The following is a 65865-nucleotide window of genomic DNA, read 5'->3' as shown; positions in this document are numbered from 1 at the left end:
TCTGACTTTTTTTTGTGTGTGTGTTGCAAATGTATGATTCAGCATGGTGACAGAGCTGTCATTTGCTCTGACTCAGTCCGTATAGGATCACATGTGCTGGGATGTATAGGACGCAGGCTGACGCTGATGACAGGATGGATGTGAGGGGAGGTCCCGGGATGGATTTGTTTACCCTCCAGATGTTGGGGAAACTACACATCCCAGCTGGTGGGCCTCTCCAGCTGTCAGGTCATGCTGAGAATTGTAGTTCTGTAGCAGTTACAGACCAATGATTTATGCTATATAGTGTCCTAGGTGCTGAAATGATATCAGGGCATGCTGGGAGTTGTAGCTCTGGAGCAGTTACAGACCAATGATTTATGCTATATATTCTAGGTTCTGAAATGGCATCAGGACATGCTGGGAATTGTAGTTCTGCAACTGTTGAAGATAACTTGTCATGAAAGTGTCCTTGGTGCTGAAATAATATCACAGCCCGCTGGGAGTTGTAGTTTTTTTTCCCCTGAAATGTTACTGTATCTGCTGAGAGTTGTTTTGCATTAGACTGACAACTGATTTTTCATGGTGTACTCAGTACTGAAAGGCTTTTGGGGCATGCTGGGTGTTGTAGTGGAGATGCTTTCTATTGAAGTGTCACGTGCCCCCTTCCTTGGTGATGAACTACAACCTCCAGCATTTGTATCTGCTGCAGAGCTTCTGGGAGTTGTGTGATCTTCTGTGGTCTATACTATTCCAGCACAGTCTTGATTATGTTGGGAGCTGTAGTGCTGCAATCCCAATATAAACGTGTATCATGCGGTGCAATAGTTGTGTGATGGCGTCCTGCACTGGCAGCGGAGTGGGGAGGAACCTCACGTGTTGTGTTAGCGTATATACGGAATTGTAAGTGTGCGGTCAGAGACGCAGTGCCCGGCGACCAGGCTCTGCTCACTGTGCCGTCATCTGACTGCTTCTCATGTGTACGTGCTGCAACATAAGCATGTGATTACACAGGATCGTTTACATACATTTTATTCTGTCTGTTGATCTAAATGGTCCTGAAGTCGTGGGGGGGACTGGGGTCATGTGAGTTCTGATAAAGATAGGAGGCTTGTAGCGACCTCTGCATGAAAGAACTCCGTGTGGGTAGGACATGTTACACGTGAGATCAGATAGTCAAGGTCCTGTGTCTCTCACAGTTTTGCATAATTATGTTTCATACTTTGGTTGACCAATGGCATTAATGACTCTTAAAGGAATTGTCCAGACTTGACTAAATTAAAACTTCATATAAAAAGTTTTGACAACTTGGGGACTGAACGTGGGTCCTGGCTTAGTGCTTCTCCTAGCAGGCTGAATGTTTACTATGTGGATGATTCGTCGGGACAGATTCAGAGGCCTGGATGCTATTTTTTGTGAAATCCTTGATTACTGGCGATGGGACGTAGATCCGGGGATCAGGTCTGATTGCCACATGTGGACTCGGGAACACATTTTTCTCCCTAGTATGAGGCCATTAGCATCTGGCTCGTGGGTTCTTGATTTCTTCAGGACCAACACTGCAGTTGGACTTGATGGACCGGGGTCTTATTGGTACCAGCCTGACATGTCCTTTGGGAGCTGAATTCATTAGTCTGTATTTCTTTCCTGTCCTGGATTCTGAGCTGAGTGTCTTTATCTCTACTGATACATTGTAACAAGCCCACAGCTGTCGTCAGGCGCAGATGACAGTTCGAGCCTCAAAAAAGTGAACAATGTGGATGTTTTTTAAGGCCCTTTTCTTTATTTTTGTCTTGTGATATTCATTGACATTTTTTGTACCAAGTTGTGGCGTTTCCTGAATCTTGGGCAAAATAAAAAACATTCCTTATTTTCCTTGGTAACTTTTTTTAGGACTCCTTTTGCACAGAAAGCCTCATGTTCCGCTGACATGTCGCAAAACATGTGGACTAAAGACATCAGGCATACATATTAAACTTCGGAGCAAATGTATTAACTTTTTCAAAAGTTGCAATTGATGAATCAACAAAAATCTTCTGTAAACCCCATGGTGAACATAACCCCTTTCCCACTCCCCCCCAAAAAAAAACTAGGCGAACACATACGTGCAAATTTAAAGAATAAGGCGCAAATGAAAAACACAAAGAGCCAGACTATAAAAAAAAAAAAAAGGGCACAGATTGAACAATGAATCAGTCTGTTGCCAATAGCAACCAATCACATTGCAGCTTTAATTTTTTGTAGAGCAGAATAGGAAAGGAAATTAAATTTTTTTTTTTCTATTTTTAAAGGCAGAGTTATAAATCTCCCCGATATTGATATTTATTTACCAAGTTCATTACTAAGTTATTGTAGGCCCCAGTCCTTCTGGTGCTGGGTTAATCCACATTCCTGTCCTGTTACCGAGATTTGTCACTTGTGTGCCTCCTCACAGTTTTCGGCACTCATGTGACCCTGTGAATATTCCTCTTCCAATATGGGGTACCATGTTGCTTCACACAATTTATTGGGAATGGGGATGAAGTAGATTTAAGCTGTACTAGCCCAGGCAAGGACATTTGTATGAAGAATTTTCTATGAGACTGAATTGTCATTTCCCAGTATTGGTCCACTGTATGGACAGGGCCTGGTCCTCGTTGTTCACCACTGGGATATATTTCTTCCTCTTCCACCTTTATCTGTACGAATGCGGATAGGACAAATATTATGAGTGATTTAGTCAGGGCTCTGACAAACTAATGGCGCATAACTTTATTTTCCTAGTAAATTTCTATGAAGGTTCTCTTTGGGCAGCTGAAAACTTAGCATCAACTCCTGATGCTAATGAGAGAGAAGAAAGAGGATGCAGGGAGCGTAAATGAGGGTGTGATAGAGAAAACGGGGTAGAAGATGGGGAAGACAGAAGATGCAAGCGGCAGAAGATGGGGGGAGACGGGATACAGGGGTCAGAAGATGGGGGAGATGATACGGAGGGCAGAAAATGAGGAGACATGATAAAGTGGGGCAGAACATGGTTGGGACAGGATACAGGGGGGTAGAACATGGTTGGGACAGGATACAGGAGGCAGAAGATGGTTGGGACAGGATACAGGTAGCAGAAGATGGGGACAGGATACAGGGGCAGAAGATGGGGGGACAGAGGATACACGGAGAGAAGATGGGGAGACAATACAGAGGGGCAGAAGATGGGCACAACAGGATACAGGGGACAGAAGATGGGGCTGGACAGAGGATACAGGGGGCAGAAGAGGGGGAGTCTGGGATACAGGGGGCAAAAGATGGAGACAGAGTACACAGAGGGCAGAAGCTGGGAGGGTAGACAATGGGCATGGGAGACGAGGGGGCCACAGAGGGCGGGAAGCACTCAGACTTCCATTTTTAGAAGTGTTTTTGATTGCAATAATAAATTACATTTTACTTTCTTCTCGGGATTGCTAAATTGTACACCAGAGGGGCCTCAACTTTTTGTAGGTGACAAGACTTTCCCAAAAGAGGTAGAAGATGTTGAGCCGCTCAAGTTATTTGGCTTTTACCCCAATGTTAGAGCTCATATCTGCTTTCCTTAAAGGGGTTGTTCCAAGATTGTAAGTTATCCCCTATCCATGTGACTCCGTGTTTACTAGAGTATGCCTGCTGGGATGCAGAGAATTTGGCTCTGCACAGCCCCGTCTGCCTGGTGGGGAGATCGAGCTAACGCTCCTCTAGTGAATTCATTCTGTGCGGGACCGTCTCATGAGGTGACCTTTCCTGATTATCTTTTCTTATGGTTTTGTTTTGTGCAGTTCCTCTGTTATTCCTCCTTTACATTTATGAAAACATAGACAAGTGGGTGTAACCAATTATTGGCAATATCCCATGGTTAATATGTTCATACATTTCTAGGAGGAGGAACAGCAAAACTCAGGGCTATGAGAATCACAATGAACTAATGGAGGTGATCTGTCCAAGAGCCACCGGTGGTTGTGAGGAGACTTCAGCCTGTTGGATGGTTGACCAATTCAGCCTTTCATCCATGTTTGTAAAGTGATTGAAAAAACATGTATTCTGAGTGTAGAAATCAATGTGTATCTTTAGCTTTCTCTACACTCTGCCGTAGTAGTTTGGCACATACACAAAATGCATCCACAGGGTCTCATTTATATGGCTGGTGCCATAGGGGTGCCGTTTCGGCATATATTACTTGCATAACCCAAACCATCTCACCTTTTGTGTCATCTTTATGGAATAGCGTAGCCTTGCAGTCTAGTTGCTTGAGTTGGACCACCACCTCCCCTGAGGGAGGATATGCCATCAATATCATGGAAAACTTACCGTATTTAAGAAGTATTTCTCATATTTGGTACTGTAAGGAATTTGGTAATTCTTTATAAAGCTTATCTGCCATTTAAGTCCACCAAGTTCAACCTATCTTCTAACATGTTGATCCAGAGGAAGTCAAAAGCCCATGATGCAGGTAATAGCTGCCTCATACAAAGGTAAAAATTCCTTCCCGACTCCCAGGGCTGTGGAGTCGGTATAAAATGGACTGAGTGCGACTCCTAAAATATATATAAATTGGGTTCAGTAGTACAATGCAGTTTGTGCTGTAAATATTTTCATAATAATTTGTGAAAGTTATGATATGTCCTATAAATGTGTGTTCTGTTCCTGATCTAAGGAATCTCGGCTTTTAGTTGAGATGAATCTGTGCTGCACTTTATGGACATGCTCAGTAGTGAGGCAGGGCTGTGGAGTTGGAAATAAGGGAAATGAACAGTCGGAGTTTTGACTTTCTGACTCCACACTTGGCAATCAGACTAGATGACTGGATCAGCGTCCCATCACAGAATCTGGTGCCCCTAACCTGTAGTATTATATTTTTCTTGAAAAGCATCCAGGCCCTTGATCTTTTTTAGTGCATTGACCATTACAATGTCATGTGGCAGCGACTCCCATAGTCTCACTGTTCGCCCAGTAAAGAATCTATAGTGTCACTCTTCGTGCGCTACAGAATCCATAGTTTCACTGCTTTCACAGTAAATAATTCATAGTCTTACTGCTGGCACAGTAAAGAATCCATTGTTGTAGTTCTCTCGTGCTAGAGAATCCTTAGTTTGTGTTTGTACAGTAAAGAATCCATAGGCTTAAGTCAGGGCTGTGGAGTCGGGAAGCCAAACCTCCCCGACTCCTTGATTTTCCTGATCCGACCCCACAGCAGTGGTCACTACTGAGCATGTACATAAAGTGCAGCACAGATTTATCTCCCCTAAAAGCCCAGATCAGGAACAGAACAGACATTTATAGGACATTTCATAACTTTCCCAAATTATTATGAAAAAATTTGCGGCACATTCTGCACTGAACTTCTGTTCCCAATTTATTTATTGTCGTAGTCTGTCCATTTTTACCAACTCGAACTCTTAGTGGTCTTGGTGTTGGCACAGTAAAGAGACGTCTTAGTGCTTGTGTAATAAAAAAAAGATAGCCTCAGTGCTCTTACAGTTAAGAATCGCCGTCTGTGATTAAACCTCAGGTGTCTGACAGGTTGATGAGGAGATGGAGGTTCTGGTAGACGGTGCTGCTGTGGAAAAAGGGAGTCGTTCCTCGTGTGGTCATACTTTGAGTATCTTTTATTAATGCATTTCAAGTTCGTACCGAAGCCTTTCTCAAAGCTGAGCTATGTATCGTGACTGAACGAAGCGTACTTAGTCATCGAGCTTTGCACAGACCTCGCATTGCAGCAGTTTACAACTTTTGGTGATGAGGGACTATAACTCTCAGCATGCACTGACAGTTCATTTTCGTGTGATGCTTGGTAGTGTAGTCGCCCAGAAAATCAAAATACTTCAGCTAAGAAGCAGAAGTCACTATAACCCGTAGTCTGCTCTCAGGGCATCATCGGGTACACCCACCGTGCGGGCATTACTTGCTGTGAGTACTTCCGCTGATGTCTGTAGTATATATGTTTTGTGGAAGCCGTGTTTTTTCGTCGGCGCTGTGGATTATAATGGCACTACGGAAGTGACAAAAATGAAATTTGTTCCGTAAATGGATGTCTATTCCCTCCATATACTGATTTCTCAGGTTTGGGGAAAGCTGTGTCCACCTTTGCAACCATTGTTTTCCGCAGTATGTCAAAAATGAAGTAACTTTGCAATAGGATTTGATTTGAAAATTTCTTATTGATTTTTTTTTTTTTCGACAGCTCCTCTACAAACCTATGCATCTCCATGGTAACAGACAATAAACCTTGTTTAGTCTTGTGTCCAGTCATACATATAGAATTTTGTTTTAGTTTTTTCTTCCCATTTGTTATAAATTTATGCTAACGTACAGAAGTGGAGGAAAAAAGTATAACAGATGTGGACTGTTTGTTACTATGGAGACGCATAGCCTGCATAAGGGCTGTACACAATAGAAAGTGTTAAATCATGACATATTGCAAAGTAATTTTGGTTTTAATTTTAAATGCATTGGGACAAAAAAATGGTTGTAAAGGTGGACATGTCATTGTATGATACTTTGATGTGTTTTCTCTGCCATTGTGCATATGGCTTCTACCTAGTGCCCATCGGAGCTCGGCATTAGCAGGATGTCGCTCTGACTTCATAGATGTATGCCATAGATATCATCCAAACTCACAGCATAAACTCAGCACTTACTTTTAGTCATCTGCCCTTTGGACTTTTACCGAATAGGGTATTTTCAGGGAGTCGCTGCTTCCTTTTTAGATTAGATAGCAGCCCGGTCCTCAACTTATGGTTCTCTAAATACTAGTAATATTAATAGGAAGCATAGATGAAGCTAAATTCCCTTAAACTGGGTGCGTAAAGAACAGCTTGTTATTGGAGATAAATGATAATTATTAGTGAGGAGCAAACTTGCTTTTTTCCTTTTTTTTGGCATTCTTATGGGGCGTCCATCTTGCCTGAGCTGCTGCAATCAAGAGAAATGCTTTACAGCAGCCACATGGACCCTTTAGGACCAATAGACTTGATACGTATCTGCCCTCCTAATCTGAAACAATCGCATTTAGACGAATAGAACCACATTTTTATTTTTTCTGCAATGAATTCTTCACTTTGGAAATTTTGACTTAGTCTGGAGAAGTGTTGCAGGCACGGTCTGTGACCTACGCAGAGATCAGATCTTGTCCTAGGAAGACTGTGTCTAATAAAATAGAAGCTGTAATTTGGTTGTTATCTTGAACACCTGCGCATACCTGGCCAACAAAACCCGGCACATAGGGTAGAAAAGTCGCGTTGTTTGCAGCGTTAAGCTTGACTTTTGGGAATAGATCTGCCCCTTAGGAGGGGTTGTCCACATGGATGGTGGTCTGTGTTTCTGATGGCTGTTTGCAGGTTCAGTGGACATTGGAAGTAATACGTGTATGGACACAGAATATCGCCGCTCTGCACATCTCACTCACTTCAATAGGAGCTGAGCTGCAGTACCTGAAAACGGCCACTAGGCAGTGTTTGGGGATGCGCTATTTTAGCTCCCTGCATTGTGTACATCCATCCGCCGCGGGACCTGCAAGCGTGTGATCGTTCACATTCAGCAGATTTATTGGAGAAGTGTCTGCAACGATCCCACTCGTGATGAGGGCCTGCAGAAATCAACGTGCCTTCTGCACGAACAACCCCATGTACATCATTAGTACAGTAGCTGAGATTTTTACAACACTTCTGTTGGATGTGAATATATCCTAAAAGAGGTTCTCACCTGGACCACTCCTCCTTTAATAGAGAACCAAATAGACGTCCTACTAGAGAAGTTCCCTGAGTTTAGACCACCATAATCCCAGGTCGTAGTAGGATATCTGGACACTTAGTGTTGTCCTTTTGGCGCTAACTTTTTAACTTGCATCACATTTCCTGCAGATATTCATGCACCTGCTGTGTAAAAAACAAAAAAAAAACCTCCATGCATTCGTACGGACTGGATTTTCTGTTGCAAGAAAGTCTATTGCATGTGAATATATCATTTATATACTCTGATTTTGAGTGATCAGTGGCTGTTTTAGACTTTATCCAGAAGTGTGTCCTATGAAGCATTACACCAGGATTTCCCAAACTGGACAAGCCTTTTAATGTACAGTTATATTGCTGTGTCAGTGGAGCACACACGGTGTTATGATTTTATCATGTATACCCACATGCGGGACTGTGGCACAGATGGCGGAGAGCGAAGTCAGTGTCACATGGTTGTAATGTTAGTAAACAATGACCCGATCTCACCCCGAGTTCAGCATTTAGGGCTGCATTGTAAAAGATCAGACTCCCGCCAGACCAACCGTGTCAGCAGATGCTGCTTGTTTATAGCTGGGTCATAGAAGCAGGCCCATTGAACACTATAAAACCTTTGTCCCCACCCTATAATAATCTCTTACAGTTTTATTGAGCATGTTCTTTCAGCATTAGACTCATATTTGCAGTTCCAATGTCTTAAATGGATCATTAAATCCTGATTTTAGACATGGGAGAATTCCTATCCTAAAGCTGACCATTGGGGATATCACATTTCTGTTTTCTGAACTTATCGTTTGTTTGGATAAGTTAAAAACGATAGATTGATAAACAGGCTTTGACCTCGGCTTCCGTTTATGCGATTGCAGAACTATCATTTGCCACAGGCATCTTGTTACCTACAGCAGAAGAAAGTCAAACCTAACACGACAGATCAACAATTCAAAAGATATCTGTAGTTGGTCTGCAACTGTATTATCGTATGGCATACCCTGGACTTGAGCTATAACATTATTAAAAGATCAGCATCGATAGGGTCTGATTTCTGGGTAGCTTTCGGGTTGAGAACAGAGGGATTGTGATCACCACCTATGTGAATGAAGCAGCATATAGATGTATGAAAAGATGCTGAAGCAGTGGCTGAGGCTCTCCAGCTATTATCAAACTACAACTCCCAGCATGCTTTGGTGAAATACCTAACTCCGTCAGTGGGTTATTAAAGGGTACATATTTAAAGCAGATGCAATGTCCTTTGCAAGGTCACAGGGACTTCTGTAATCTTTTATATAACATCCCGTCATCCAGGGGGGTCTCTGATCATTATCTGTCAATAAAGAAAAGTCCTCCCAGGGTGGGAAAATGACATGATGGCCACCGCTAGGCGTCACACGGCACTTCTGAGAAGGATCCCATTCCTCCATAGTATAGGAGTGCCCAATCGTTCGCAAATTCCTCATTGTCAATGATGCAATCCACAGAAGATTCAGGCCGTTTGGTGTCATCTTAGGACTGGAGTGCTCTCGGATCGTCCAGAGTAATAATGCCCATGGTTCCTTAGTATGGCGATGCCTGACGCTTCTAGTCTAAGCACTTTCATCAATGATGAACACCTTTTCTAGTTCGGCGTTATTGGCCGCATAGTCTACTAGATCATGGAGGCAATATTTGGACGTTGGGTACCACATTCTGAGAAACCACCGGAGCTGAGGTCTACAGGTTTTAAGGGCCCCATAGTAAAATATTTATGTAATTTTGGTAATGAATGACCCAAAATGTTGTGTAAATCTGAGGTTTGCCCTGTCCGGATATCTGTCCCAACGTTCCTGCCTGGAGCCCTCATGGCTGATAATCTACTCTTTCTGATATCTTTCCTACAGGGCACCTGCTACAATCTCACACCCATAGACATAGGAGAGAAGCCAACCAAACCCATTGTTTTCAAAAGCATCTAAGAGTGGTCAGGCATGCTAAATTTAAGTGTTCGATCCCCAGGAATATAAGCCGATGTCAGTCGGATTTCTCCCCTTCCACATGAGAACAGCATTCATGTATATTGTGGCCGAACGAGTTGTCATTGTCACCATTGCAGTCATTGGTGACAGGCTTCATAATCCCCTTTAATTTATTAGATAGTTCCTCTGTTGGGGCCTAGAAGAAGAATTGATAGATGATGTAGTGACCGGGCCGGTGTTTATTCCTCTCTCCCCTCTTCTTATTGTTTGTCGCTGAGGACGGGGTCTGCGGGTGCAGGACGCGGCTCCCAGCCGGTCTGTGTGCCGGAGCCGTGTACATAGTAGTAATCTTTGTGTATGTACCAGTGGCATCCTGATCTTGTGTCGCCATGGAAACATACACCGCTTTCCCGTCAGTTCCGCCGTCTCCTCGGTGCATGTGAGCAATTTACAGCAGCGAGAAACATTTCTCTTGTTCGGAATGATAGGAAGAGGAATCTTTGGGGTGCACTCTTTTCCTTTTTTTTTATTTTTTATTTTAAATTCCCTTTTTCTTCTCTTAACTGTCTTGGGGGGGGTTTTATGCACATTTTCTTCAAATGTATATAAATTCCATGATCTGACTTTTTTTTTTTTTTTACAACATTGAATAATAGAGAAAAGCTAATCTGGACCTTGGTCCAGCCATCAGGTCAGTAGTCCATGGCTGCCGAACGGGAGCCCTGCAAAACAGTTTCCTACTTACCAGCATCCCCGACTCCTCTTTAGATTAGGCTGCCTGACGTGACGATGTGTGTGCATCCTGACGTGACGATGTGTGTGCATCACGCCGTAACCATGAATTTGCACTAGACCCGCAGGTAGAACGAAGTTTGATCCAGGTTAGGAGAAAGGTTGCAGGCCTCCCTTCTGGCAGCTGCAGACTGCTGACCAGGGTCCTGCAAATTATATATTTTTTTCCTTTATTTTTGTTATGCATGGGGCTAGGTCATCAACATCATATCGGCAAAGGTCTGATTCCCAGCACCCCACCAATCAGCCAGTGTTGGCCCCGGTGGTGTGAATACAGTGGAGCTCTGCACACAGACAAGTGGCCACTGCTGGGTACTGCAGCTCCTTTCCTAATCAACCCCATGAGCCATGCCCCTTTAGTTATGACCATACCTATTCAACCCCATGAGCCATGCCCCTTTAGTTATGACCATACCTATTCAACCCCATGAGCCATGCCCCTTTAGTTATGACCATACCTAATAATAATAATCTTTATTTTATATAGCGCTAACATATTCCGCAGCGCTTTACAGTTTGCACACATTATCACCACTGTCCCCGTTGGGGCTCACAATCTAAATTCCCTATCAGTATGTCTTTGGAATGTGGGAGGAAACCGGAGTGCCCGGAGGAAACCCACGCAAACACGGAGAGAACATACAAACTCTTTGCAGATGTTGTCCTTGGTGGGGTTTGAACCCAGGACTCCAGCGCTGCAAGGCTGCTGTGCTAACCACTGCGCCACCGTGCTGCCCTATTCAACCCCATGAGCCATGCCCCTTTAGTTATGACCATACCTATTCAACCCCTTGAGCCATGCCCCTTTAGTTAAGACCATAAATATTATCACTAAATAAAAAGGCTCATATGTCTGGAACCGTAATACTCGGGTGTAGAGGGAATAAAATAAGTGCAAAAACTGATCATTTTTGATCCAGTGACAGGTCTTCTGTGTCTTGTAAAAAGTATATAGCTTAGTGGAGGCATGAATTTATTATACCATTCAATTAAAACTTTATTTGCTCTAAATATTGATGTGACGTCCTCCAGTCAGAAACCCATGTTAGAAAAAGTCACTAGTGTTTATCAGGCTGCACCAAATGTATCACATTGCTCATTTTTCAGGTAGGATATGTGCACTGGTGCGGCACCCTTTTGGAAGAAAGATGTTTTTCGTCCCCACAGCCATCTTTGAGTTAAGCTTGGTTTTGTAGGATGATCTCCAGCTTGCCCCAGTTTGTCAGGATACGTGCTGGGTATTTTCTTTGCTATGAGAAGTTTTGCTGCAGGTTCCTAGGGAGGCATCATAACATTCTAATACAGAGCATGTGGCGAGCAGCAGCGTGCGATCCCCTGCAGCGTGCGATCCCCTGCAGCGTGCGATCCCCTGCAGCGTGCGATCCCCTGCAGCGTGCGATCCCCTGCAGCGTGCGTGCGATCCCCTGCAGCGTGCGATCCCCTGCAGTGTGCGATCCCCTGCAGCAACCTGCAGCGTGCGTGCGATCCCCTGCAGCGTGCGATCCCCTGCAGCGTGCGATCCCCTGCAGCGTGCGATCCCCTGCAGCGTGCGATCCCCTGCAGCGTGCGATCCCCTGCAGCGTGCGATCCCCTGCAGCGTGCGTGCGATCCCCTGCAGCGTGCGATCCCCTGCAGCGTGCGTGCGATCCCCTGCAGCGTGCGTGCGATCCCCTGCAGCGTGCGTGCGATCCCCTGCAGCGTGCGTGCGATCCCCTGCAGCGTGCGATCCCCTGCAGCGTGCGTGCGATCCCCTGCAGCGTGCGATCCCCTGCAGTGTGCGAACCCCTGCAGCAACCTGCAGCGTGCGTGCGATCCCCTGCAGCGTGCGATCCCCTGCAGCGTGCGATCCCCTGCAGCGTGCGATCCCCTGCAGCGTGCGATCCCCTGCAGCGTGCGATCCCCTGCAGCGTGCGATCCCCTGCAGCGTGCGATCCCCTGCAGCGTGCGTGCGATCCCCTGCAGCGTGCGATCCCCTGCAGCGTGCGATCCCCTGCAGCGTGCGATCCCCTGCAGCGTGCGATCCCCTGCAGCGTGCGATCCCCTGCAGCGTGCGTGCGATCCCCTGCAGCGTGCGATCCCCTGCAGCGTGCGTGCGATCCCCTGCAGCGTGCGTGCGATCCCCTGCAGCGTGCGTGCGATCCCCTGCAGCGTGCGTGCGATCCCCTGCAGCGTTCGTGCGATCCCCTGCAGCGTTCGTGCGATCCCCTGCAGCGTTCGTGCGATCCCCTGCAGCGTTCGTGCGATCCCCTGCAGCGTTCGTGCGATCCCCTGCAGCGTTCGTGCGATCCCCTGCAGCGTTCGTGCGATCCCCTGCAGCGTTCGTGCGATCCCCTGCAGCGTTCGTGCGATCCCCTGCAGCGTTCGTGCGATCCCCTGCAGCGTTCGTGCGATCCCCTGCAGCGTTCGTGCGATCCCCTGCAGCGTTCGTGCGATCCCCTGCAGCGTTCGTGCGATCCCCTGCAGCGTTCGTGCGATCCCCTGCAGCGTTCGTGCGATCCCCTGCAGCGTTCGTGCGATCCCCTGCAGCGTTCGTGCGATCCCCTGCAGCGTTCGTGCGATCCCCTGCAGCGTTCGTGCGATCCCCTGCAGCGTTCGTGCGATCCCCTGCAGCGTTCGTGCGATCCCCTGCAGCGTTCGTGCGATCCCCTGCAGCGTTCGTGCGATCCCCTGCAGCGTTCGTGCGATCCCCTGCAGCGTTCGTGCGATCCCCTGCAGCGTTCGTGCGATCCCCTGCAGCGTTCGTGTGATCCCCTGCAGCGTTCGATCCAGAGTAGCACCCTGCAGCGTGCGTGCGATCCCCTGCCAATGTGCCTGCGATCTGGGGTAGCACCCTTCAGCGTTTTCTGTGTTTACTTCCAATCTGAGCTGGAGAGACTGTGTCCCTTCTCCACGCTACGTATGATTCACTTCCGGGGGCGGATGAGTCAGACGAGTCATCACATCTACAGTGCGACCTTTATGCATTTGCATAAAAAAAAGGCACAAAAGAAAAAGTATTCTAACCAAAAAGATAATGTTTGGGGCTGTGGGAGGGGTAGTTAAACGCATTTTAAAGGACCTTTTTTTTTTTTCCATTATGGCTACCAATTTATAAATCAGAATAAAAAGTCAGACTGAAATCCTGAAAAACCCCTGAAACAGGATAATAACTAAGTGTCGGACTTGTTCATCACTTGGTCGAATGTACAAATATCAGATATCACAAAAGGAAGCCTTTTTTTTTTATTTTTTTATTTTCCAGCATACTTACCACCTATTATGTCGGCACGTCCAAAACAGCAAACCCTAAATCTGTCTTCTTCCCCAGGCCGGTGGTCTGTAATGTGCACATGCTCCCAGCTGTTGGGGCTCGGTGGGAGAACTGCACTCTGGTTTTCTGATGGCTTCTATGTCCTGAGCTGACATCTCCATACTATCCCCTATAATTTCAGCCTCTGCGTGGTATGTGCGCCCTTCTGCAGTTAGCAGTGGAAAGGAGATAAATATACAGGTGCTTCTCACAAAACTAGAATATCATCAAAAAGTTCATTTATTTCAGTTCTTCAATACGGAAAGTGAAGGTCATATATTATATAGAGTCATTACAACCAGAGTGATCTATTTCACGTGTTTATTTCTGTTAATGTTGATGATTATGGCTTACAGCCAATGAAAACCCAAAAGTCATTATCTCAGTAAATTAGAATATTTTATAACACCAGCTTGAAAAATGATTTTAAGATCTGAAATGTCCTACTGAAATGTAATTTCTGTAAATGCGCCCAATACTTGGTCCGGGCTCCTTTTGCAACAATGCGGCGTGGCATGGGGGCGATCAGCCTGTGGCACTGCTGAGGGGTTATGGAAGCCCAGGTTGCTTTGATAGCACCCTTCAGCTCGTCTGCATTGTTGGGTCTGGGGTCTCATCTTCCTCTTGACAATATCCCACAGATTCTGTATAGGGTTAAGGTCAGGCGAGTTTGCTGCCAATCAAGCCCAGTGATACTGTTGTTTGTAAACCAGGTAAATAGTACTTTTGGCAGTGTGGACAGGTTCCAAGTCCTGCTGGAGAATGAAATTTCCATCTCCAAAAGGCTTGTCGGCAGAGGGAAGCATGAAGTGCTCTAAAATTTCCTAGTAGACGGCTGCGCTGACTTTTTTCTTGATAAAACACAGTGGACCTACACCAGCAGATGACACGGCTCCCCAAACCATCACTGATTGTGGAGACTTCACACTAGACCTCCAGCAGCTTGGATTGTGGCTTCTCCACTCTTCCTCCAGACTCTGGGACCTTGATTTCCAAATGAAATGCAAAATTGACTTTCATCTGAAAACAACATCTTGGACCACTGACAACAGTCCAGTTCTTTTCCTCCTTGGCCCAGGTAAGACGCTTCTGGCGATGTCTATTGGTCATGAGTGGCTTCACACAAGGAAAGTGACACTTGTAGCCCATGTCCTGGATACGTCTATGTGTGGTGGCTCTGGAAGCAATGACTTCAGCAGCAGTCCGCTCCTTGTGAATCTCCCACAAATTTTTGAGTGGCCGTTCCTTAACAATGTTTCCAAGGCTGCAGTTATCCCGGTTGCTTGTGCACCTTTTTCTACCACACTTTTTCCTTCCATTCAACTCTCCATTAATATGCTTGGATACAGCACTCTGAACAGCCGGCTTCTTTATCAATGACCTTTTGTGGCTTCCCCTCCTTGTGGAGTGTGTCAGTGACTGCCTTCTGGACATCTGTCAGGTCAGCAGTCTTCCCCATGATTGTGGAGCTACTGAAACAGATTAAGGGACCTTTTGTAAACACTTTAGAAGCCTTTGCAGGTGTTTTTTGTTAATTATTCTAACTTACTGAGATAATGACTTTTGGGTTTTTATTGTCTGTAAGCCATAATCATCAACATTAACAGAAATAAACACATGAAATAGATCACACTGTGTGTAATGACTCTCTAGAATATAGGAGTTTCACTTTTTGTATTAAATAACTGAAATAAATAAACTTTTTGATGATATTCTAACTTTGTGAGAAGCACCTTTTTTATATTGCAGAATTTTTAGTTTTCGTTGGGTGGGGTACGACCTGTTCCAGCCAGCAGAATTGTGAATGTTGCTCTGGAGGAGTAGAATAAACCAAACTGGTCCCTTTGCATGTTTCTGAAGCTGTTATTTAGAGGGGTTCGGTTAATTCTGGATGTTGGGGGGAATGATCCCCTTATGACATAAAGATTAGCTGTTCACGTCATTTGCTCCCCACATGTGAGCAGAGAGCAGTCTGTCGTTGCAGGGTCCCTCAGGTGGTGGGACCTCCGTCAGCCATTCATGATCATCTTAAACATTCACCTTCAGATTGGAGAAGGAGCTAAGGCCGGGGGATGATTTTATGTTTTTTCCCAGTCCTGTTCCTTTAGTGCTGTGTCACTGTTGGACGGAGATCCGCCTGAGCAGCGTTTTTGTGATTCTGTGCATTTGAAGTGGTGGCGTCTCTTTTATATAGGTCACCTATTGGAGGGAGACAAGTGATGATTCACAGACTATTCATCACCCGTATGCAGCCGATCTGCGGGACCTGCTCCATGTGTTCGGAGAGCAGTCTATAGACGTATACACACTTTCATCATACCGCCTTATAATGGATCTGGTAGCGCCTTCATGTGCCGCTCGTATTGGGGGCTGGCATCGGATGCTTGGGACCTGTGGGAAGAAGACCCCTCATACTGTAGTTACAAGTGCAGAAATCTATGTAATATGTATATATTTGCCATAAACTATTATACCCCCTGACCTTTTAATTAACTTGTCTGATACTGAAAAACCAGATGCATTTCTTGATGCAATGTCTGAGGATTTTCTTTGTTTTTTCTTCCATGCAAATTCACACCAAAAGCATCCACATGTGGCTTACTTCCTGACTACAATTGGTTTGTAGACCCTCTTGGCTTTATGGCATCACATGCCAATGAATCTGAAATGTTAATGTGTCCGTGCCCTGGAGGAGGCTCTGTCCCCACTCCACCCCTCTTAAATGAGCACTCGCCTCTGATTTTTAACCTGACAGATTCTTATCTCCCGTTACATCACATGGAGAGACCCCCATATACATTACATGAAGGTTTTCCAAGGCTCATTATGAGATTTGGATCCTACTTGTTGCCTGTGACAATTACATGTGAATGAATGTCAGAGCGGTTTCCATATCTAAGCTTCTATGTGTGTGGTAAGGGGTAAAGCACTTCCTAATCCGGTCAATTCAAACATGCATGATTATGATATTTTAATTTTTTTTTTATTTAGACTTCTGCATTGTGATGTTTTCCTGTCTTTCCTCCTGGAGGTATAGAAATAAGTAACAATCGAATGTTAAAATTACCCTTGTCGGAGAGGTGTGTCCCAACAGTCAGCACTGATTGGACAGTGTAGAGAGACACCCCCACCAAGCTGGTACCGCTGAGACGGATTCTGTCAGCACTGATTGGACAGTGTATAGACACACCCCTAAATGATACCGCTGAGACTGATTCTGTCAGCACTGATTGGACAGTGTATAGACACACCTCTAAATGATACCGCTGAGACTGATTCTGTCAGCACTGATTGGACAGTGTATAGACACACCCCTAAATGATACCGCTGAGACTGATTCTGTCAGCACTGATTGGACAGTGTAGAAACACGCCCCCAGCTGGTGCCGCTGAGACTGATTCTCTCACCACTGATTGGACAGTGTAGACACGCCCCCAGCTGGTGCACTGAGACTGATTCTCTCACCACTGATTGGACAGTGTAGTGACACACCTCCAACCTGTAATACTCATTTATAATATTTTTTATTTTATAAATGTCCAGGAGGGATAACAGAGGAACTACAGCGCACAAAAAAATAAGAGAATTCAGACTTTGTCTTCTCGTTGGACTCCATATGCATATCACATGGTGGAGCAGAAAATCTTATGTAGATGAGGTGATGGTTGTGTTATGTAGAAGTTTCATTGCATCTAATAATGGATGTGGCAGGGTAGGCTTAAGTTCATGTTGATTTTATTTTTTTAGACGATATTGTCTGTACAACCCAAGGCACAATCTGATCCTTAGCCTAAGCGACGGTCAGTTGTATTGATCCTACTGTATTCGGTGTGTATACAGGTATATACATGTTCTTATAGCCAGCAACACTTTCATGGTGTTTTCTTGATGGTTTTTCTGACCTTTGAGATACCAGTATTCTGTAGTATATAGGCAAATCATTCTCCTGCTGACTGATAAAAGTAAAGACTGTGGCTATACTTTATTTTTATTTTTTTTTTGCAGGGCAAGACCACGTTCAGACGTTCAGTATTTTGTAAGACAAAATCAGGAGTGGGTGAAAAATTCAGAAATGGTGATGTGTTTCTGTTATGCTTTTCCTCTCGGTGCTCAAGTCCTCATTTTGGCTTACAAATACTGATATAAAATACTGACCGTGTGAATGTGGCCTAAAGCACAATTGTTTTCTGTTTGGTGTCGACAGACTTGGATCTATATAGAACCTTAACCTGTCATGTTGGAATTGGTCTCTGATATGCAGGCGTGATGTTATGGAGCAGGAGGAGATGATGAGAACAAGGAACGGTTTTAGTTAAACTTACATCTCATTTATTGAAATTCCTGTTGTTTATAGTGCCCTAGTCCAGTGGGCGGCCCTAGTCCAGTGGGCGGCCCTAGTCCATGATTGACAGTCTTCCCTGTACAACTGTACATGCAGAGAATGGTGATGCTCTGAATCTCAGACCGGAGACACCGGATCCATGATGTGCGTATGGATTAATTAATCTGTATGAGTCAGTACGCTGACCGAGGGGAAAAAAAAGTGTGAACCCCCCCCCCCCCAAATGTAATGATTTGGTGGCCTGAGATGGATTGGTGGAGAAATATGGCATGGATTCACCGGGCGCTCTTCCACCATGAGCATGCCCTCTAATTTTGGCCAGAGAGCGCCAGGTTAGCGGGCGGCCATGTATGACCCTGATAGTCTTCAGTGCTGCAGTCAGCGGCGCCCATGTCATTAGCACGTGTGGCCATATCAGGTATTGTCCCGTGCGGTGAAGGTCAGGAATGCCTCTTCCCTATGGAATAGCTCAGCAGCATATTTGCAATATTCGGGATGCTTCCTGCATGTTCACCGCTGGCGTCGGCTCCAAAGCGGGAGCTTTTCTCGTTCGGTATTTTCCTTGGGTCTTTTGCTAGGAATTATTTTTGCATTTGAGATTTTGCAGTATAACTGACCCCTGCAGTATGGAAATAGAGATCATTGAATGACCCTCTTCTGTCAGTTTCCCGGGCCGGCGTGGCCATCACTACAATCCCCACAAGAGTCCGTCATCCCACTTTGCTGGATTTATGAATGGAATAACCGTAATGCACCCATTCATTTTACCACTTAAGTCCAGGGAAGCTAGATAAACACCCACTGTGGGTGGTGTATGACAAATCCAGTGCAGCCGCCTGTCTCCCATCCCCCGCCTCCGGTGCTCGGAATAAGCAGCCTGTACGGCAGCTCTGCCTTTCTCATTATTGCATCTTGCTAGTTGGGTTCTTGTCTGTTTTTGGGTGGGTGTGGATCTTGCTTTCCTTGCTGTGGTGCCGGCAGCCATGTCAGTCTTTTCTTTTTCTGGTAGAAAATACCACTTTCTTTGCTTCCTATGGCCGAATTCACACCTGCATCAACGCAGCACAACCCATCACATTTGACCAAGAATATTAGTACAGTACATAGCTTTAGTTGTTTTTACCCCCCCCCCCCCAGCAAATCGGAAGCCATGACTGATCCCCAGGCCAGGCCGCCGCCATCTCTGTATGTTGTGTGCTAGATCCAGCTGTGAAATCTAAGGGTATGTACACGTGGTGTTATTGCAGTGTCTCTTTTTTTTTTTTTTCCCTGCCATCACTGAAGATAAAAGACCTGCAAAAATGCCACATGTGAACATACCGTAACTGTGCACCAAATGTCATTGGTACTCTCTAAAAAATATTCTACTGTCGGATTGCCTCTAGATATTTATCTGCTTCTTTGGAAATATATTTTGTGGAATCATTTATTTATTTATTTTTTTAAGTAGACAATATATATAGGTTTGTTTGTTTTTTTTTTTTTAGTTCCCGGAGACATCAATTTTACGAAACTCAAACAAATGCATTAAAGGGGATGTTCATTACATTGGTATTCAGGCTAAGTCATCAATAGCCGCAATCATCTGAAGCTCCCAACAGCCTCCAGTGCTTAGAACAGCTGATTTTCGGAGAGGCCAGTTGTCGGACCCACACTGATCATCAATATCGAAGTGAACAGCCCCTTTAAGATTTCCTTTTGCTGTAATTCAGTCGGAGCCCTCATTGTTGATTACCAGTGGATCCAATCTTTCCTTTTGTGTGATGGATACACAGGTGCTCAGTTCACTACTTTTGTTGAGCTAGAGCACTTTCTTATCTATAGTAGTGACATGTCAAAAGTTTTGATTGGAGGGAGGGGTCTACGTGCCAAGCTCCCAACTCATGCTGACCCACAGGGGAACAAGCTCTTGGATGTGATGGAAGCACAGGCGCACAGCTCACTACTTTTGCTTTGTTAGAGCACTTATAGTGACATGTGAAAAGTTTTGATCGGTGAGGGGTCTACATGCTGAGACCCAAACTCATACTGAGAAGCTTTTGGATGAGCGTTGTGCCCCTTCGGTTGTGATCGTCAACTTTTGGCTTTTCTTGGAGACTGGAGATGTTCATGAATGGGTATAACCATGAAGGGAGTGAACTGACCCCACTGATCATAAGGTGATTGCATATCCTAGCGTTCAGCTGTCACTCCTGCATGGTTAAATAAAGAACCTGCATGGCACCTTCCTTTCAATTATAGCAAAATAATTTGCCAAAAATTGATATATATTTTTTTCCCCCTTGTGTTCGCATAGACAAAACTTTCTAGTCTCGGCGATTTCCACTCCTCCACTAATATCTTGTGACTGCGGCGAAGCTAAATAAACTATCTCGGTTCTTCCTTGCGTGCGCCAAGTGTCGCCTCTCGCCGGTGCCATCCTCTCAGGACGGGCGCTGTGGGCTGCTCTGATCCGGAGGTTCAATAACACATGCTCTGCGGATCAGATCAGCGGATGCTACATGTGAGCCAAGAGGACAGTTTGAGCCGTCGGGCGGCCCACGTTGTCCTGTGAACCGTATGATTCAGGCAAATCGAAATTGACAAAGCAAAATGATTTGTCTGTTTCTCAAGTTCATGGAAAGTCCATTCCAGTGTTTTGGTTGCCGTCCTTGCACGCATGCATAATGTCATTGTAGGTAAAAAAAAAACAATGCAACTCGCAGCTCGATTTTTTTTTTTTTTTTAATATCTTTTTTTCTTTAGCAAAGAAATAGAATTTTGTACAGTTATCTCTGACCTTATAGGACTTGTCCAAGGTATGAAAAAAACATGGCCGCTCTCATCAAAGCAGCGCCACACCTGCCCACAGGTTGTGTGTGATATTGCAACCGAGCTCTATTTGCTTCATTAGTGCTCAGCCCAACCATACCCGACACAACACGTGAAAAAAAAAAGCAAAAAAGTACAACAGCCATATTTTTTTCTAATAATACTCATCACCCCCTTGACCAAAGTTTAGTTGTTCTGCAAATAATTATAAATAATTATAAGTTGCACTCCGTTATACTCCAGAGCTGTACTCCTAATTCTGCAACCTTCTGACCAATTTCCTGACTTCCCTTGCTGGTACAGTCTTTGCTCAGTATCTGCATCTGAGTTTTCTCTGGGAAGTGTCTTCTTTACAGTAATGTGACAACTATAAGGGTACCGTCTCACAGTGGTACTTTTGTCGCTACGACGGCACGATCCGTGACGTTCCAGCGATATCCATACGATATCGCTGTGTCTGACACGCAGCAGCGATCAGGGACCCTGCTGAGAATCGTACGTCGTAGCAGATCGTTTGGAACTTTCTTTCGTCGCTGGATCTCCCGCTGTCATCGTTGGATCGGTGTGTGTGACACCGATCCAACGATGCGTTCGCTTGTAACCAGGGTAAACATCGGGTTACTAAGCGCAGGGCCGCGCTTAGTAACCCGATGTTTTACCCTGGTTACCATCGTAAATGTAAAAAAAAACAAACAGTACATACTCACATTCCGGTGTCCGTCAGGTCCCTAGCCGTCTGCTTCCCGCACTGACTGACTGCCGGCCGTAAAGTAAAAGCAGAGCACAGCGGTGACGTCACCGCTGTGCTCTGCTTTCACTTTACGGCCGGCACTCAGTCAGTGCGGGAAGCAGACGGCTAGGGACCTGACGTACACCGGAATGTGAGAATGTACGTTTTTGGTTTTTTTACATTTACGATGGTAACCAGGGTAAACATCGGGTTACTAAGCGCGGCCCTGCGCTTAGTAACCCGATGTTTACCCTGGTTACCCGGGGACTTCGGCATCGTTGGTCGCTGGAGAGCTGTCTGTGTGACAGCTCCCCAGCGACCACACAACGACTTACCAACGATCACGGCCAGGTCGTATCGCTGGTCGTGATCGTTGGTAAATCGTTTTGTGTAACGGTACCCTAAGTCTGTGTCAACACGCTTTTTTTTTCTTCTTATTATGCAAATTAGAAGCTGCATTTTACAGTACCGAAAGGTCTATGTCAGAAAACTCATGCAATCTTGTTTTTGTTTTTTTTTCCTGGTTTCGTGTGAGAACTGCAGAGTTTTTTTAATCTGCAGCATTATACAGCACTATTTCACCCATACAAAGCAATGAGTGCAAAAAGTTTAAAAAAAAAAAAAAAAAAAAACCTGCAACAAACTTTTTGCAGTTTTTTTTTTTCTTTCTTTTTTTTTTTAAATAAAACTAAGATGTACTGTAGATAAATCACACATGTAATCCACTGGAAACTCAATGTTTGTAATGCCAAGAGCAGGTTTTTTGGCTGCAGAAAAACTCTATAGGAATGAAGTTCCCATAGTTTGGGTGATAGACTGGTAATTGTGTCTATGTTGCTGTAGATAATTTGCTGGTATACTATGTGTTAGTTTTGGGTCACACGTTTGGCATTCGGATAAGTGGTTTGGGATTTGTACAGGCTTCTTGAGCACCCTGAACATAGGGCTATGACTTCTGGTTCCGACGCTGACACTCTCTCATTATAAGTCATTGGATCCCGGTGGTATCAATTGTGCAGCAGATATGGCTATTCGGAAACCAGTTGGGCTAATAGGGCTGGGGGTCTAATAAGGTTTTCCAATGTCTCCACTATCAATCAGCAGAATTGTGAATGCAGCTGAGAGGTGTAAAGCATGTGCTAACTCATTCCATTACAAGAAAACCTCTTTTACTATCTGTGTGATGTAACTGTGTACATAGTCTCGCTTGTGCCGGGTGCACAGGAGTGCCATCTTTCTAACAGGTGCTCTGCTTTCTTTTTCAGTGTTGCGGTTTGCTGCTGGACTCTCCCCTCCATTCACAGGATATGAGACTTGAAAGAAAACGATGCATACAGGTAAGCCCTGACGATGAGTTGTATGTCAAGCACGCCTGGTACACAGCCTCAGGAGGGATATTTTCCCCATTTCCTGGATTATCTTCCTGACTTTTTCCATCCATATCCATTTCAATACTGTGCTGTAATGAGCCATGTAGTGTTCACACCATGAAAATGGCTATAGAGACCTAACTTTATAGCCTTTCATAGGACTTTTTATTTCTGAGTCTATAGAAGTAAAAAGTTAGTTTGGGTGATAGACTGGTAATTGTGTCTATGTTGCTGTAGATCATTTACTCATATACTGTGTGTTAGTTTTGGGTGACAAGTTTGGCATTCGGATAAGTGATCCGGGATTTGTATAGGCTTCTTGAGCTCAATCCTTTCTATGGTACCAGAGGTAAAGGGCTGGTTCTAAAGGGGCTGGTTCTAAAGGGGCTGGTTCTAAAGGGGCTGGTTCTAAAGGGGCTGGTTCTAAAGGGGCTGGTTCTAAAGGGGCTGGTTCTAAAGGGGCTGCTTCTAAAGGGGCTGCTTCTAAAGGGGCTGCTTCTAAAGGGGCTGCTTCTAAAGGGGCTGCTTCTAAAGGGGCTGCTTCTAAAGGGGCTGCTTCTAAGGGGCTGGTTCATACTTGTCTGGGGATTTCTGATGCTGTTTTTTTTCTCCTAGTAGTTTGGCTTTTTTCCCTTATTCCACTTATTCTTTACAAAATCCTGTGATGTTTCAGAGTATGCTCAGTCTTTCTGTCCTGCACTCAGGACTGGACCATTCTACCTACTACTCTTAGTAGCCAGAACAGCATGAATGAATTTTGTGCCATTTGGCCACTGCATGAATATACAGACCAGTGTAATCATGACGAGAGCGATTGTCAATCACTGTCCTAAAGATCATGGTGAGTTGGAGGGAGCATGAATACTCCTGACTCTTATATTATATGTCCATTGCTTTCTTCTAGTGATCCTAGGGGCCAAATGTCACAATATAGTTTGTTGTTTTTTGGCTACATGGAGAAAAACCTGTAGAAGTAACACAGTGCCCTCATCTAGTGCAACATATAGTGCAAGAGGACAGATGTGCTTTCTCTGGCTTATGATTATTTGGATATATTTCTTTTTGCTTGTTCCTTTAAAGAGTGTTTTTGTTTTTTGTTTTAAATCTAATGGTTCAGATGCCCGAGAGAGTTAATTTCTTAATATATCTGTATAAACCTATTTAAATAGATCTCCCCCTTGTGGTGGCACTATCTGCCCGCTTTGCAGGTGTAAGATCTGTATTCATTAAGCTCATGAGCTCCCTCTAGTGGTTGCTGCAGTCAGCCTTCGTGTTATCTTTAACATCTGTATGTCAGTAGGGAGTTTATTTGTGGCTCTGTAGGAACAAAACTGAGTTCCGACTGCTATAAAACCGTATTACAAGCCGTCCTGGTGTTATGATCCTTATATGTGAGTGGGCCATGTAGTATGGGGATGTTGGGCTCTTCTGTGGCCCCGGTCTGCTCAGTGAGTCCTACAATAAGATATGTAACAGGTTAATGTTTCTTGGCTGCGCGGCTCCTTCCGAATGTGTCTGCGGCGCGCTCCCTCCCACCCGCTACATCTGTCACGCATGGAACTTCATCTTCGATTTTGACTGGCAAATTTTGGAAATGCGAGCAGTGAAATCTGTTGCGCCTGTATGTCATGTAGCTGCTAGCGGTTTCCGTTCAGAAATGTATCACTCCCACAGATTGTTCATTAGTTATGTAGGATGATGTGGTGGTAGTACAACATATAAGGTCATTTAAAAAGGGGTCACGAGGACGGATCAAGCAGCACAACATCACTTAGGGTAAGTTCACACCGGGCGTTTTTTTTTTGCTGCTTTTTTTGTTTTATAATTTTCAGCTGCTTTTTACAGTACCAGCAAAACCTATGCGATCTCAGAAATCTCATGCACACACATTGTTTTTTTTTATCATCAAAGATTTTGTGCTTTGCAGCGTTTTTTTTAACCTTGAGCATGTCACTTCTTCCAGCGTTTCTACAGCGTTTTTTACCCATTGACTTGAAGGGATGATGAAAAAATGCTGCAAATACGCAGGATGACTTTTTTTTTGCAGCATATTTGCTGCAGAAAAGGCAAGGACAGCCGGATGTGACCTCAGTCAGCTCTGCTACATCTAGATGGCAGGTTGCATGATGCGTCCATACACCTGTCATCCAGCAGAGGACCCGAACAAAGCCGCAAACACCGCTTCTGATCGGCAGTGATACCATCCCCGCCGGTCAGAGAGCCGCGGTTCCCATGCTGTTAAAAGACAGCATGAACGCTCAGCTGTGATCGGAGGCATACAGTTCCGGTCACTGGTGTCAGCGGATGGGACTACAGCTCCCATCATCCGACGCCTGCTGCCGCTGTTAACCATGAGAGCAGGAACAGATGATAGGTGTACTCATCAGCCGCTCCTGCACTGTAAATAAATAGTAATAAAAAAAAATTAAAAAAAAAACCTTCGTGGGTTCCCCCTTATTTTTGATAACAAGCTAGGCAAAACTCACAGCTTGGGGCTGCAACTGTCAGCGTTAGCAAGGCTGGTTATAATGAATAGAGGGGTCCTCCCATGCTGTTTTTTAAATTATTTAAATAAAAAAAAAAACTGCATGGGGTTCCTCCCCATTTTTGCCAGCCAGCCTTGCTAAAGCAGACAGCTGGAGGCTGGTATTCTCAGGCTGGTAAGGGGCCGTGGATATTGGCCTTCCCCAGCCTAAAAATAGCAGCCCACAGCTCTTCCCACTTGCCCTGTAGCGGTGGCAAGTGGGGTTATTTGTGGGGTTGGTGTCATCTTTGTATTGTCCGGCAACATGAAGCCCACAGATTAGTAATGGAGAGGCGGCTGTAATACACCTATCCATTACTAATCCTATAGTTGTATGGTAAATAAAGACACAGCCAGAATAAAGTCCTTTATTAGAAATCAAACAAAATACGCTTTTCAATTTTTATGTAAAAATAACAGTTATACTCACCTAACGCCTATTTCCACAGAAGCCCTCGTTCTCCTGTAAGGCTATGTCTTCACGTTCAGGATTCCCTGCGCTTTGGACGCAGCGGATACCCCGCTCCGCCCAAAGAGATGCCCACTGTTGTACGCGCAGTGATTTGGAATCACCGCATCGTATTCATAGACTGTGTTATTTATTTTGCGGAGACGGTGCGTCTCCGCAAGATAGACATGCTGCAGTCTATAAAGACGCGCCGCATGTCCGCCGGATGCAGCCCTGCATGCATAGTGGAGATGGGATTTCATGAAATCCCCTCCGCTATGCTGTAACATCTGGACGCTGCGGGATTGGATGCTGCGGCTGTACGCAGCGTCCAATCCACAGCAAATCCTGAAGGTTTCCTGACCGTGAAAACATAGCCTACTAAACCAAAAATAAAAAACAACCATATCCCTCACCTGTCAGTCGTTCTGTTCGACTCCGTAATCCATGTCTGGGGGAGAAATAGTTTTCAACCTGGACGGTGCCAAGATGCGACCGTCCAGGCTGAGAACCACTGGTGAATGAGCTGCTGCGAGCGCAGCATCAGTTACCGCCGGTCACTGAGGCTGCGTTCCCAGCCGGGCTGAACTGCGGTGACCTCGGTGAGATCCCCACTAGCACCGTGAGAAAGTCGCACAGTGCAGAGGCGAGTTCACCGCAGTGAATTTCTCCCAGTGAACTCGCCTCTGCACTGTGCGACTTTCTCACGGTGCTAGTGGGGATCTCACTGAGGTCACCGCAGTTCAGCCCGGCTGGGAACGGAAGCCTCAGTGACCGGCGGTAACTGACGCTGTGCTCGCAGCAGCTCATTCACCAGTGGTTCTCAGCCTGGACGGTCGCATCTTGGCACTGTGCCGGTTAAAAACTATATGTAAAATATATATATATATGTAGAGAATTAGCTATATAGATATATATATCCTATTTGTATTTGTCTATTCTATTCTAACCTGTCACGCTCTGATTTTACTGTAAGCGGCACGTGAATTGCCGGCTTTTCAAAAGATCTAGAGGTACGGTTCTACAAGTTTTTTTTTTTCTCTGGGAGCACTCAACTTTAGTAGCATGCACAAAGAGACACAAGTTAGCCCCAAAAACAAATGAAAAAACAAATGAAAAAACACACCAAAACATGCGTTTTTGATGCATCTTCTTTCCTGACAAGAAGTCAGGTTTTGCTGCACAAAATAACGCAACAAAAACGCCCTGTGTGAACTTACCTTTAAAGTGGAATTAACTTTTTGTTTAGACTCATCAGTTTAATGGTGGTCTGGGAGCAAAGGCTCACATCGACAAGTCTAGGGTCTGTATTCACGTCTGATGTGTATATAGGCAGAAGTACTCGCCTCCTCCCTGAACGCTCATGGGCTAAGTGGAAAGTCTATAGGTCCATTGCCCCCTCAATACTCGCGATAAGGCAGGAGGTGATCGCTTCTGCTTCCTGGGTGGTCTTTAGAGCGATTGACGAAGGATGGACAATCCCTTTAACTTCGTTCAATTAGTCAAAAAGCTTCAGACTTCCAGTAGGAGCGAGAGGGCAGAAGTAAAAACGGGCAATACGGAAATGCTGCATTTTTATCCGATGTTTTTTTTTTTTTTTTTTGCAATCAACTGTTCTTGCAAATTGGCTGTGATTTCCTGAGAACTGACGACTGATGTGCGTGTGAACATGCTGCAGAGCTGTGTTTTTTCTTTGTTCCTTTTTTCCCTATTGCTTTCTTGTGATATTTTATATTTTTTTTAACCCCTTAACGCCCGCCATTTTCTCCTTTTAACGGCTGCAGTTAAAGGTACTTATTCCTCAGCGCTGCTTTTTAATGGCGCTGAGAAATAAGGTTATAGCTCCTTCCCCAGAGCTGGAAATTCTCTGGGTTCTCGGCCACCAGAGAACATGATTCGGTTCGGTTTTTACTGACCCCAGTGTAGTGATCGCAGTTATTCATGGAACAACGGCGACCGCAAAAAAAAAAAAAAAAAGTCAGTTTTCCCATTTAATTTCTCTATCCTCTGATAGGATCCCACATCAGAGGAGAGAGAAATTAGGTCCCCCGATCCCACCCCCCAGTACCACCGGTGTCCCTAGACCCTCCTGCATTCCCCTGTGATGTCCCCCGGCCGGCAGCATCATCTTCCGGGAAGAAAATGCCAGGCGCATCCGCAGTGCGCCAGCCAAGATCGGCTGGCACCAATAGGAGTTTTTTCTATTGGTTCATTTTGATCACTGTAATAGGGTCTATCACAGTGATCAAAATAAAAAAAAAAAAAGGTAAATCAAACACCCTTTATCATCCCCTTAGTTAGGTCAAAATAACAAAATAAGAATAAAAATGTATTTATTTCCATTTTTCCGTTAGGGTTGGGCTAGGGATAGGGTTGGGCTAGGGTTAGAATTGGGGCTCAAGCTAAGGTTGGGGCTAGGGTTAGGGTTGGGTTAGTGTTGGGCTAGGGTTAGAATTAGGGCTCAAGCTAGGGTAGGGTTAGGGTCTGGATAGGGTAGGGTTGGGGATAGGGTTGGGTTAGGGTAGGGTTAGGTTTGGGGCTAGGGTTGGGGTTGTGGTTAGGGTTATGGTTAGAGTTAGGGGTGTGTTGAGGTTACGGTTGAAGTTATAATTGGGAGGCTTCCACTGTTTAGGTACATCAGGGGATTTCCAAATGCGACATGGCGTCCAATATCAATTCCAGCCAATTCTGGGTTGAAAAAGTAAAACGGTGCTCCTTCCCTTCTGAGCCCTGCCCTCTGATTTAAAAGGAACCTGTCACCCCCAAAATCGTTGGTGAGGTAAGCTCACCGGCATCAGGGGCTTATCTACAGCATTCTGTAATGCTGTAGATAAGCCCCCAATGTTAACTAAAAGAGGAGAAAAAGAGGTTAGATTATACTCACCCTGGGGCGGTCCCGCTGCGGTTCGGGTCCGTTGGGTGTCTCAGGTCCGCTCCGGCGCCTCCTATCTTCATTCCATGACGTCGTCTTCTGGTCTTCACGCTGTGGCTTCGGTGCAGGCGTACTTTGTCTGCCCTGTTGAGGGCAGAGCAAAGTACTGCAGTGCGCAGGCGCCGGGACAGGTCAGAGAGGCCTGGCACCTGCGCACTGCAGTACTTTGCTCTGCCCTCAACAGGACAGACACAGTACGCCTGCGCCGCAGCGTGAAGACCAGAAGACGACGTCATGGAATGAAGATAGGAGGCCCCGGACCGGACCTGAGACACCCATCGGACCGGACCGCCCCTAGGTGAGTATAATCTAACCTCTTTTTCTCCTCTTTTAGGTAACATTGGGGGCTTATCTACAGCATTACAGAATGCTGTAGATAAGCCCCTGATGCCGGTGAGCTTACCTCACCATCGATTTTGGGGGTGACCGGTTCCTAAGGATACAAAAATTAACAGTTTAAAATTTTACCACTAACATGAAATACAATATGTCACGAAAAAACAGCCTCAGAAAGAATTAGTGGTTAAAGAATACCTTAACTAAAAATTCATATAAAAAATCTGTATCAAACAATGGAAAAATGTTTACAAAAATGATCCAGTAATCCGAGCAGATTGCTATTTTGTAAATCAGTGTTTTTGCATATGGAATCTTGGCCTAAATGTAAAAATTCAGCATTTTCTCAGTGACAGATAGTCAGATGATGCAGGATCCTAAGGAGGCTACACTCCTGATGGCAAAATCTAGATCCCCCCAAATGTCTCCAGCTAATGTAAATCCGCCCTTGGACATAAGATTTTGTATGGCCCTATTTTCTAGGGTTAGTCTTCCCTACCCTGCGCTGGGTCTGTAGCTGTCAGGCTGCCCCTGAACTCTGCGCTGTCATTTGCCCCCTCAGCAGGGTGACAAGAGACAGACCCCTCTTCACTGCACCGAATTCCCTCCTGTATCCATCACCTTCCGTCTGGATCCCATCGCATCACATACCACATTCCTCCAGGAAAGATGACGGCATCCGTGATCTGGAGGGGGCAGCTGCACCGCAGCTACAAATTTTGGAATAGGGGTTTCTTGTCCCCCTAGAAATGATCTGAAATCTCCGGCATCTTGGAGACTTTCTGGTTCGTCTTTTCTACAACCGATCAGCAAGTGAGAGATGATTACGAGGTTATAAATTGCAGCTTAGTCTGAGGAATTGCTATAATATTGCGGAAATTCCTTTTTAGGCAGATCCTACAATGACTTTCACAGTGACCACCATGTAAGATCTTTCCGGGTTCACCGATATTGCCATTTTATCTTTTTGATCACCAGTGAAGTTGCCGGTTTTTGGACATACCCCTGTGGTTTGACTTTTCAACTTATGAGTACAGCAGACCCGTGAGGCTGTATTGCCATGTCAGCTAAAATTTGTGAGTCCGGTGTGGGTTTTGGCACAGAATCTGTCATATATGAAAAATCGGCATATACCGGTATATCCTTTGTGCTGTTACTGCAGAGTATGGCTTTTTAGGTTATTCTTGCTTGATTTCAGCAGGGGGTAGTTATTTGACGGGTCCCTGTGGCGGTCTAAGAATGCTGAGACCCTGATTCCAACGATGTATCGCTTACTGGGTTGGTTCCTGCAGTTTTGATAAAATCACTGTTTTATCTAATGCAGAGTTAACAGTTCTCTGAACGCTGAGCTGTGTATAACCCTGCCCACATTACAGTGTGCATAGGCAGAAAGCTGCCAATCTGGTGGGGGAGGGGCTGGACTACCTGGCAGCAGTTTACTAGTCCTCTAATGATAATCTACTGCTGATAAAACTGTATGTGGTTTCCCCCACTCCATAAACAACTTCAGGGGTCACCTTGATTTCAGCAGGTACACATGGAGCGTTTCCATTCACTTTTGCTTTGTGCACAGCTCAGGTGGCCGTGCGGCTCCGTGCACATCTCAGGTGGCCGTGCGGCTGCAGCTCTGTGCACATCTCAGGTGGCCGTGCGGCTGCAGCTCTGTGCACATCTCAGGTGGCCGTGCGGCTCCGTGCACATCTCAGGTGGCCGTGCGACTCCGTGCACATCACAGGTGGCCGTGCGGCTCCGTGCACATCACAGGTGGCCGTGCGGCTCCGTGCACATCACAGGTGGCCGTGCGGCTCCGTGCACATCACAGGTGGCCGTGCGGCTCCGTGCACATCACAGGTGGCCGTGCGGCTCCGTGCACATCTCAGGTGGCCGTGCGGCTCCGTGCACATCTCAGGTGGCCGCGCGGCTCCGTGCACATCTCAGGTGGCCGTGCGGCTCCGTGCACATCACAGGTGGCCACGCGGCTCCGTGCACATCACAGGTGGCCGCGTGGCTCCGTGCACATCTCAGGTGGCCGCGCGGCTCCGTGCACATCTCAGGTGGCCGCGCGGCTCCGTGCACATCTCAGGTGGCCGCGCGGCTCCGTGCACATCTCAGGTGGCCGCGCGGCTCCGTGCACATCTCAGGTGGCCGCGCGGCTCCGTGCACATCTCAGGTGGCCGCGCGGCTCCGTGCACATCTCAGGTGGCCGCGCGGCTCCGTGCACATCTCAGGTGGCCGCGCGGCTCCGTGCACATCTCAGGTGGCCGCGCGGCTCCGTGCACATCTCAGGTGGCCGCGCGGCTCCGTGCACATCTCAGGTGGCCGCGCGGCTCCGTGCACATCTCAGGTGGCCGCGCGGCTCCGTGCACATCTCAGGTGGCCGCGCGGCTCCGTGCACATCTCAGGTGGCCGCGCGGCTCCGTGCACATCTCGTTTGTGTGCACGATGCTGGCGTTGGTAATAATAAGTGAGTGTTCACGCTTCTGTGTCTTCACGCTTTTGTGAGCCGCACAGAAATAGCTGAAACGGGAATAGCTCTGCTATATATAGCCCGATTGTTGGGCAGAGCGCGCGGTCTCACATGTGACTGCGAATATCATGTGTCTGCTAATTGATGTGAGGGGAACATGCTAATAATCTGCTCAGGAGAGCGGGCGATGCTGGTCCATCAGCGTAGTCACTGCTCCTCCCTGTATACGCCATCCTACATACAGGCTTCCATAGTTGTCTGCAAAAAAACGGATGTGAAAAAAAACTTTTGCTACTCTGTGTCTAATGTATAAATGCACAGACTCCTGTTATCTCCCAGTATAAGTGTCGCTACAATGCATCAGTGTGCACGGAGAGGATCACGTGCGTATGGGGATCTGGTTCACTGACTGCAATCAGAGATTTTAATTGAGCCAAATTTAAAGGGGACTTAAAGGGGTGTTTCCAAAAGTTGGCTACTTCATAAAATAGAGGGCAAAAAAATCACCAGTCTGAACCTGATCGTAGTAATGACGTCTCGTCCATTCAATCTCCAGACTACAGAAGAAGCCGTGGCGGGGTCAGGGAGTGACTGATGTCATTTACAGAGGAAGAGTCACCGGCTGTTTAGAAGGGTTCCTTGATAAGATTATTAAGTGTCACCCCATCCCTGCTGGGACATGCAGTGATTTTGTGGGAGACTTGGCAATAAGTGTGAAATTTCGCTGCAGCACCTCCGCAGGAGAAACCAAGTATTACACAATGCCCATTCTCAGTCCTCCAGAGCGATAGATGCTCTTTCACCACTCTGACCTGAGACATGAAACCTGAACAGGGGACCCCCCCCCCCCCATCCTCTGTATTAAAGACAATCTCCCTGATATGGACTGCCCCTTTAAATAATGGTTATAGAGTGCCATGTATGGCTGTGAAGGGTTACCACTTTTTGGAGGGCAGCAGTTGACTGACAGCTCCCAAGTTCCACATGCAAGATTGTAACAAACCGGAGGCCCAATTTCTGGGATCATCACTGGTCCCAATAATGTGGCTCTGCAAAGATTGATGAAAAGGTGCAGAATGTATCTGGGGGATCCCAGCAGTGAGACCCCCAGCAAATTAGTAAGTTATCCACTATCCTGAGGGTATATGCAATGGAATTACATTATGGGATAATTTATAGTCTTGGTAAAAACTTTTGGGGAGCCATGAAGAGCATTGTCAGCATCTGGTTCAGGCAGTTGATAGCCCCAGGTAGATCTGTCCTTTTTTTTTTAATACTGTACTTGCATATCATGGACGGCATGAATTTGACATCAGACACAGACTTTCTTTAAAAATTGTCACCGCCTTTTGAAGGAGTTGTCCACCTCTTTTGGACATTCTTTTATTTAGTAAACTCCGTTTAGAGCAAATTTATTTTTTGCAATTTGGTTTCATGAAAAACTTTGCTCCGTTTACTTTTACAGACGGTTTCCTGGCACATTTAACGTTGATGTGGTCTATGGTCATTATTCAGCTGAGAGGAGCTCTGAAAAAGACAGTCTCCCCATGAGACTGTTTATAGTGAGCTGACTGATTTTCAGCTAACTCATTCTGCAGCCAGCGATAGTGTAAAGCAGGTGTAACATTTTTAAAGAAGCCCAAATGCAAAAGTTTTCTTTAAAAAAAAAAAAAAAAAAATTAAAGGAGAAAAAATGTGGACAACCCCTTTAAGGCTTAAAACCAGAATTCTTTTGGGAAGCGATGATGCTGTGTTGCATTTTCAAGCTGCGGCCTCCAGCTTCAACGCATTCTGCCTGGGTCGGTTATGAGTCTCATTTGATTTCAGTCCTTGGTGGTAGTCTGCAATATGTGAAGAATGGTGGGCGCGCTCGGTAGGGTGTCGGGCGCGCTCGGTAGGGTGTCGGGCGCGCTCGGTAGGGTGTCGGGCGCGCTCTGTACTATTACAGAGCTTCACTCCAATGATGGGACGTCTGCTGAAGAGACTTCTCTAGTTGCAGCCCAGATCTGCCTCTTGTTATTGATCCATATAAACGAGCAAATAATCGGTGATCGATCAGTAGGAACATTCAGTGTTCACCTCCAGCTGTCCTGTGACCAGCCGTGCAGCGGTGTGATCGTCACATGACCAGGACTGACTCCTTTTATTGGATTAAAGCTTCAAGAAATTATTCCACAAAATATTTTGGAAAAATAACTTTTCATTATACAAAAATAACTGCTTAAAAAAGAAAAAAACCTCTTCAGCGTTGTCCTCCAAGTCTCCGGTCGTGGTAGATATCTGCTCTGATTGGACAATGTTAGTGTCAATCACCCCACCTCCTCCCTCCTACATGTTAACGCCCTGTTGTCATTTTTGCTTATAGATTTCTAGGAAGAATTCCAGAGGAACAGGCAATTCAGAGATCTAGTTCCTGGCGTTACTGACGTAGACTGCAGGGCTTGATTAGAAAAGTATGGCTGCTTTATTTAAAAGGACTGGGCTTTTCCCATCGGAAGCCACAGCAACTCGGTCACGTCCCCTTTACCCTGGTTTTCTGGCTTCCTCTTCGGTGGGGGACATCCATAATCTTTGAAGGCAGAATCCAATGAGTGGCTGCCGATTGGCTGCAGCTTTCATTTGGCATCCCCCAGCAGAAGATTAAAAAAGTTGTCCACTACCCAAGACCAACCCCTTTTCAATCCCAGCCTCCTCCCACCCCACCATGAATAATGAGCTATACTCTCCGCTGATGCTGCCTGAGTAGTGCTCAGCCTCCCTAAGCCCAGAGACCGGAGGAAGGACAGATGGAAATGATGAACCCATCCAAGCACTGGATACATGAAATTTAGGGGGCTGATTCATTATTGCATTGCACCTAATTTTTTTGTGTAGTTTTTCATGTTGTGAAGCTGTTTTTGGTTGAAGCCAAATGCTTGTGGTGTTCCTATATTGGAGTCTGCTTTCTACTTTTTTTTTTTTTTTTTTCTTTTTTGGTATGGTTTTTATAATCCAGATGTTTGTGGCCGATTCAGTATTTGTGGCTTTTTACAAAGTTGCTTTTTTTTTTGCAAAATGCAAACCCATCCCCATCACCCCATCATACTCCCTCCCTGAGTAAATGTTTTTGGTTTTTTTTAATTATTTTAATTTGTACACAGCAGAATTTTTTTGCGCGACTGTTATAGTTGCATGTGATATTTTAACGGAGCCTGTGACTTTTTTTGCGCTGAAAAGACAAAAATAAAGATTGCAAGATTCACAAACCCTTGGGCACATTTTTCAAGAATTTGGCAAAATGGATCTTCAAACACCTTTCCTCCCACAAATGATGAATCGAGCCCCTGGAGTGTCAACTATCAGCCAAACTAATGTGGCCGGGGTGGATCTAGCCTTAGGGGGTATGTACATTCGCCATCTTTAAAAAAAAAAAAAAAAAAAAGCACGAAAAGGAAAAATACAAGTTGATAAAAAGTATGTAGGTATAAACAGCAATGTTGTGGCATCGAATGCCAGAAAGAGACTAAAAGAAGCGATCTGACCCGCATTCTTCTGCTACTATTTTACATAGAAAATAGTAATAAAGAAAAAAAAGTTCAACAAAAGCTGAGAAAGTTAACAAAGATGATTCTGCAGGAAAAACACTGCCGGCCTTTTCCTGAAGCGCCTTCTATATTAAATCCTGTGCGTTGAAAACACTCAATCTGCACATGCCCCAAGGATGATTTTCCAATTTCTGACTGGGGAAAAAAATGACACTTGTTTTTCTTTTTACCATACAAATAAATCGGAAAAAGAAAGTCACATCAGCAATAACTATAATTGTGGAGAACCCCCTCTAAGGATTGTCATAAGCCAGTAATGTCATAGGTCAGACCATCATGGTGGGCTTTCTAGGATGCTTTTTACCCTTTTTGGTTGCTGCCACCAATCAGTACTGTGTTTACATATCGTCACCCCAATATTGGAGGCAGACAGTTGTTTATTGCTTCTAGGTGGCATCGCTGCGCCGTGCTGAAGCGCCATATGGCGGCACATGATGGGAGCAGTGCAAGTCGTGTGCATGCATCAGTCATTACTAGATGCCCCGGTCTCCAGGTATCGTCTTTTTTAACAGGACAGCCCCTTTATTGTGATCTACATTATATAGTTTAGATGAAATCTTCCCTCTTTCTGTCACTTTGGCTGTTTTGTCACTTTGTTCCTTAGATGCTTTCTCCTTCTTCCAGAAATCTGAATCAGGGCGTAGGTGGGTGTGAGATTTAGTAAGTAGAGGCCTGCAGAACCCCATCCCTGGCCGGGGAAGCTGGACGGCACCAGGCTAGCTTTGATGGGTCAGATCTGAGCCGGGGCATTCCTCGCTCACCAGCTGTTGGGTTTCCTCTCTGAGAAGCAGCAGGGAATCTGTGGCTGTCAGCTGTTAGAGGAACACAGCGGCTCCAAAGCAGCATGTCCAAGCCCTGCACAGTCTCAAACCTCTCTTTATAACATCTGATTGATGACAGAGAATGAAAGCTGAAAGCGAAGGTGAGGGGGGGGGGGGGCCTTATTTGCATTGTGATGTTGTGGCCGGATACTTAACCCTTAGATTGCCAGCATCTGTGTGACCTTGGCGGCTAAGAGAATTCTTGCTAGTCTGCGTCCCAGTATGAATGACTTCTCACTGACTGAGCTGGATGATCCCTACTACTTTTCTTGGCGTCCGTCACCCTGCTTGGCGTCCGTCACCCTGCTTGGCGTCCGTCACCCTGCTTGGCGTCCGTCACCCTGCTTGGCGTCCGTCACCCTGCTTGGCGTCCGTCACCCTGCTTGGCGTCCGTCACCCTGCTTGGCGTCCGTCACCCTGCTTGGCGTCCGTCACCCTGCTTGGCGTCCGTCACCCTGCTTGGCGTCCGTCACCCTGCTTGGCGTCCGTCACCCTGCTTGGCGTCCGTCACCCTGCTTGGCGTCCGTCACCCCGCTTGGCGTCCGTCACCCTGCTTGGCGTCCGTCACTCTTTCAAGACCTGAATGATGACCAATGTTCGGAGGCCACGAGTTTTTATCGGAATATTGCTGATTATACACTGACATTGCACTTGTGGACCCCCCATCTTTCCAATAATGTGGACACCAATCTCCCCCCTCGGCCCCAAAACCACCACCAATTGCAATCTTATGTTCTTCGCCTCAGTGGCTCCCCATAGACCGAGATTCAGCAATCTGGTTTACAATCACTCTGCAACACTTTGGTTTGGACACCACTTTCCCAGTTTGCATTTAGAGAAGTAAAAGAGAGGGAAAAAAACCTTAAAATAAACAATAAAAAATATGAATGTGTATATACATATAAACATGAAGACAGCACTCCTTATTTTTTCTTAAAAAAAAAAAAAAAAATGGCGTTCAGAGAGGCTCGCACTTAAAGCCAAGATGGCGCTGAAGCCCCTATGGGCTATTAGGGCTTGTTCACACGATCCTTTTTTCACTGCGGATTTTTCAGGTCCTTTTTTGGGAAAATCCGCAGTGAAAACCCGTGGTGCTTTTCACCGCGGATTTGTGTCCTTTTTCTACTGCGGATTCCACTGCGGGTTTCCAACTGCAGTTTCCTATTGGTGCTGTTGGAAACCCGCAGCGGAATCCGCAGAAAGAATTGACATGGTACTTCTTTTTTTCTGCAGGCAAATCCGCGCGGATTTGCCTGCGAAAAAAGGATCGTCGGCACAGCGGATTTTGTTTTCCATAGGGTAACATTGTACTGTACCCTGCATGGAAAACTGCTGCGGATCCGCAGCTGCAAATCCGCTGCGGAACCGCAGCAAAAACCGCATCGTGTGAACATAGCCAAACCTCCATAGTTTTTTTTTTTCCTCTCTGATGCAGTAATTCTGCAGCTTTGCTTATGAGCAGAGTCTCTCACGTGCCGCCTACCTGACGTCGCTATCCTAGACGTCTAACCAGCTTTGTAACATCTCCTGCTAAACCAGAAACTTGTCTCTATACAGTCGGGGGATATGAGAACACCCCTTTTGAGGGGTTATCCAGGGCATTATTTTTTTTAAACTATAGGCCTAAAAATGAAAAGAAAAGGGAGTCGCTAACTACCTGCCTGTGGTGCCCGGCATCGATCTCTGCCGGCACAGAGCTGTCATAGGTGGCTCTAGTTGGCGATTCTGCAGCTTCTGCTAATGTAACGTTGACAGAGCAGCGGCCTCTCTTTCGCTCTGCTCTGTTGCCGCTGCCTCTCTTCCGCTCCATTCTGTTGCCGCAGCTTCTCTTCCGCTCCATTCTGTTGCCGCAGCTTCTCTTCCGCTCTGCTCTGTTGCCGCGGCTTCTCTTCCGCTCTGTTGCCGCGGCTTCTCTTCTGCTCTGTTGCCGCGGCTTCTCTTCCGCTCTGTTGCCGCGGCTTCTCTTCCGCTCTGTTGCCGCGGCTTCTCTTCCGCTCTGTTGCCGCGGCTTCTCTTCCGCTCTGTTGCCGCGGCTTCTCTTCCGCTCTGTTGCCGCGGCTTCTCTTCCGCTCTGTTGCCGCGGCTTCTCTTCCGCTCTGTTGCCGCGGCTTCTCTTCCGCTCTGTTGCCGCGGCTTCTCTTCCGCTCTGTTGCCGCGGCTTCTCTTCCGCTCTGTTGCCGCGGCGTCTCTTCCGCTCTGTTGCCGCGGCTTCTCCTCCGCTCTGTTGCCGCGGCTTCTCCTCCGCTCTGTTGCCGCGGCTTCTCTTCCGCTCTGTTGCCGCGGCTTCTCTTCCGCTGTTGCCGCGGCTTCTCTTCCGCTCTGTTGCCGCGGCGTCTCTTCCGCTCTGTTGCCGCGGCGTCTCTTCCGCTCTGTTGCCGCGGCGTCTCTTCCGCTCTGTTGCCGCGGCTTCTCTTCCACTACCCATGTCATGCTGATGGACAGCCGGCTCCTGGTGCCTGACTGAGGGCAGCTAGTGGTCAATCAGCATGACGTCTGCAGTCACGCCTCCTGGACCGAGCAGCCTGGAAGAAAAAGCCGCTCTGCTGATGTGGAGCAGCTGGAGCCCTGGCAGGAGACGGGAAGGTTGGGTAGGTGGTTAGTGACGACATGCCTGTTAGTTTTTAGGTCCATTATAAAAATTAAAAGTCATGGACAGCCCTTTATAGGGAACCTGTCGGGCTGAAAATGGTATCTGATCAGCAGGCCGGATGTAATGGGAGAAGTGTCAGTGCAACTTGCATCTTATTCTTGTTTATGGCTAGGTGTCCGGTAGGCGGAGTCCAGATCAGTGATTGTCAGTCTTGCCTATAGCTTGAGAGAACTGTCAATCACTGATTAGCACCGCCCACTGGACTCTTACAGACCGAACCGTGCGCTCACAACGTGACCAGTATTCTCCACCAGATTGGGAACGTTTAATGGTTTCTCACCTAGAACAGGAGACATGGAGGACTGAACCAGTGTCCTCTAGGTGGTAAGTCGGGATAGAGGGGTCCCCCTGATGGCAGGCGCCCCCCAATCACCCCAGCGTGAACTTTGCACTGGTGCCAGGAGGGGTCATGCAGCTCTCTGCTCCAGTGCACACAGCCCGATTCCCCCCCCCCCCCCCCCCCCCGTGCCCTAGTGCAGCGATTGTCAGCAGCGCGGTGATCGGCCGCCTGTGCCCCGGGTGAGCAGCACCCTGCACCCAGCACACTGCACCCAGCACCCTGCACCCAGCACCCTGCACACTGCACCCTGCACCCTGCACACTGCGCGGCTGATACAATGTTTCCCTTCTCGCTCTTGTTTATTGTTTGTTTTCCTATTGGGCGGCCGGCGAGCGGCTCTGCCCTGGCAACTGGAGCAAAGTCGATTTGCATAGGGCGTCTGGGATTGGTCCTCGTTTGCCGGAGCCCGTCCAATGAGGGCGCGCCGTGTGAGTGGCAGGCTATGCTAATGAGCCGCTGTTGCTGGGCTGCCCCGCGCGCTCGGCTCCCGCATTGTGTTGCCTGGCGAGAGACGTTGATAAACGAGGATTTAATGATCTGCAGCAGTTTCCTCCTCACTGCAGACAGCGCCGCACAATCTGGGGACAAAACGTAGAAATAAGCCTTTAATTGGCCCCCTTACAGCCCGGAGAGGAGGAAGGCGCATGTCCGGGCCGGCAGGGGTTAAGGTGCATGCCCCCCGGAACATGGCACTGCATTCTAAAAATACCCGGCCCCGGCATGTGTGGGGAAAGCAACAGGTGGGCACCGGGGTCGGATAATTTTAGTTCTGCAGTCACATGTCGTCGTCCGCCCAATCAGCGCCATTTCTTACTTGCTGGATGCATTCACCCCCCAAATCTCCACTTAACCCTGTCAGTGGCACAGACGTGAGGAGGAAGGGGGCATCGTGGTGGCGGTCAACAGGGCAAATCCTGAACAATTGGGCGGACGCCGCCTGTAGTTGGAGGTCACTGCCCATGTATATGGCGGAATAGTGGTCACGAATCGATCCTATCATTTGTCGCTTAGGTGACAGCAGAATGTACATCTCAAAAACATTTCCAGAATTCGCCCTTTTCTTACTTTTGACTCTGCAAAAACTCTTACTGTCTCACTTATTCATTCTCGTCTGGACTATTGTAACTCTCTACTAATTGGCCTACCTTTTACCAGACTCTCCCCGCTCCAATCTGTCCTGAATGCTGCTGCCAGGATCATATTCCTCGCCAACCGTTACACCGATGCCTCTACCTTGTGCCAGTCATTACACTGGCTACCCATCCAATCCAGAATCCAGTACAAAATTACTACCCTCATCCACAAAGCACTCCATGGCTCAGCACCACCCTACATCTCCTCTCTGGTCTCAGTCTACCACCCTACCCGTGCCCTCCACTCTGCTAATGACCTCAGGTTAGCATCCTCAGTAATCAGAACCTCCCATTCCCGTCTCCAAGACTTTACACGTGCGGCGCCGATTCTTTGGAATGCACTACCTAGGTTAATACAATTAATCCCCAATCCCCACAGTCTTAAGCGTGCACTAAAAACTCATTTGTTCAGATTGGCCTACCGCCTCAACGCATTAACCTAATTATCCCTGTGTGGCCTATTAATAAAAAACAACAACATAATCACGTTCCTCCATCATGTTCTCATACACTTTATGCAGTTAATAGCCTCTGTGTCTGTACTGTTACATACTTAGGCAGTTAACTGGTTCATGCAGCTTTACATGAACACCCGAGCCTTACACTATGGCTGGTCCAAATAACTAAAGCAATTGTTACCATCCACCTCTCGTGTCTCCCCTTTTCCTCATAGTTTGTAAGCTTGCGAGCAGGGTCCTCATTCCTCCTGGTATCTGTTTTGAACTGTGATTTCTGTTATGCTGTAATGTCTGTTGTCTGTATAAGTCCCCTCTATAAGTTGTAAAGCGCTGCGGAATATGTTGGCGCTATATAAATAAAATTATTATTATTATTATTATTATTATTAATGTACAATGTATCAATACGGTTATCAGGTTCTATAAGATTCCTGGCTGCTGATTGGCCAAAGCCTGCACTGATCACGTCTGCAAGCCCCACCCCCCAGGGACCCGGAGCCGGGACGGAGAGCGGAAATCGTCGGTGGTCTGACCACGGGGCACACTAGTGGCACGTCATATATGAATATATGATAAACCCGTCTATATGGGCGTGTAGGCCATAGGAAGCTTAGTAACAGGATACCTTGATGTCTGTGATCCGATCTCTTGTTCAGAGAAATCCATGTTTTTATTAATATGTAAATAAGCTGTTAAGATCTATGGGCCGGACATAGATCTTCCTGAGAATCTGCCTCCAGAGATTATTGTAAATGATGGGAAGTTACCAGTGTGAGACATGTAATGACTGATGGTCTGCTGTCCTGATCTACATGCCTCACACTGGTATGACCTCTGTTATTTATAAGACGTGGAGGCGGAGTCTAAGGGAGATCTGTGTCCGGTCCATAGATCTTAAGAGCTCATTTACTTTTTAAGAAAAAAATTGATTTGTCTGCAATAAGACATCAGCTTGTAGACTGCAAAGTGCTCATATCCTCTGCACTTCTTGGTGGGCAGGGGAAGGGGTTGCATTGCAGAGCTCTGGACAGGGGTGTGGATTGTACAGAACCCTGGGTGGGGCGTGGATTGCACAGAGTGAAGGGGCGTGGATTGCACAGAGTGAGGGGGCGTGGATTGGACAGAGCCCTGGGCAGGGGGCATGGATTGCACGGACAGGGGGGCGTGGATTGGACAGAGCTCTGGGCAGGGGCGTGGATTGGATAGAGCTCTGGGCAGGGGCGTGGATTGGATAGAGCTCTGGGCAGGGGCGTGGATTGGATATAGCTCTGGGCAGGGGCGTGGATTGGACAGAGCTCTGGGCAGGGGCGTGGATTGGAGAGAGCTCTGGGCAGGGGCGTGGTTTGGACAGAGCTCTGGGCAGGGGCATGGTTTGGACAGAGGTCTGGGCAGGGGCGTGGATTGCACAGTCGGGCGTGGATTGGACAGCTCTGGGCAGGGGCGTGGATTGGTCAGAGCTCTGGGCACGGGCGTGGATTGCACAGTCGGGGGACCGGGATTGGACAGAGCTCTAGGCACGGGCGTGGATTGCACAGTCGGGGGACCGGGATTGGACAGAGTTCTGGGCAGGGACGTGGATTGGACAGAGCTCTGGGCAGGGGCGTGGATTGCACTGTCAGGGGGGGGGGTGGATTGGACAGATCCCTGGGTGGGACCTCAATTTCTTGGTCACTTTATTTTTACTGTACACTTCTGTTGGGTCACTTATTTGTTTGATTTGCTTCAAGTTTGATGGGAATAAAACTTTCTCTTAACTTCATGAACGTTCTAACGCCTTAGCGTCCACCACTTTGGATGACCGCCGGCTTCCCTCTGCTTTTGTTTTTTTGCACCAGGGCTCCCGGGGTGGTTGGCAGCTCCCGCCATGTTGGGTTAGGTGGCGGTGTAACACCCTAAGACTATGACATCTGCACGGTTTGTAGTGCTCCTCCTTGTACTAAATATCCATTCTATTTTTGGGTTGGGTGGATCATCGTTGCTGATAAGGGGTCTCCTCCTCACCCATCATAGAGGCTATGAAATGTTTTGGTTCTGTAGGAAGCTTTAGCGTGTTTGGTTTCCGCATTGAGGACAGAGGGTTAACGTTGGCAATCTTTGTCTGGCTGGGTGACGCGGTTCGGAGGCTGCCTGCCTACACTGTAAACACCAGATCCAAGGACACACGGCGCATCTGACACCGATATCAAGCGCAGAAAGCGACCATTGTGTTTCTACAGCATTAAGGGCATCAATAAAATCTGTACAGGGAACAAAAGTACATTTTATTTTTCTGCTTATTTCTGTCCCCGGTTTATGAATGAATAGAGGGGGTGAGCGGTGCTGTAAGGTGAATTAGATATTATTGGCTTTGCCACGTTATAAGGCTTTGACTTCTCTCATAATGACTTGTGCGGGTTATGTTTTACTTAGACAACTTTTCCACGTTTTTTCACATTACACCCACAAACATAAAGGTATTTTATTGGAATATATCAACACTAAGTAGCCAAGTGTTTGTGAAGTGTAAAGGAAATGGTACATGGTATATTCTCTGTCCTCCGGAGTACACGCCTGCGCAAGGCAATATTGCATTGCGCAGGCGTGTACTCCGGAGGACGGAGAATGAACTTTAATCCAATATTGCGGCCAGCTTGCAGCTAGCGGGTAAGGAAAGGGTGAATCAAACACCTGAAAACCCCGCCCATATGACCCAAAACTGGTCCTGCCAAATTCAGGTGACAGGTTCCCTTTAAGAAGCAAGGAGACAACTACTTGGAGAAGTAGAAAAAGGAGGAACTGCAGAGATGCACAGCTCAGGTGGGAGAATGTCCACAGGACAACTATTATTATCATACAGGACAACTATTATTACTATTAGTCGTATACTCAACAAATCTGGTGTTTTATGAACCAGTGGCAGATGAAAAGAAATTTTTTAAAGTAAGTCATAGGAAGTTCTATTTACAAAAAACATGTAGAGGATACAGCGACCATGTGGAAGAAGGTGCTCTGCTCAGAAGAGGCCAAAGTAGTGCGAAAAAACAAGAAAAGAAGCCATGCAAACGGGGCGCACACCCAAAGACAATACAATCTAAATAGAAAAATATTACTTTATTGAACATAGAGACAAGTGCATACAGATAAAAACATATTAAATTTTTTAATATGTTTTTATCTGTATGCACTTGTCTCTATGTTCAATAAAGTAATATTTTTCTATTTAGATTGTATTGTCTTTGGGTGTGCGCCCCGTTTGCATGGCTTCTTTTCTTGTTTTTTCGCACAATTATCCCTTTAGCCTTGCAGTGAGCGGCACCCCTCACTATTATGTATCTTGCATCTGGTATGCAGTAATATAATTGCCCAAGTGTGGTGCTCCCTGGCCCCCCCAATTCTACAAGAGGCCAAAGTAGAACTATTTAGGCAAAATTCTGTGTGTGGCAGAAAAAGAATACTGAACACCATCCCCACCATCACACACAGTGGCAGCATCCTGCTGTGGGGTGGCTTTTCTTCAGCAGGGGCAGGGAAGCTGGACAGAGTTGATGGGGAAAATGGATGGATCTGAATACAGGGCAATCCTGGAGGAAAACCTGTTAGCGGCTGTAGAAGACTTGATACTGAGGCGCAGGTTCACCTTCCTAAACATCCTGCCAGAGCCACAATGGAGGGTTTAGATCAGAGCATATTCCTGTGTGTGAACGGCCCAGTCACAGTACAGACCCAAATCCCAGTGAGAATCTGTGATAAAACTTGTAAATTGCTGCTCACAGGCGTCTCCATCCAATCTCACTGAGCGAGAGCGAGTGTGCAAAGAAGAATGGGCAAAATTGTCACCTCTAGACTTGCAAAGCTGGGAGGGACAGACCCCAAAAGACTGCAGCATTAATTGCTGCGAGAGGTGGTCCTACAAAGTACTGACTCAGGGCTGAATCCAACTGCACATGTACTGATCCTGAGTTAAATCCTGTATTATACTCCAGAGCTGTACTCACTATTCTGCTGGTGCAGTCACTGTGTACAGACATTACATTACTGATCCTGAGTTACATCCTGTATTGTACCCCAGAGCTGCACTCACTATTCTGCTGGTGCAGTCACTGTGTACAGACATTACATTACTGATCCTGAGTTACATCCTGTATTATACTCCAGAGCTGCACTCACTATTCTGCTGGTGCAGTCACTGTGTACAGACATTACATTACTGATCCTGAGTTACATCCTGTATTGTACCTCAGAGCTGCACTCACTATTCTGCTGGTGCAGTCACTGTGTACATACATTACATTACTGATCCTGAGTTACATCCTGTATTATACTCCAGAGCTGCACTCACTATTCTGCTGGTGCAGTCACTGTGTACATACATTACATTACTGATCCCTGGTTACATCCTGTATTATACTCCAGAGCTGCACTCACTATTCTGCTGGTGCAGTCACTGTGTACATACATTACTGATCCTGAGTTACATCCTGTATTATACTCCAGAGCTGCACTCACTATTCTGCTGGTGCAGTCACTGTGTACATACATTACATTACTGATCCTGAGTTACCTCCTGTATTATACCCCAGAGCTGCACTCACTATTCTGCTGGTGCAGTCACTGTGTACAGACATTAAATTACTGATCCTGAGTTACATCCTGTATTATACTCCAGAGCTGCACTCACTATTCTGCTGGTGCAGTCAATGTGTACATAGATTACATTACTAATCCTGAGATACATCCTGTATTATACTCCAGAGCTGCACTCACTATTCTGCTGGTGCAGTCACTGTGTACATACATTACATTACTGATCCTGAGTTACCTCCTGTATTATACTCCAGAGCTGCACTCACTATTCTGCTGGTGCAGTCACTGTGCACATACATTACATTACTGATCCCGAGTTACATCCTGTATTATACTCCAGAGCTGCACTCACTATTCTGCTGGTGCAGTCACTGTGTACAGACATTAAATTACTGATCCTGAGTTACATCCTGTATTATACCCCAGAGCTGCACTCACTATTCTGCTGGTGCAGTCACTGTGTACAGACATTAAATTACTGATCCTGACTTACATCCTGTATTATACCCCAGAGCTGCACTCACTATTCTGCTGGTGCAGTCACTGTGTACAGACATTACATTACTGATCCTGAGTTACATCCTGTATTATACTCCAGAGCTGCACTCACTATTCTGCTGGTGCAGTCACTGTGTACAGACATTACATTACTGATCCTGAGTTACATCCTGTATTGTACCTCAGAGCTGCACTCACTATTCTGCTGGTGCAGTCACTGTGTACATACATTACATTACTGATCCTGAGTTACATCCTGTATTATACTCCAGAGCTGCACTCACTATTCTGCTGGTGCAGTCACTGTGTACATACATTACATTACTGATCCCTGGTTACATCCTGTATTATACTCCAGAGCTGCACTCACTATTCTGCTGGTGCAGTCACTGTGTACATACATTACTGATCCTGAGTTACATCCTGTATTATACTCCAGAGCTGCACTCACTATTCTGCTGGTGCAGTCACTGTGTACATACATTACATTACTGATCCTGAGTTACCTCCTGTATTATACCCCAGAGCTGCACTCACTATTCTGCTGGTGCAGTCACTGTGTACAGACATTAAATTACTGATCCTGAGTTACATCCTGTATTATACTCCAGAGCTGCACTCACTATTCTGCTGGTGCAGTCAATGTGTACATACATTACATTACTGATCCTGAGTTACCTCCTGTATTATACTCCAGAGCTGCACTCACTATTCTGCTGGTGCAGTCACTGTGTACATACATTACATTACTGATCCTGAGTTACCTCCTGTATTATACTCCAGAGCTGCACTCACTATTCTGCTGGTGCAGTCACTGTGCACATACATTACATTACTGATCCCGAGTTACATCCTGTATTATACTCCAGAGCTGCACTCACTATTCTGCTGGTGCAGTCACTGTGTACAGACATTAAATTACTGATCCTGAGTTACATCCTGTATTATACCCCAGAGCTGCACTCACTATTCTGCTGGTGCAGTCACTGTGTACAGACATTAAATTACTGATCCTGACTTACATCCTGTATTATACCCCAGAGCTGCACTCACTATTCTGCTGGTGCAGTCACTGTGTACAGACATTAAATTACTGATCCTGACTTACATCCTGTATTATACCCCAGAGCTGCACTCACTATTCTGCTGGTGCCGTCACTGTGTACAGACATTAAATTACTGATCCTGACTTACATCCTGTATTATACCCCAGAGCTGCACTCAGTATACCCGGAGCCTGTAGTAATCTCTCAGCGTTCCCTGCATGTTTTGGTGATTTTCTCTGTAGCGTGGTCTTTATGCCGGGCAGTAAATCTTATGTGGACACAGTGAGCTGTTCTTCGCCATTATAACAGATACTGTAACTACGAGTGAGTAGTAACAAACTTCCCAAACCAGCCACCTATAAGCTCTAATTGTATGTGGCTTATATCCGTATATAAACTGGTGATTAATAGTGAAAAATGGCGGGCTTGGGATTCATGCCATACATTTATTTTCAGCCGACTGCTGCACAGAAATACTGTCAGTTATGTCTTATTTGTCAGTCAATAATAACAAACGATCATAGTGTTTATTTTACTTTACCCTTTTGCATGGCTTTGTCTTTTCCCTTGCCCTGCCGCCTCTTTTCCCTTGCCCTGCCGCCTCTTTTCCCTTGCCCTGCCGCCTCTTTTCCCTTGCCCTGCCGCCTCTTCCCTTGCCCTGCCGCCTCTTCTCCCCCATACCCCTCCACCCCCCCACGGCCCCGCAGTGTCTTTATTTCCCCCTGGCCCTGCAGCGTCTTTTTCTCCCCCTGGCCCTGCAGCGTCTTTTTCTCCCCCTGGCCCTGCAGCGTCTTTTTCTCCCCCTGGCCCTGCAGCGTCTTTTTCTCCCCCTGGCCCTGCAGCGTCTTTTTCTCCCCCTGGCCCTGCAGCGTCTTTTTCTCCCCCTGGCCCTGCAGCGTCTTTTTCTCCCCCTGGCCCTGCAGCGTCTTTTTCTCCCCCTGGCCCTGCAGCGTCTTTTTTCCCCCTGGCCCTGCAGCGTCTTTCCCCTCGCCCCCTTCGCCTCACTGGGTAGAATGAGCCTGAATGTGGCTGAAATCCACATGTTCTCTTCTCCACTTCACTTACCTTCATTTCTCCAGTCCTCCCTTTCTAGGAGGGGTCTCGCAGACTTCAGTAACCTCCTCACACTGACGTGCTCTGTAACAGAAAGGCTCTAATAGCAGAAATGTGCTTGGGCCATGAAAGCCCCAGATGAACTTGTCTCTGGTCACGTCAGCCAGAACCACGATCACCGGCCACATCTGATCTGCTGTGTTCCCACTTCTCTATTTTGTCCTTTTCCCCCTTTCCTTCGCTATCTGTGACATGATAAAGCGTGACTGTTCCCAGGAGATGCCTTATAGATGCCTACCTGTTAGGGCTGGTGAGGCCGCAGTCGGTGAAGCCTGGCGACTTCTGGAGCATGAATGTGTCTCAGGTATCCTCACCCGGACGCCCCGCCATGATTTCTGATGAATGTGCCCTCCGTGCTTTTCTTACCTTCTCCCCACAAAGTTCTTCCTGCTTTTCAATAAGATAGCGAAATTGGGACGAATGGGCGATTATTAGTCTTATGTACAAAGTACATGACAGACTGACAAACAAGCAGAACTCTGCTCTAATGTTTTCAGATTAAGAAATAGAAGCCCAGATCAGATGTTTTATACTAGTCTTATATAGAGACCTATCCTGTTCCTTGTGCCATAGCCGTTGGTGTGTAGCCACTTACCTGGGATCTTGAGTCCTTTAATAAATGATCACTACTCGCCATGGCCACAATATGAGGCTTTATGTAGTTGCCGCAGATGTGGGGTTTATATACATTGTCCTGAAGCGCCATCTAGTGTCTGTCGGGTAAACTACAGTCCAATCGGAGCTTTATACAACTTCCACCTAAAATATCAGGTCTCCATTCTTCCCATGTAATTGATTTAATTTATGTCTGTATAAAGTTAAGTGTTTTCCTAATGCAATGTTAAGCACTTTTTTATAGAAAATTTAATTTACTTATATATTTTTTTTTTTTCCAGGAGGAGAGACTTCAGCATGCAAACCGTCATCTGTCCGGCTTGCACCCTCATTTTCATTCCATGCTGCGGGTCTACAGATGGCTGGACAAATGCCGCACTCCCATCAGCAGTACAGCGACCGGCGTCAGCAGAACCTAAATGACCAACAAGTATCTGCCTTATCTTACAATGACCAGAGTCAGCAGCCGTTGGCTAACCAGGTGGGAAGGTTTTACACTTGGAGAATACTTGCTGTATGTAGAACAAGGTCTCGCCTTCCTCTTTCGGCAGCATCATCTTTATCTAACATGCAATGGACATCACTCCATTACTTTATGGCTCGGTGGTCGTCATGATTGCTTAGCAGTTCTGGGGTCTTGGATTTGTTTTCCATCTTGCGTTTCAGGAGCTCACCACTCTCCTGGCTGCCTGCTTGCTGGGCGGTTGGTGAGCTCCTAAGGAATAGCAGTTTGGGTTGGCGCATGACCGAGCTGCTGGTCCAAGCTGTGCACTGTTGCAAGCAGAGGCAGCTTTGTCTTTTGAAGGAGCATCAGGGGACTGGAGCTGGCCTGATCCAGGGATCTTAAGATGAGCATTTGAAGCTTGTTAATGCTGTGCTCTATGCCTAAGAAACATCGGCCACCACTGATATAATGCAAAAGTGGCCGGTATCCATGGCAACAAGCAGTAAATAAAATTACAAATCCCTACATTATTGAGAACAGAGAGGATTTTTAATAACTATATTGCAAAGTACTTGTTCTTTCAAGCACTTTGCAAATTGTCCCAGTTAAAGAGATGAAACAACCCCTTTAATGTGCTGTTAAAATAATTTTACTATGAAGAAGGAAGCTGGGCCTATGTCGGCTCCGGCAGCGGATGGCAGGTCCAGTATGTCGTATGTCTTTCCGATTTTTTATTTTTTATTTTTTTGTGTCTCTGTACGCCTTTAAAGAAACTAATATCTTGCCTCCTTTTTGTCTTTCTGCAGCGGCGGATGCCCCAAAACTTTCGTGATCCAACTACAGCACCGTTGAGGAAACTGTCAGTTGACTTGATCAAAACTTACAAACATATTAATGAGGTGAGAACAGCAGAAGCGCGGAAAGTATCATCCAGGCCGTGTCCACCTTCACAAACCATCTCCTACTCTCCATCCATAGATAAATGGTGCAGCTTTGCAGTACGATTTCATTAACGTTTTCTTTTTGTGTTTTTATTTTCTTTTTCTCTAGGTCTACTATGCAAAAAAGAAGCGGCGGCATCAACAAGGACAAGCCGACGACTCCAGTCACAAGAAGGAAAGAAAGGTTTACAACGACGGCTATGACGACGACAACTACGACTACATCGTCAAAAACGGCGAGAAGTGGATGGATCGCTACGAAATAGACTCTCTGATTGGAAAAGGTTCCTTTGGCCAAGTAAGGATGCGGAGACACCACAGGATCGAAATCGACTGATTGTTGCAGTTCTTGATGTTACTAGGAATTTTTGGTTTCTGCTAATAAAGTTCATTGTGCAATGAAGTCTATTGAAAGCCATTGCAAAGAAGTTATCACCTTTCCCCAGGATTGATCGATGGGGGTCCGACTGCTGGGGCCCTCACTGATCTGCAGAATGCCCTGCAGAAAAGCGGGGGCCACAGAAATGGTCGCTCATCTGCCGAGAGTGGATGGGGACCACATACTAATACTGTCCTTCGTTCTAGGTTGTGAAGGCGTACGACCGCGTGGAGCAGGAGTGGGTGGCTATTAAAATCATAAAGAACAAGAAAGCTTTCCTAAATCAAGCCCAGATCGAAGTCCGACTTCTCGAGCTGATGAACAAACATGACACGGAGATGAAATACTACATAGGTAAAGCTGGCTTCATTTTCTACTCTATATGCCGTCCCTCTACTCTCTGATCATCCCATAGGCCAAAATGTAGAGGACGCGGCCCCCCGAGGGGGTTGACATCTGTGCATTGGTAGCTGTTGACCGATTTCACAGCTCAGGATCAAAGATCGGCACAGGTACTTCTACTATTAGGAATCGGCGGTATTTAACACTCGCCAGCAGGGGAGCGCGTCATTCCACACGCCCATCAGGCCCCTACTTAACGTTATCACTGGGCGCCAATGGGTTGCCATGATAGCCGGGGTCTACTAAAGACCCCCTTTGTTATGACAGTACTCCTGTGAAAGCCAGCGCTTAGCTGGGGTTCATAGGAGATCGTGATTTTCATCACACATAGCAGGGCTGATGCACTGCTGTATACAGCACAAGCGATCGATCGTGGCTTCAGGTCTCCTATGGTGACTAACAAATACATAGCAAATAGATAAATGGCTGCACTCAATTTTACTGTGCTAAAGCAAGGATATGTGCGATACATGAAATGTGAATAGCATACTGGCTTGTGAAATCTAAGAAAAAACACATGAGATGCTTAGCACAAGATTTCGCCAAAAATTGTGAGCCTCTCCACCAATCGTCAACTAACAAATACAGTAACAACTTTGGGGATTTTTTTTTTTTTTTTCAAATAAAAAAAAAACAACTTTGAAATCACCCCCTTTTGTCCCATTAAAAAAATAAAACAATTAACAAAAAATAGAGAATACATGCATTCGTTATAGCTGTGATCGGAAAAGTCCAATTTATAAAAAAAAATATTAACTAAATTCTATTTAACATTGTAATAAAAAGAATAAAAATCAAAACACTAGTTAGTTTTTTTTATTTGTCAATAAATGCAATAAGAGGCTATCAAAACATACCTACCCCAAAATGATATCCTTAAAAAAAAAACTCTCACCCAGCACTAAATCCTGAAAAATGAATGTTACTAAAGAATCATATTGCCGCCTCAGATTTACCATATAGTGAACATTGTAAATAAAAACAAAAAATTGCGCATTCGCTTTTCTTGCTATTTTGCCGCACAATATAAGGAGAAAGCTGTCGGCATCGAGAGCCGCGGGTAATTAGTGCTTTTATAAAAATGAATTAATATTGCAGAGTTGACACCATGTTACCAAAATCGGGGTCACTACTTTACGCAACCTTCAGTTCAAGCAGTAGAAACCTAGCGAGAGGAATTTTTTATTTTTTTTCTCCGAAAACCTGTTGCTTCTATGAAGATTACACATCTCTGTAAAAAAGAAACCCTGCGCGTTCTGATCCCGCAGTCAGGCTCTATATGAACCTTGTCTTTTGCTTTCTGCCTTCTTCTTCCAGTGCATTTAAAGCGACATTTTATGTTCCGAAACCACCTCTGCCTCGTGTTCGAAATGCTCTCCTACAACCTCTACGACTTATTACGGAACACCAACTTCCGGGGCGTTTCTCTGAACCTGACACGGAAGTTTGCACAGCAGATGTGCACTGCACTACTATTCCTGGCTACTCCTGAACTTAGTATCATTCACTGTGACCTAAAGCCTGAAAACATCCTGCTCTGCAATCCCAAGCGGAGCGCCATTAAGATTGTCGACTTTGGAAGCTCGTGCCAGCTAGGGCAGAGGGTAAGCCCTTATTAAAGAAAACAAAAAAGTCTAATGCTTCTAGTCAAGCCAGTTGGGATTTATTTAAGTTTAATATTTTCTCTTTTTTTGCCCGCAGATATACCAATATATTCAGTCTCGTTTTTACCGGTCTCCAGAGGTTTTACTGGGAATGCCTTATGACCTTGCGATTGACATGTGGTCCCTTGGTTGCATTTTAGTCGAAATGCATACCGGAGAGCCCCTCTTCAGCGGAGCCAACGAAGTAAGAAAAATAAAATATTAGATTTTACAGTGAAGTTTAGGAGCAAAAAAAAACCCCTCCTACTTTATGGCTTATTAGAAACCGATGCATACGGATTATATATATATATATATATATATATATATATATATATATATATATATATATATATATATATAATTTATTTTTTCTTTACCAATTTGCATTGAAACTTGTTTTTTCTGTCAATAGGTCGACCAGATGAATAAAATTGTGGAAGTTTTAGGAATACCAACTGTTCACATCCTCGACCAAGCACCAAAAGCCAGAAAGTTCTTTGAGAAGTTGCCCGACGGCACTTGGAACTTAAAGAAGACCAAAGACGGAAAAAAGGTACCGTATATACTCATGTATATGCCGAGTTTTTCAGCACATTTCACCCCCCCTCGACTTATACACGAGTCATTGTCCCAGAAAGCTGGCGGGGAGGGGGAGTAGCGGGTCACAGGAGGCAGGGGCCGGCGGCTGTGACTAAAGCCTGTGCCTGCTGCTAAAGGGAAATAAATATTCACTGCGCTGGCAATGAATATTAATTTCTCTTATAGCGTACACGGTTGCAGTCGCTGGCTTCCAGCACATATTCTACTTACCTTTCCTGCGCACCCTCCCTGCATAAAGTTCCAGTGCCTGCAGCTCTTCCCACATGTCCCCGGTCATTAAGGTAATGAATATTTACCTCTCTCCACTCCCATAGCTGTGGAGTGAATATTCATTACTTTAACGAGCGGGGACACATGATGCACTGGAACGAGATGCAGCGAGGGCGCGCAGGGAAGGTAAGTAGGATGTGTTTTGTTTTTTTTATAGGAAACATGCATACAAGGATATGGGATAGGGAGCCATGCATACAAGGATATGGGATAAGGAGCCATGCATACAGGGACGGGGATGAGAAGTCATGCATACAAGGGTGGGGATGAGGAGCCATGCATACAGGGACGGGGAGCCATGCATACCAGGATAGGGATGAGGAGCCATGCATACAGGGACAGGGATGAGGAGCCATGCATACAAAGATATGGGATAAAGAGCCATGCATACAGGGATGGGGAGCCATGCATACCAGGATAAGGATGAGGAGCCATGCATACAAGGACGGGGCTTATACTCGGGTCGACTTATACATGAGTATATACGGTGATATATAGTGTTTTTTGACTTGTATTTGGAACTGCTGGCGATTCTGATAATACTGTCCTGGAATGAGGGAAATCAGTGTTGCTTATTATTTCCCTCCGCAGGAATACAAACCACCAGGATCCCGTAAACTTCATATTATTCTTGGAGTGGAAACTGGAGGCCCAGGCGGTCGACGTGGCGGGGAATCGGGTCACACTGTAGCGGACTACTTAAAGTTTAAAGACCTCATTTTAAGGATGCTAGATTATGATCCTAAGACACGGATTCAACCATACTATGCTCTGCAACATAGTTTCTTTAAGAAGACTGCTGACGAAGGTACAAACACAAGTAATAGTGTATCTACGAGTCCAGCGATGGAACAGTCCCAGTCGTCGGGAACCACCTCAAGCACATCGTCTAGCTCAGGTAACTCGCCCTGGTGATTCATGGACGGGCTGCGTAATATCGGATGAAACTCAAATAATATTGCTGGTGGAATATTTGGAAAGGGGGAGTGTGTGCAAATGTTTGTTTGTTTGTTTTTTTTTGTTATTTATATGCATGTATTTTGGGATAAAAAAAATTTTTTGCATTTGAGTTTCATAAAAAAAAAAAAGTGGTTTGGTTTCCCTAGTTGCAGAATGAGTTAACTGAGAATTCATCAGCGAGCTGAGATGTAGAATTTACAACTCTTACAAACTTTTCACAAATCAACTTGATAGGAACTTAAATAAAACATGAGGCTTCCTCACGAATTCTCATTTAACTCACTCAAATAATGAAACATGATTGGAAATGAGAAATTTAGGCAAATATCAATATATTTAAGTCTAAAGAAAAAAATAAAAGGCCCCCAAAATCACTATTGTTTGATGGGGTTGTACAACAACAAAACAAAATAATAAATTGGTCAGTGCAGGGATGGCTTTAAAATCAGAATAATATCAGGTATATTTAGATCCTTTAATGTTCTTAGATCCAGAGGCAGGAAGTAATGGTTTCACTTCACCACTGAGGCCTATGATTGGCTGCAGCGGTGAGGTGACTTGAATGAAATATTATCTGAGGCACATGTCAGGCATGTTTTGCAACTGGATTTGGGTCCATACAAGTAATTGCAGTTATTCTTGTAGAATGCACATGGATTTCTGCCAGCCCAATTCACATAGGATAGACTGTGACGGATATGGCAGAGCCTCGGTGTGTCCTATGTGACGGACACGGCAGAGCCTCGGTGTGTCCTATGTGACGGATACGGCAGAGCCTCTGTGTGTCCTATGTGACAGATACGGCAGAGCCTCAGTGTGTTATGTGACGGATACGGCAGAGCCTCAGTGTGTCCTATGTGACTGATATGGCAGAGCCTCAGTGTGTTATGTGACGGATACGACAGAGCCTCGGTGTGTCCTATGGGACGGATACGGCAGAGCCTCGGTGTGTCCTATGGGACGGATACGGCAGAGCCTCGGTGTGTAATGTGACGGATACGGCAGAGCCTCAGTGTGTTATGTGACGGATACGGCAGAGCCTCAGTGTGTCCTATGTGACTGATATGGCAGAGCCTTAGTGTGTTATGTGACGGATACGGCAGAGCCTCGGTGTGTCCTATGTGACGGATACGGCAGAGCCTCGGTGTGTCCTATGGGACGGATACTGCAGAGCCTCGGTGTATCCTATGTGACGGACACGGCAGAGCCTCGGTGTGTAATGTGATGGATACGGCAGAGCCTCGGTGTGTCCTATGTGACGGATACGGCAGAGCCTCGGTGTGTCCTATGGGACGGATACGGCAGAGCCTCGGTGTGTTATGTGACGGATACGGCAGAGCCTCGGTGTGTTATGTGACGGATACGGCAGAGCCTCGGTGTGTTATGTGACGGATACGGCAGAGCCTCAGTGTGTCCTATGGGACGGATACGGCAGAGCCTCTGTGTGTCCTATGGGACGGACACTGCAGAGCCTCGGTGTATCCTATGTGACGGACACGGCAGAGCCTCGGTGTGTAATGTGACGGATACGGCAGAGCCTCGGTGTGTTCTTTGTGACGGATATGGCAGAGCCTCGGTGTGTCCTATGTGACGGACACGGCAGAGCCTCGGTGTGTTATGTGACGGATACGGCAGAGCCTCGGTGTGTTCTTTGTGACGGATATGGCAGAGCCTCGGTGTGTCCTATGTGACGGATACGGCAGAGCCTCGGTGTGTCCTATGGGACGGATACGGCAGAGCCTCGGTGTGTTATGTGACGGATACGGCAGAGCCTCAGTGTGTTATGTGACGGATACGGCAGAGCCTCAGTGTGTCCTATGTGACTGATATGGCAGAGCCTTAGTGTGTTATGTGACGGATACGGCAGAGCCTCGGTGTGTCCTATGTGACGGATACGGCAGAGCCTCGGTGTGTCCTATGGGACGGATACGGCAGAGCCTCGGTGTGTTATGTGACGGATACGGCAGAGCCTCGGTGTGTTATGTGACGGATACGGCAGAACCTCAGTGTGTTATGTGACGGATACGGCAGAGCCTCAGTGTGTCCTATGGGACGGATACGGCAGAGCCTCTGTGTGTCCTATGGGACGGACACTGCAGAGCCTCGGTGTATCCTATGTGACGGACACGGCAGAGCCTCGGTGTGTAATGTGATGGATACGGCAGAGCCTCTGTGTGTCCTATGAGACGGATATGGCAGAGCCTCGGTGTGTCCTATGTGACGGACACGGCAGAGCCTCGGTGTGTTATGTGATGGATACGGCAGAGCCTCGGTGTGTTATGTGACGGATACGGCAGAGCCTCGGTGTGTTCTTTGTGACGGATATGGCAGAGCCTCGGTGTGTCCTATGTGACGGATACGGCAGAGCCTCGGTGTGTCCTATGTGACGGATACTGCAGAGCCTCCGTGTGTCTTATGTGACAGATACGGCAGAGCCTCAGTGTGTCCAACGTGATGGTTACGCCAGAGACTCTGTGTGTCCTACGTTATGGATATGGCAGACTTTTCGGAGTGTCCTATGCCATGGATATGGCAGATTTTCGGCATATCCTACACTATGGATCTGGCAGATCCACAGTGTGTCCTATGCTATGGATATGACCGAGACTTAGTGTGCCCTACACAATGGATATGGCAGAGCAGAGCCTCAGTGTATCTTATGTGAACAGCTTCAGTGTGTCTCACCTGCTGGTGATAGGTTTCTTCCTGCCAGCTTATACAAGCAGAAGGCAGGGAGAATGGTATGAAGCATCACATGGGGTGCACTGGAGATTCTGCACATACAGTACTTCTAAAGGGGTGAGGAGAGTTTTATTACTGGAGCTAATCATTGTATGAATTCACAAAACCTATCACTCTAAATATGATTTCTGCCTTACATGAGACTTTCAGGTGAGAGTGGAGGAGCCTGAGAACTGCCAGGAGGGATTTGATAGTTGATGTAATCCTGTAGTTCACAGGAAGTCAAAGAATGACTTCCTGTCTATACATGAGAGCATGTCCAATACTGATAGTCAGACTGGAGATCACATGACATAGTTGTCTATAATGAGGGGGTGAAATATATGGATGTATCCGAGGTGGGAGAAAGCAAAGTACAGAGCTGAATATTGCTGGAAAAGCTGGCATTGGATTACTATTATATTGGGGTGCTGCATTATTCTGGTGGTGGAATAAGAGGCTCAATTCCTATTTACAACCAATGTCTTAAAGAAAACCGCTCACATTAAACAAGGTGTCCGACGCTTACTTTCTCTTTTTTTACAATCTCCAAAATAAGATTGCTACCATTTTGGGATGTATCACTGTTTACATGACGTTAAAGGGGGTATTCTCACATTCTTAAATTTCTTTTAATTAGTTGGATAGCAAGAACATAAGCACTTTTGCAGTTGACTTGCTATTTCTATCTGCTTTCATTCTCCTGCAATGAGAGATTTATTTATTTATTTTTTTTAATAGTGTAGAGCTCATCGCAAGGTTAACTCCTAACATACCAGCCGCCTCTCTCCAGCCCATTGATTTCTATACACCTCCATCTCCCTCTCTTGCAACATCACAAGCTCCACAGCTTTCAGATCCGGTCTCCTAATCACTGCTCTCACTTTCCTGATCCGTGTGCTCGTTCAAATGCCCTGTTACCTGTGTAAATATAGTGTTAGCAGTGTAGGCTCAGAACAAACCACTGATGGCTGAATGTGTTACAGCAGAAGTTATGCTGAGCTTTATAGTTCTACTCATACAATAGTTCTGCTATTCACCAGATCTGTCACTTGATTAGGAGAGCCCGCCCCACTAGAGGCCATGAAGTAAGGAGACTGCACTGCTCTCAGCTGATCGAGACCACTTGGGAATACCCCTTTAAAGGAGCTGTCCCAATTCATAACTTTCTCTGTACACTTCTATGGGCGTTTCGATAGTTGCCAAACAATTGCACTTGATAATTTTCACCTAGAAATGAATGGGGAGCACCTCTTCCTCCGCCATCCCTCTATTGTTGTCGGGACGCTTCTAGGATCTCTTTTCCACTGAGATCTGCCTTTATGGCATATCTACCATAACTGTCCCCCTGATAGGACAAGCATCCACCCCTTCTCCTCCTGAATGTTTTTCTAGAATGTGCAACCAGGTAGAACTGTGTTCACATTACTGCTTCATTCCCTGACCATGCCTCTGAACAGACACACAGCGGCACATGTCGCCCATTGACCCCTGTTGTAGAAGCTAATCCCTTGCAGTACAGTGCAATGGAAGGAAATCCGTCAGCAGACTCTTATGAGAGCAACATGATGTAGAGGCAGAGACCCTGATTCCAGCGATGTATCACTTACTGGGCTACCTGGTGCTGTTTGTTTTCTGCTGTCAATAATAATAATATAATAATCTTTATATAGCGCCAACAGATTCCGCAGTGCTTTACAGCTTAAATGATCAAAATGTGCACTGTATAATCCCGCCCACACCCCTGTTTGGCTGATTCCTGTGTACATTGTCTACAAGCTGCCAATCAGTGGTGGGGGTGTGGTTACAGATTAGCTGGACCACCTGGCACACTACACCTAGTCCTGTAGTGATAATCTCCTGCTGATAAAACACTTTATATTGAAACTACAGAACAAATTAGGAATTAGCCTCTCTGCCCGTACATCAAGGTGCCCTCAGATGAAATAGGAAAAATCTGCTGACAGATTCCCTTTAAATGCAGGGGTTCTTGACTTTAATGGTGTCATTCCAGCAGGCAGTGAGACAGTACAACTCCTTGTTTCCTCTGCTCAATCTCCAATATGCCTCTTTTTTTTTTTTGTCTTTAGGTGGCTCTTCTGGGACAAGTAACAGTGGACGAGCGAGGTCTGACCCGACTCATCAGCACAGACATAGCGGAGGGCATTTTACTGCTGCTGTTCAAGCTATGGATTGTGAGACTCACAGTCCTCAGGTAAGCGGCCGTCACATGCCAGCGGGGGAATGTCAGATAATTGGGGAACCCACCTGTAAGGAGAACGAGGGTCCCAACAGCAGCCACTGACCTCTCTCTATTAAAGTCCTATAGAAAGAGGTAGAAAAAAAGATGAAAAGGCACAAATATACGCTAGATGTTTTTGTATTGGAAGCACATAAGGAGCTTGTAGCGCTGCTCTCTGGAGCACTATATGGCGAATATAACCTTTGCTTATTCTTTAGACAGGACCAGTTCCCAAATTCTCGACCGTCCAGGTTTGACATTTGACTTTCTCGACTTATAATTTAACCTCTCGTTTCAGGTTCGACAACCGTTTCCTCCACCGGTGGGTTGGACTGTCACTGAAGCCCCCACACAAGTTACCTTTGAAACCCACCCAGTCCAAGAAACCACATTTCATGTCCCCCCTTCACAGCAAAATGTACCGCATCATCACGGGAATAGTGCTCATCACCACCATCATCATCACCACCACCACCACCATGGACAGCAATCATTAGGTAGCCGGACGAGGTCCAGGATCTACAACTCTCCTTCTAATAGCTCCTCCACCCAAGATTCAATGGAAGTTGGGCACAGCCACCACTCCATGACATCTTTGTCTTCCTCAACTACTTCTTCCTCAACATCTTCCTCGTCTACTGGCAACCAAGGCAATCAGGCCTACCAAAACCGCCCCATGGCTGCTAATACCTTGGACTTCGGACAGAATGGAACTATGGATGTTAACTTAACAACAGTCTATTCAAACCCTCGCCAAGAGACTGGCATTGCGAGCCATCCGCCGTACCAATATTCTGCGAATACGGGCCCTGCCCACTATGTAACTGAGGGACATCTGACCATGAGGCAAGGAATCGACAGAGAAGAGTCTCCCATGACAGGAGTTTGTGTTCAGCAAAGTCCTGTGGCTAGCTCGTGACTAAATTAAATTTAGGTTTGTTTCTTGTGTGTTTTGGCTTTTTTTTTTTTTTTTCTATTATGACGTGGTGTCTTTTTTTTTTTTCTTTTTTCTTTTTTCTTTCTCTTTTTAAGTTTGTTTTTGCGTTTTTTTTTTCCAAAAAAAAAAACAAAAACAAAAGATAAAAAAAAAAAACAAAGTGCAAAAGCTGCTTTAATCAGAAGGAGATAAACACACTTAACCGCTACAACAGGGAAAAGCTGACTATTTTTTTAAACTTGAAACGATTGCAAAGGGACAATGAAGTCAAGACAACTTTTATTATTATATTTGCCTTTTTTTTTTTTTTGCAGGTTTTCGCCTTTTTTTATTTAATTTTTTTTTTGTTTTGCTTCTATCCTTTCCCACTCACTTAACTCTGTACACTTATTGCAATTATTTTATAAAAGCTATATATGTATTTGTACATATATATTTGTATATTTTAACCATAGTAAGTTATACTAAACATAGTCAGTTGCCAACATGATAAAAAAAATTTTTTTTTTTAATAAAAAGTAAATGCAACCACCCACATCCCCCCTCCCAGACCCTTTTTTATTTATTTATTTATTTTTTACTTTCGTCCTTTCAAGGGCATTTTTTAGGAAAAACGGTCACAGGCAAGATACGAAAAGAAAGGGCCTTCAGGATCTAGAGGGAGGGTTACATCTGCGTTGCACCTAAAATTCAACACGGAAATTGGCAGCTCCCAGTGAAAAATTAGGAAGCAGAAAGCAGCTATTTAATAGGAATGTGTGGGTGTGGCAAGAAGATTAGTCAGCTAAAAATATTTTTTTTTAGATTTATTTTATTTTTTTTAATTGTCAGTCCAGAGGTTGAAGGTCTAAGCGTTTGAGGATAGACTTTGGCCTTACAGAATTGGACAAAGAGCCTGCCTTTTCAGATGCAACCACCTTCTGGACACGTTTTTGCAAACACAGAATGGGATAAATTCAAGAGGCCTTTCTTAAAAAAAAAAAAAAATATATATATATAAAAAAAAAAACTTGTGACCCAATAATTAAAAAGCTTTTTTTTTTTTAATTTTAATTTTTTTTTCTCCTCCAAGGTCACTATCCTTTTTTGTCATACAGCTGACGTAGTGGTTGAAGGTCACCGATAATAGTGGTTTGCATTTGATGGAAATAGCTACACGTGTCCTTTTCCTGCTTTATTTTCCTCTCCACCCACCAACTTTTGTTTTATTTTAGTTTTTTTTTCTTTTTCTTTCAGCACTTGGTATCTCCACCATTAGTTCTGCACAAAGATGTCTTCTGTTCATCTTGAACGTTTTTATAAAAGAAAAAATACTTAAAAAAGAAAAAAAAAATGCAGAATTTTATGTGACTGCTTATTTTTTTGCCTCACAATTATCCTGTGAATTTTACAAGAAAAAAAAAATTATTATTTTTTTTATATAATTTATTGTTACCAAAGCTGTTTTTATAGCACATAGATGTCTGTAACCAATAATGTAGCAGTATCGCACTTTGACACAAGGTGTAGATTTAATTTTTTTTTTTTTAACCCTTCGATGATTCTGGCTGTATTATAGCTTCAGCAAAACTGGAACTGTTGTGGAAAAAAGAAAAAATAACTATTAGCAAAACTTTTTTTTATTTTGCAGGCACTTCTGTCCCGAGCATTGAATGATCTTTGTATTTTCAGTGTTTCACCGCGAGATATCTATCTATCTATCTATCTATCTATCTATCTATCTATCTATATATATATATATATATATATATATATATATATATATATATATATATATATATATATATATATATATATAGTAGATATATATATATATATATATATATATATATATATATATATATATATATATATATATATATATATATAGATATATATATATATATATATAGTAGATATATATATATATATATAGTAGATATATATATAGAGATAGATAGATATATAGATAGATAGATATTTACCGAGATATATATAGATATACATAGATATAATCTATCTATATATCTAGACCGGGGTGTTACATTTTGTCCTTGCTTAGGTTTATGTGAAATTGAATTTTAATATTTTTTATTATATGTATTTTATGTAATTTTAAATTGTACATGGTTTTATTTCAGATCCATTGACTTCTTGTGTAAGAGCATAATCCTAGGTTTTGGGGTACCATACACTAACTATATCTTTGCGGGGGAGGTCCTGCTACGTGATCAACTGCAATGCATATTTTCATTTATAAACAGCAGTTGTAAAACTACAACTCCCAGCATGCTTTTGTAGTAGTTGTACACCTTACTGGGAGTTGGTTTCACAACATAGGCAAAATTTGGGTTATCTTTGGCCACACTATTTGCCGCGCTATCCAGTAATATCCGTGCCCTCGCCGCAATTGGTACAAAAACAACCGCTGAAGGAAAAAGGCCATTGCCAAAAATTCTGCTAAAAAAAATACGATTAGAAAGCTTCTTAAAAAGGTATCTGGTAGCCGATCCGACCCATCGAACTGCTGAAAGCGTCATGTAGGTTACGGGAAGAGCAGCTAAGGCGTGTGGTCATGATCATCGCATTCCCTTGGCTTTGTGGGAGTGTAGTCCCTTTTTGTGCAGAGTAACAGCTGCAGCGGCCTTCTCAGTGGATGCTACAGCGGTAAAGGGGAAGGGTTTGTCAGAGTCCAGGCCCAGGGGACATAAAGGGACCACCGCCATATGCACTGGTTGTGGCGGCACAGGTCTCCTATCTCTCCACCCCCGTCACCGGTTTAGCGCTGTTCAGCGGTTTTCATAGGTCAAGATTTCTTGACAAATTTGCAAGTGACATAACTAAAACTTTGAAATGTACCATAAGGTTCAAGTATTGACAAGTCCCGCAAGAGTCATTTTATGTTCAGTTTTCACTATATATATATATATATATATATATATATATATATATATATATATATATATATATATATATATATATATATATATATATATATATATATATATATATATATACTGTTCAAGAAAAATAAAGGGAACACTAAAATCCCACATCCTAGATATCACTGAATGAAATATTCCAGTGGTAAATCTTTATTCATTACATAGTGGAATGCGTTGAGAACAATAAAACCTAAAATTTATCAACGTAAGTCACAACTAATATCCCACGGAGGTCTGGAGTTGGAATGATGCTCAAAATCAAAGTGGAAAATGAAGTTACAGGCTGATCCAACTTCAGTGGAAATGCCTCAAGACAAAGAAATGATGCTCAGTAGTGTGTGTGGCCTCCACGTGCCTGTATGACCTCGCTACAACACCTAGGTATGCTCTTGATGAGGCGGCGGATGGTCTCCTGAGGGATCTCCTCCCAGACCTGGACTAAAGCATCCGCCAACTCCTGGACAGTCTGTGGAGCAGCGTGACGTTGGTGGATGGAGCGAGACATGACATCCCAGATGTGTTCAATCGGATTCAGGTCTGGGGAACAGGCGGGCCAGTCCATAGCTTCAATGCCTTCATCTTGCAGGTACTGCTGACACACTCCAGCCACATGAGGTCTGGCATTGTCCTGCATTAGGAGGAACCCAGGGCCAACCGCACCAGCATGTGGTCTCACAAGGAGTCTGAGGATCTCATCTCGGTACCTAATGGCAGTCAGGCTACCTCTGGCGAGCACATGGAGGGCTGTGCGGACCTCCAAAGAAATGCCACCCCACACCACTACTGACCCACTGCCAAACCGGTCATGCTGAAGGATGTTACAGGCAGCAGATCGCTCTCCACGGCATCTCCAGACTGTCACGTCTGTCACATGTGCTCAGTGTGAACCTGCTTTCATCTGTGAAGAGCACAGGGCGCTAGTGGCGAATTTGCCAATCCTGGTGTTCTGTGGCAAATGCCAGGTGTCCTGCACGATGTTGGGCTGTGAGCATATCCCCCATCTGTGGACGTCGGGCACTCAGACCATCCTCATGGTGTCGGTTTCTAACCGTTTGTGCAGACACATGCACATTTGTGGCCTGCTGGAGGTCATTTTGCCCGGCTCTGGCACTGCTCCTCCTGTTCCTCCTTGCACAAAGGCTGAGGTAGCGGTCCTGCTGCTGTGTTGTTGCCCTCCTACGGCCCCCTCCACGTCTCCTGGTGTACTGGCCTGTCTCCTGGTAGCTTTTCCAGCCTCTGGACACAACAGTGACAGACACAGCAAACCTTCTTGCCACAGCTCGCATTGATGTGCCATCCTGGATGAGCTGCACTACCTGAGCCACTTGTGAGGGTTGCAGAGTCCGTCTCATGCTACCACGAGTGTGAAAGCACAACCAACATTCAAAAGTGACCAAAACCTCAGCCAGAAAGCTACTGAGATGTGGTCTGTGGTCCCCACCTGCACAACCACTCCTTTATTGAGGGTGTCTTGATAATCGCCAATAATTTCCATCTGTTATCTATTCCATTTGCACAACAGCATGTGAAGTTGATTGTCAATCAGTGTTGCTTCCTAAGTGGACAGTTTGATTTCACAGAAGTTTGATTTACTTGGAGTTATATTCTGTAGTTTAAGTGTTCCCTTTATTATTTTGAGCAGTGTATAATATTTGAAACACATTTTATGGTGTCATTGACAATTCATACTTGGCACAAGGTTAAACTTTTTAGGACGATGTAGACCGTTTCACGAGGGCTTATTTCATCAGTGTGTTATGGGGGGGCAGAATATTCTGTATGTAGAAGTCTGTTCTCCCATAATATGAGGGCGCAGCAGCCCCTGTTATTGATCTTTATGTAAAACATTAGATCTCTTGGCTCCAGGTATTGAAAAGGTTGATTTCTTAAACGACTAAGTTACTAAAGTAATAGTGTCCACGTAGACCGCCATTCTTAGGGTCTATTCTATTCTGGGAACAGAACAATCATTAATACGCTAGTCCTGTCCCCATACAGCGTTATGTTATCGGCAACACATGTCCTGTTTATACCTGGCTATTTGTTGACGATACACTTTTCAATTTTACGCTTTAGAAGTAGATGGAGACTTGTTTTCTTAGTGGGTTGGTTGATGCTTTTTTTTTTTTAATTTGTTAAAGGGAATCTGTCAGCATTTTTTTTTTTCTGTATAATCTGAGAGCAACATGATGTAAAGGCTGATAACCCGATTCCAGCGATATGTTACTTACTGGGTTTTGTTTTGCTGTCTCAGTACAATCAGTGTTTTATCAGCAGCAGATTATCGCTACAGGACTAGGTGCCTCCTAGTCCAGCCACGCCCCCACCACTGATACAGCACAGAAATCAGCCAATCAGTAGTGTGGGCGGGGTTATACACAGCTCAGCCTTCCAAACAGGGAAAACTGTGATTCTATCACAATTGCTGCACTCAGTAAACTAAGTGATACATCGCTGGAATCGGGGTCTCAGCCCCTAAATCATGCTGCTGACTGTTATTGATTTTTATTTATTTTTGTCATATTTTTTATCCATGCTGGAATAGTGTGATCCAATCTCCTCCCATAGTGGAGTGGGCATCATATTTTCACCAATGTTGTCCAAAAGAAGTCGCAGAAATCAACCTTTTTCTATACAGTTTCCAAAAGATCTGAAGGGTATTGCCTTGGATAGGCACAGGCGATGGCCGCTAGTGTTCCCTCTTCACTTTTATATAGAGAGAAGTCTGTACCCTATGAAAACTTTTTTCAATTCACCCCTATCGAGAGTTCAAGTCGAGCCCCCCAACTCTCTAGACCCCTCCGGGTACAGTCCAGTTTTGTCTGCTTTTTCTACACGGTTTGGTTACAGGACGTCTGTGCATTGTAAAGAAACAGCA

The 65865-nt window shown here is 45.5% G+C and overlaps 1 protein-coding gene across 1 annotated transcript; it reads left to right on the top strand.

Annotated features, from left to right (window-relative positions):
- The first annotated feature begins 22884 nt into the window (after positions 1–22884).
- Positions 22885–61056, top strand: DYRK1A (dual specificity tyrosine phosphorylation regulated kinase 1A). The gene is made up of 11 exons (XM_077278922.1): positions 22885–22959; positions 48802–49001; positions 49772–49864; positions 50016–50204; positions 50492–50639; positions 52005–52291; positions 52389–52535; positions 52746–52886; positions 53795–54101; positions 58975–59099; positions 59425–61056. The coding sequence occupies exons 1-11, from the start codon at positions 22950–22952 to the stop codon at positions 60043–60045; spliced, it is 2268 nt and encodes a 755-aa protein (XP_077135037.1). The 5' UTR covers positions 22885–22949; the 3' UTR covers positions 60046–61056.
- The last annotated feature ends 4809 nt before the right edge of the window (positions 61057–65865 follow it).

Source organism: Ranitomeya variabilis, assembly GCF_051348905.1.
Source record: "Ranitomeya variabilis isolate aRanVar5 chromosome 1 unlocalized genomic scaffold, aRanVar5.hap1 SUPER_1_unloc_1, whole genome shotgun sequence".
Classification (NCBI taxonomy): domain Eukaryota; kingdom Metazoa; phylum Chordata; class Amphibia; order Anura; family Dendrobatidae; genus Ranitomeya; species Ranitomeya variabilis.
This window is presented reverse-complemented; position numbering and strand designations above follow the sequence as displayed.

Bases quoted from the DNA above. Each gene is read 5' to 3' on its own strand.
- DYRK1A (XM_077278922.1), top strand. The intron at 49,865-50,015 runs GTGAGAACAGCA...CTTTTTCTCTAG, and splicing joins CTTACAAACATATTAATGAG to GTCTACTATGCAAAAAAGAA. The intron at 50,640-52,004 runs GTAAAGCTGGCT...TTCTTCTTCCAG, and splicing joins GGAGATGAAATACTACATAG to TGCATTTAAAGCGACATTTT.